The 72,089-nt window shown below is 33.6% G+C and overlaps 2 protein-coding genes across 2 annotated transcripts; one reads left to right on the top strand and one right to left on the bottom strand.

The window, feature by feature from the left end:
* The first annotated feature begins 26,612 nt into the window (after window positions 1-26,612).
* On the top strand, window positions 26,613-29,851 carry LOC108472841 (MADS-box transcription factor 7-like). The gene is made up of 11 exons (XM_017774397.2): window positions 26,613-26,950; window positions 27,141-27,194; window positions 27,626-27,641; window positions 27,722-27,780; window positions 27,872-27,902; window positions 27,991-28,052; window positions 28,140-28,239; window positions 28,337-28,423; window positions 28,587-28,732; window positions 28,986-29,196; window positions 29,499-29,851. Exons 1-11 carry the CDS (start codon window positions 26,766-26,768, stop codon window positions 29,586-29,588), a joined length of 1,041 nt encoding a protein of 346 aa, XP_017629886.1. The 5' UTR covers window positions 26,613-26,765; the 3' UTR covers window positions 29,589-29,851.
* Window positions 29,852-31,309: 1,458 nt separating this feature from the next.
* LOC108470931 (probable indole-3-acetic acid-amido synthetase GH3.1) lies at window positions 31,310-33,822 on the bottom strand. The gene is made up of 3 exons (XM_017772459.2): window positions 33,388-33,822; window positions 33,201-33,302; window positions 31,310-33,086 (listed from the first exon to the last, which is right to left on the bottom strand). Exons 1-3 carry the CDS (start codon window positions 33,729-33,731, stop codon window positions 31,712-31,714), a joined length of 1,821 nt encoding a protein of 606 aa, XP_017627948.1. The 5' UTR covers window positions 33,732-33,822; the 3' UTR covers window positions 31,310-31,711.
* Window positions 33,823-72,089: the final 38,267 nt, after the last annotated feature.

Genomic DNA, 72,089 nt, shown 5'->3' with positions numbered 1-72,089 from the left:
CATCCTTAATGTATATAACACATTTGTAAGTAACATTATCTATAATTTTTATTATTTACTTTTATGAATATTCAAGCTGTCCATCTGTGTCATAGTCACTAAATTATTTATATTTGGAGCTATAGAACTCCAAATTAAGATTAGATAATGTTTCCTAAAACTAGACTCATATATCTTCTCACCATAAAATTTTTAGAATTTTTGGTTTAGCCAATAAGTACAGTTTATTCTTTAAATTTACCCCTATTTTGCTGTCTAATAGTTCTGACCCTTCTTCACTAAAAATTTATTATCTCCTCGTACAGAATTCAAATGATGTTCTTGTTTGTTTCTCTTGAAAATAGACTCATTCAGGATTCTAAACTTATCAATTTAATCCCATAATTATTTTTATCCAATTTTTTTTATGATTTTCCAAAGTTAGAACAGGGGAACCCGAAATCTTTCTGACCTTATCTCACAAAATTTATTATATCTCATGATTTACAATTCCATTGCTTGCATAATTTCTTCTATAAGAAGCTAGACTCAATAATATTTAATTTCATATTTTATTCATCCTATAATTCGATTTCTACAATTAATCCCATGCTTTTTCAATAATAACAAACTTAAAAATATATTGAAATCATGATGTTCTTACCTTGTTCTATTGATTTCAATCTTCATCTTCATTTTCTCTCTCCTTCAGCTTCCATTTCTTGAATCCAACTTGATATTCTAACTTCTCATAGTCTCCTTAACAATTTTCTCTCTTGGTAGCTATGGAAATTCTTTTGATTTATGGGTGAAAATATTGAATTTTTGGTGGAAGGACCAAATTGTAAAGAAAAGAAAACTTTCTTTCCTTTCTTCTCTTCTAACGTTTGCATGCATGGAAAGATGGGTGAGAATTCCTCATCTTTCTTTCTTTATATACTAATAAAATAATAATAAAATATCTTATGAAAATATTAAAAAATAATATTTATCTAATTAAATAATTATAAAATATCAAAATATCTCTAGCATCATTATTACTTTCTAGATTTCTCTCTCTTCCAATTGACCATTTTTCCCTTTATTATCTTTTAAAATTCCATCATTGAGTCATCATTTAATTTGGTAAAATTGCAATTTAGTCTCTCATAGTTCTTCATCTATTCAATTTGGTCCTAATTCATCCATTTTCCTTAGTTTTTAGATCATTCCACCCTTAAAATATTTACACTATTGGTCTTTCAACTTTTTCATATTTACACTTTAACCCCTCAAATTTTGAGTATTTACTCTTATGCAACAAAACTTTTCTTACTTTTACAATTTAGTCCTTTCTTGAATTAATATATCATAATATACTTCCCAATATTGACATAACTCAAAATTTCCCTTTTTGTCTCTTTAATTCCTTATTTTACTATATCACAGATAATATTTTACTGTAAAAATTTTCGGGGTATTACACTCATGTTGTTTCATATTTGTATTTTCCTAAGAATTTACTTATATACAATTTATTTCTTTTAAAGATCCTATTTTACCATATTTTTTTAAACACTCTCATCAATTATTATTTTCTATAGATTATTTTTATTTTCATTCATTTTATAACCACCCGCATTTCGAAAACCCTATCAACATAAGGAAATATTTCGTGTTTGGGAGTTTGAGAAATCGTGCCCTATCGTGCTGTGGTTCAATTTTTGGTTCAACCGAATAACTAAATATCCTTTTGAAATTTCACCCATGTTTTCTTAAGTTAAAAAACAATGCAATATGTCGTGTTTGGAAATGCAAGGAAAAGTGTCCTAACGTGCTGGGTTTCAATTTATAGTTGGACCAAATAACCGAATACTCTTTTAAAATTTCGTTGCTTTTTTGGAAATCATGAGACGATCTCAGTTTTTAGGGGCTTGAAATATCGTGTCCTAACATGCTGGATGTGGTATTTTATTCCTTCAGAATGAGTGAATCTTAAAATCCAGGTCGCGTTGTTCTCACATTTTTAAAGGGATCGTTTTTGAAGAATTATTCTAAATTTTCAACATTAGGATATTAATTAATCGATTAGGTACCAATTTTGGGCGTTGCGAAGGTGCTAATCCTTCCTCGTACGTAACCGACTCCAAAACCTATTTTCTTGAATTACGTAGGCCAAAATCGATGTTTTAATAAAATAAAATGTTTTACAATGTGATCCGATCACACCTCGAAAAAAGATCGATGGCGATTCCATACCTCATTTTAAAGTCGACCCTCGTTTTTCAAAATAAAAAAATAGATTCGACAGCTTGGTGACTCCACTAGGGACAAATAAGAGAGTCAAGCCATAAAATTGATTGTTTTCTGTCCTTTTGTTGAAAAATTAAAATTTGGTTTTTAACATATGATTATTTTATTGCATTTCATAGGTTTTATAGTTTTGGTCATTTTATTCGTGTTTTGCATTTTGAGTTTTTTATGTCTCCTCGCATCATCTTGCATGACCGTTATGGTTGTAACTTTTTGAGTGGGAGTGAGAAACTATGCCTTCATGAGGTTTTCACCTCCACATGGGCTAGTGAACTGCTTTCGGGATACATTCGTACCTATGTCTTCGTGAGGTTTTCACCTCCGCATGGCCATAGAGAAATGTATTCCCCTGAACTGAACTCGATCCACATGAGCTTATAATGGGTGAGGGTTGGGCAATCTGCTGGTTCAGGTACCTTTTTCTTAGAATCAAGCTACATATAGTTAACTCTAGAAGCCCGCCCTAGATAGAGCTATGTTGAACCCTAGCGATTATCCAGATAGGTGTTTGATTGTTTTCTATTTACTTTTTTTTTCGATACTAACTTGCTGTGCTTTGTTGTGGTTATGTTTACATGTCATTTCATATTAAAGAGGTGTTGATTTCTGTTCGGTTACTAAATTAGAAAACTGGTTATGGGGAGCGAATTCCTTGATAAAGTAGAGGATAACGTGGCTGTCCGTATGTAGTCAGAGAAGATGCAACTTGAGAAAGAGAATAGCCTAGCTGTGGGGTATATATTGGAGCTGTATAACTTCATTCGTATCAATGTGACCCAAAACGAGTTCCAGGAATTGAGAGATATATGGGCCCGTTGGGAAGATGAGACTAAGTAGCTGTTCTATCAGAATTATGGCGACTTACCCTACCTGCTCGATATCAGGGTGGACAAGTACTTGTTCTGGGAAATGGCTCAGTTTTGGAACCTAGCATATAGTTGTTTCACCTTCAGGAAGGTGGACTTGGTGCCTACTGTGGAGAAGTATATAGCTTTGCTTCATTGTTCAAAGGTTCAAGTCGACAAAACTTATTCTAAGGCTGCTAATGCCCCAGCTTTTGTAAAGAAATTAAGGAGTATTACCGGGATGAGTGAACAGTGGGTTACAGGCCAAATTCAGTAGAAGGGTGATGGTAAGTGCATTCCTTGGGTGAGTTTGAGGGACCTGATCGTAACACATCCAGATACAAAGAGGAAAGTTGACATCTTCGCCTTGAGCATCTATGGTTTGGTAATTTTCTCAAAAGCTTTAAGGCATATAGATAAAACAGTTATCGACTTTTTTGATCGACTTGACAAATGGGTCACAGTAGTACTGGTAATTCTAGCCGAGACATTCAGATCTTTGAGTGCATGTCGGAGGGCAGGTGAAAGTAGATTTATAGGGTGCGCGCAGTTATCGCTAGCATGATTCCACAGTCATTTCTGGAAGGTAGATAAGGTTTCTTAACAGCCACGCCCAGGAAAGATGACATATAAAAAAAGAACTGGATTACCCTCCTTCGAAATTTACAAAAGGAGGACGTTGAGTGGAGAGCTTCTTGGTTGGTTTCTGATGAGATCCTCTATCAGTGTGGGAGTTTTAATTGGGTACCCTTGCCTGAAATTTGAGGAGCTGTTGGATATGCCCCTTTGCTCATTTTAAGACAGCATAGATTAAGACAATTTATACCGATGACACATAGACTAGCTCAGAGTGAGTTTTCGTATAGGGAGAACAATTATAAGAAGAAAGTTTTAGAGATTTTTGATGCTTGAAAACAGACACGCCGAATGAAGGGATTGGCTGTAGGTTCAATGACGACTCCTGAATACAATAGATGGTTGAATAAAAGGGTCAATGATAACATCCCTGGCTGAGTTTAGAGGGAGTTCGATCCATGGAAGAATACTTGTAAGTAATCCCCTCCGAGCTAGAAATCATCAAACAGGACTTCGAAAAGAGAAATTCGGAGTTAGGGAAGAAGATAGAGCAATTGGAGGAGGAAAAGTTGCATCTGAAGTTAGACGCCAATGTCTAGAAACTCGAGGTTGAGAATTTAAGAAAGGGAAAGAGAAAGGTTGAAGAAAACTTAGACAGTTTGAAGACCGATTACAAGAAGTTACGGATGTCAATGAGAACTGCTAGATTGAGAAAGACGTTTGAGCAGTGGCTACAAGAAGTTCAAGACGAAAAAGCTAGAGCTGATCAGTGGGAGAAGAGGTTCCATGATGCTCGAGCACATGAAAACACCTTAAAGAAGAGCTTGGTTGAGGGCCAAAATGAGAAGGAGATGTTAGTAGCTCGGGTAGCGGAGCTAGAGAAAGCACTGCATCAGTACCGTGGTCGTAACTGTGACATTAAATTAAGAGCCAGCCTGAGCAGGATCGAAGATTTGAAAGGGAAGGTAGAAGAACTCGAGTCTGCATTACAAAACTGTGAACTTCGAATCGAATTCTTTGAGTCAAATAATGAGCAGTGGAAGGAACAGCTCTGTCGATCGTAGGACCAAGTCAGGGATAGAGATCATATCATGGGTGAAGCCATGGCTCAGATTCGAGAAGTGGCCGATCATCTACAGACCTTAGCGGTTCAGGCTGATGTGCTAAGTGTGAAGTATGAGTTAGAGTCAGACCGGGGCCGTGAGCTGGCTTGCCTTCTTAAGAATGTTAAAACTTTGAGCATTAGGGCAAAGTCGTATATATGATCTGTTTTATGTAAAGGATTTTGCTTTCTAATAAAGTTTTTTTAAATAGAATTGAATCAGAACCGACATCTCTTTAGTCTTGTATTCATCTCATGCATTTGCATTACATCGCATCATGTACATTAAACTTTACAAAAGAACCCTAATTAATTAGAAATCGTGTTATAGTTACCCTAGAACATCACTACTACACACGGAGAAAAACTAAAGTTATGGATCAAAAGATGGAAAAATTGAAACAAATGCAGAAAGAGATGCAGGAGCGACTGCAAGCACAGATGCAAGAGTAATTGGCCAAGATTCAGTAGGATAAGAAAGATCAGATGCTAGAATCACAGAAGAAGATGATGAACTAGCTAACTCAGTTACTGCTCGGAGAGCCAGGAAAAGGGAAGAGCCCTATAGTCAACCCTGGGGATGACAGTGAGGACCCTGTCTACCCACCAGGTTTTGCCCCAACAAATACCCCAGTGCAACCCAACGCATATCCACCTAGGGTGTCTGTCAATATCAGTCCACAGCATCAAGCCGGCATTTCGGTATTAACATACTTCTCGACAGGTTTAGGCACCAGAGACAATCCGGCAAATCTTGGTGTCCTTGATCTGGATAACATGGCAGAAGTAGAAAGGGCAAAAGGAAAATTTCCAAAGCAGCTGGAAGACTGATACAAATGGCTGGAAGAGAAGTTCAAGGCATTGGAAAGTGCTGATTATCAGTGTGGTATGGATGCTAAGGAGTTGAGTTTGGTTCTGGATCTAGTGCTCCCTCCGAAGTTTAAAATGTCGGAGTTTGAGAAATACAACAGAACCAGCTGCCTTGAGGCCCAAATCGCGATGTTTAGTTAGAGGATGACTGGTCATGTCAATAATGATCAGTTGTTAGTTCACTGTTTCCAAGACAGTTTGATTGTGGTTGCGGCTAAATGGTACAATCAGCTGAATCGCACTCAAATCAAATCATGGAGGGACTTAGCACAGGCTTTCATGAAGCAGTATGTCATGTAACAGACATAGCACCTGACAAGATCACATTACAGAATATGGAGAAAAGGTCGAGTGAAAGTTTCAGGCAATATTCCCAGAGGTAGAGGGAAGTTACTACATAAGTTCAACCACCACTGCTGGAAAAAGAAACAACCATGCTTTTCATTAATACTTTGAAAACACCCTTCATTAATCCAATACTGGGCAGCGCAGTTAAAAGTTTCACAGACATAGTGATGTCCGGTGAAATGATAGATAATACGATAAAGTGCAGAAAATTAAAGGCTGAGGAAAGCACCAGAAGGTCAGCCGCGAAAAAGAGAAAATGAGGTCAGCAATGTGAACATGGGTTATGTAAAACCAGTCACAATTAATCAACCGAGAATGATGGCTACGGGTCAGCAAGCCTCGCCAAGACAGGAGCCCAATACCAAACAAAGCACAGAGAAGCTTCAGTTTACTGCCATTCGAATAACGTACCGGAAGCTGTACAAAAGCCTATTTGATGCGCACGTTGTTGTACCTGTCTACTTTAAACCGTTGCAACCTCCATATCCCAAATGGTACGACGCAAATACTCAATGTGAATACCATGCGAGAACAATAGGACACTCGATAGAGAACTGTCTCATCTTTCAAAAGGTTAGTTGAAAGGCTCATCAATATGGGCGTTGTGAAGTTCGACAAGGCACCTGGTGTAGGAAATCTGTTACCCAATCATACTGATAATAGGGTGAATACAATAATAGACAATGCGGGGAAAAGAATCAAGTTAAACGTTGCAAAAGTAAGAACCCCGTTGAAAGAAGTCTGGAGAAGAATGGTGGAAAGAGGTTTAATCATGTATGACGTGGGGAGAAAACCCTGAGAAGCAAGGAACTATTGTGAGTTCCACGAGGAGGAAGACCATGAGATTCAGAGATGCAGTAAATTCAGGGCCCTAGTGCAGGGTGTAATGGATAATAAGGAGCTAGAGTTCTTCGAGTTCATTGAAGAAGAGGACGTGTGCACCGCAGAAGGAGAGTCAGTAGAGAAGGTTGCTGAGGCCAATCGACCGATGGTAATTATCTCACGATCAAAAATCAATAAAGCCAGAGCAAAAACAGCACCAAGAGTTATAATTCAGAAACCCGTAGCTTTTCCTTATACGAATAGTAAAAGGGTGCCCTGGAATTACAATGGTAATGTGACATATTAGGGAAATGATAGTTTGGTCAACATGCCAGATACGGAGATTGAGCCTGAAAAAAAGAAAGTCCTTGATGACAAGACAAGGCGGAGAAAGGTCAGAGCCATTGGTTAATGAACCGGTAACTGAGAATGAAGCAAAAGAATTTTTAAAATTCCTAAAACACAGTGAGTATAGTGTAGTGGAACAGCTGCACAAGCAACTGACACACACATCAGTACTGGCTTTGCTTTTAAACTCGCTGATACACCGTAACGCACTGATGAAGGTTTTGAATGAAACTTATGTCGCTGAAGATATTTCGGTGAACAAGCTAAACCGTCTTGTCAGCAATATAAGCACTGATAACTTCATTTCATTTAGCGACGATGAGATACCACCAGGGAGCATGGGTTCCACCAAGGCTCTGCATATCACTACCCGATGCAAAGGGTATACACTGCCGGAGGTATTAATTGATAATGGGTCGGCACTGAATGTCTTACCCTTGTCCACATTGAACAGGCTACCTATAGATAGCTCTCATATGAAGACATGCCAGAACATAGTGAGAGCATTTGATGGCACTGAAAGGAAAGTAATGGGAAGGATTGAGATTCTCCTTTTGATCGGACCTAATATGTACGAGGTAGACTTCCTCGTGATGGACATCAGGCCCTCTTATAATTGTTTATTGGAAAGGCTCTGGATTCACTCGACGGGAGCAGTACCATCATCATTGCACTAAAAGCTGAAGTTGGTGACGAGGGGTTAGCTGATAACTATAAATACAGAGAAGGACATTATCGCATCTGTTACTAGTGATGCACCGTACGTAGAGAATGATACTGAGGCAATAGAGTGTTCTTTTCAGTCATTAGAGTTTATAAATGCAACTTTCATCATTGAATAAGGCAAGGTCCCAATGCCAAAAATATCAGAAGCCACGAGGATGAGCCTACGACTGATGGTAGGAAAATGAGCATTGGCTAGAAAGAGACTCAGAAAATATCTTCATAGATGGATCGAAGTGTCGAGCCTGGCTGATAAGTAGGATCGTTTTGGCTTGAGGCATAAACCAGACGTCAAACAGAGGAAGGAAGAGTTAGAGAGAAAGCAGGAGAGACGAAGGACATGATTGAGTGGGGCTGAGGTCAAATGGGAATCAATGACTTTTCCCCATATATCCAATACATTTGTATCAGGTGGAGTTATTCATCCTAAATTGAAGATGAAAGAGAAGAAATGGCTGAAGATATGATAGAAAATTTGAACATCAACGCCATATCTGAGGAAAGGGAGATGGAAGGAAACTTATCAGGCATTCGCCCTTACGAGCTTGGAAGTGTTCTAAACAACTGGACTGTAGAGGAAATTCCTGTAGTTTTTAGAGTTAATACAGAGTAATGTTCAAAACACACTTTTTGTTTTAAGCCTAGAAACAATAAGAATCTTTTATGAAATAGGCTCATGTTCAAACATCTTTATTTTCAATAAGAAATGCATTTTTTGTGTCGCATGCCGGGTAAATATTCTTTTGTTCTCTCATTTCATTCATAACCATGTCATACAAATAAGCCGCTCTTAGATTCATTCTTTGGATATTCTTTTGTGCCTATAATAGGTCTCTAGATATCAATGATTGAGCGATGCTGCTGTGGACCCAGAGTGTTCTTTTGAGCGAGATATGTGCTTAGAGGAATCTCAGCATTTTGGAGATAACAAAGACTGTGAGTTATCTCAGGATTTGTTAAGAATGGTAGAACGGGAAGAGAAACAGATTCTACCCTATAAAGAGACAATCGAGAATGTGACTTTGGAAGAAGGGAAATAGGTGAAAATCGAAACTTGTATAATCGAGGAAATAAGGCAATACCTTGTTAAACTACTGCAAGAGCTCAAAGATGTATTTGCATGGTCGTATCAAGACATGCTTGGCTTAAGCACTGATATTGCAGTGCATCGTGTCCCCATAAAGCAGGAGTGTAGGCCAGTTGAACAAAAGCTCCGAAGGATGAGACCCGATGTCGCAGTAAATATAAGAGACGAGGTCAAGAAGCAATTTGATGCTAGGTTCTTACAAGTGGTGAATTACTCAGAATGGGTAGCCAATGTCGTTCCCGTCCCTAAGAAAGATGGAAAAGTATGGATGTGTGTAAATTACAGGGACTTGAACAAGGCTAGCCTAAATGTTAACTTCCCACTTTCTCACATTGATACTTTGGTGGACAACACGACAGATTACTCATTGTTTTCCTTCATGGATTGTTTTTCTGGGTACAATTAGATAAAGATGCATCTTGAAGACATGGAAAAGACCACATTCATAATTTTGTGGGAAACCTTTTACTACAACGTATGTCGTTCTGGTTGAAGAATGTAGGAGCAATGTATCAAAAAGCCATGGTAACCTTGTTTCACGACATGATGCAAAAAGAAATTGAGGTTTACATTGATGATATGATCGCAAAATCTCAAACTAAAAAAGAGCACATACAGGTTTTGAGGAAATTGTTCTTGAGGCTGAAAAAATTCCAGCTAAAGCTCAATCCAAATAAATGTACTTTCAAGGCTAGATCAGGAAAATTGCTTGATTTCGTCGTCAGTGAAAAAGGAATCGAGGTTGACCCTAACAAAGTCAAGGCTATACAGTAATTGCCCCCACCACGTACTCAGAAGGAAGTTCGAGATATTCTGGGAAGACTAAATTATATTGCCTGGTTCATTTTGCAGCTAACTGAGAAATGTGACCCCATATTTCGTCTTCTCAAGAAACATAACCCAGGTGTGTGGGATGATGAGTGCCAGAAGACTTTTGACAGGGTTAAACAATATTTGTCTAATCCCCTAGTGCTAATGCCACCTAATCCAAGCAGACTATTGATACTGTATTTGGCAGTATTTGACAATTCAATGGGATGTGTGCTTGGCCAACATGACGAGATAGGAAAGAAAGAAAAGGCGATATACTCCCTCAGTAAGAAATTCACTGAGTGTGAGATGAGGTACTACTAATTGAGAAACTATGTTGTGCTTTGGTTTGGACAACTCAGAGTTGAGGTAGTACATGTTGTATCACACGACTTGGTTAATCTTGGAATTAGACCCTCTTAAGTACATGATAGAGTCAGTTACTCTAAATGGAAAGATGGCCCGATGGCAAGTTCTGCTCTCCGAATTCGACATGATCTATGTGAGCCAAAAGCCTGTGAAAGGCAGCGCAATAGTGGATTCTCTAGCCAATAGAGCTTTAGAAGATTACGAGCCTTTGAACTTCGATTTCCCTAATGAAGATCTGATGTATGTAGCAACTACCGAAGAAGATATTCCAGAAGATCTTCCTTGGAAAATGAATTTTGATGGAGCATCGAACGCCGTTGGTAATGGAATTAGGGCAGTCATGATATCTCCAAGCCGAGATCATTATCTATTCACTTGTAAATTGGATTTTGATTGCACGAATAATATGGCAGAGTACGAAGCATGTATGATGGGAATCCGTGCAGCCATAGAGTGTAACATCAAGGTGTTGGAGGTATATGGGGATTCTGCATTAATGATCTACCAGCTCAAGGGTGAATGGGAAACAAGAGACCCAAAGTTGGTCAACTATCGAGAGCTAGTTCTGGATTTAATCAAGGTGTTTGATGATGTCATTTTTCATTACCTCCCACGAGATGAAAATCAGATGGCTGATGTCTTAGCTACGCTAGCCTATATGATCAGAGTAAATATACGAGAGGATATGAAGCCGATCTAGATGAGTATCTGTGAGGCTCCAGCTCATTGTTACAATATCGACAAAGAAAAGGAGGGAGATAATTATCCTTGGTATCATGACATTCTGTGATATGTGAAGAATTGTGAATACCCTGATTAGACAGCTGATAATGATAAGAAAATGTTGAGGAGGCTGGCTAGTGGCTATGTCTTAGACGGAGAAATCCTGTATAAAAAGAGAAAAGATCAGGTGCTGCTAAGATGTGTTGACACTGTTGAAGCCAAAGAAATCTTGGAGGAAGTCCACGAAGGTGTCTGCGGGACGCATGCTAATGGGTTCACAATGGCCAGGCAAATCATGAGATTCGGGTATTACTGGTCCACTATGGAAGGAGATTGCATCAGTTACGCCAAGAAATGCCATAAATGTCAAATTTATGGAGACAAGATCCATGTGCCTCATTCATCTCTTCATGTTATGACTTCTCCGTGGCCTTTCTCAATATGGGGCATGGACGTCATTGGGCCAATTTTTTCGAGGGCTTCTAATGGACATCGATTCATTTTTGTGGTTATTGATTACTTCACCAAATGGGTAGAGACTGCTTCATACGCCAACGTCACAAAGTCGGCAGTCAGCAAGTTCTTGAAGAAGGAAATCATATGTCGATATGGCATGCCGGAAAGGATCGTATCTGAAAACGTATTAAATTTGAATAATAGCATAATAGTGGAGGTTTACAGTCAGTTCAAAATTAAGCACCACAACTCGTTACCATATCGCCCGAAAATAATAGGGCAGTTGAGGCAGCTAATAAAAATATCAAGAAGATCGTGGGGAAAATGACTGAGACCTATAGGGATTGGCATGAAAGTTACCATTTGCTCTATTAGCCTATCGAACATCTGTTAGAACCTCTACCAGGGCAACACCTTACTCATTGGTTTATTGGATGGAGACAGTCTTGCCCATCGAAGTCGAAATACCCTCTCTCCGGGTTTTATCAGAGTTGAGACTGGACGAAGTAGAATGGATCCAGTATCGGTATGATCAGCTGAACTTGATTGAGGAAAATAGGTTAAAGGCTATCTGTCATGGTCAAAAGAACCAGAAGCATATGATGCGAGCTTACAACAAAAAGGTTCGCCCTAGAGTATTCCACGAGGGGGACTTGGTATTGAAACAGATTCTCTCTATGCAAAAAGATTTCAGGGGGAAATGGATGCCAAACTAAGAAGGACCCTATGTGGTAAAGAAGGTTTTTTCCGGGGGAGCGCTGATATTAGCAGAAATGGACGGTACAAACCTTCCCAGCCCAATAAATTCGGATTCAGTCAATAAGTACTTCACCTGAAAAAGGAGAGGCCAAGGAAAAAATTCGCAAAGGGCGCTTTGAAAAAAAAAAAGGGAGAGGCCGAGGTGAAAACCGGCAAAAGGTGGCTCGAGACCAAAGGGGTTTTGAATTGAAAACCCAGAAAAGGCAATTCAAATTTCAACATGTGATAGTCTACTATGCTTGAATTAACAAAGAGGAAATATGGTATGTCTTGGGGCATCAACAAAGTACTCAAGATCTCCTAGGCATGTGTTAAGCTCAAAGTAGTCCTCAGAGAGTCCGTACAGAGAAACTCAGGCTGCGATATTTTGGGGCACCTATTTGTTTTCCCTCTTACCTATTCTTGAATCCAGGCAATTTTTGCTCTTTTTGATTCATTCGTTCTTTTCAGATTTTGTTCCTAATAAATTTCAGTTTTATCCATTTTTATGAAAATTTTCAAGCATTTCATATTGAAATAATGATTAATGGACTAATAACACTTTCGCAAAAGGAGTTCTGCATATTACTCTAGAAGCTTCTAAAATATGCAAGAACTTGAAGCAGGATAATTAGTTAGAACTCACCAAGCCTAAGGATTGAATATACTTGAAAATTCTAGATTTTCTATCAGTTGAACAAGAAGACATACGTCAGTGATATAAGCTAGACAAGCAGCAAGCAATAATAGCTCAAACGTTAAAAAATGGCATTCTCATGACATTCTACATTCATGCATATATCATTCATAGCACATCTACCTAAGAACATTTGACCCATTCCGATCATAGCATCCTAGTCATCATCATTAGGCGCCTATGAAATCGATTCTACAGGTGTGTCCCCTAAAAGATGATGTAGCAAGTTTGGTTGAAGCAACAAATCTCCACTAGCCTTAACCCCCTAAGTAGTAGGGCAACAGGCTGGGAATTACAGATCTTATCTCCCTAAGTAGTAGTGGGATAGATCGAAGACGGTGAGCCTTAAACCCCTAAGTAGTAGGGCAACAGGCTGAAGATTATAGATATTATCTCTTTAAGCAGTAGTGGAGTAGATCGAAAACGATGAGCTTTAACTCCTTAAGCAGTAGGGCAACAGGCTGAAGATTACAGATCTTATCTCCCTAAGTAGTAGTGGAGCAGATCGAAGACAGTAAGCCTTAACCCCCTAAGTAGTAGGGAAACATGCTAGAAATTACAGATCTTATCTCTCTAAGCAGTAGTGGAGTAGATCGAAGACAGTGAGCCTTAACCCCCTAAGCAGTAGGGCAACAGGCTGAAGATTACAGATCTTATCTCCCTAAGCAGCTGTAACACCCCCTACCCGTATTCCGAGCCTAGAATAGGGTACGAGGCATTACCAAACTTAATATGATCAATCATGTAAAAAAAAAATCAGCCATAAATTTTTTTTTAAATTAAAAACTTTCATACATATGTTTAACGTCCCTTATATGAGCCTACGGGGCCCAAAACATACATTTAGGGTGGTTCGGGACCAAACCGTAAACATATGAACCTTTTACAACACTTAAAAAAATTTTCACACTTTGGAGAGTCACACGCTCGTGTTTTCAACTCGTGTAACTCTCTGTTTATAACTTCATCACCCTTGTCAGTCGTACACTTAATATAAATAACAAGAAACGTGTATGGGCTTAATTCTCATTCATTTTCTCATATATATACACAATTTCACGTTATGTAATTATACAACATATATCAGCCATATCTCTGTAATCTAAATATATTTTCATAACAACTTATCTTGATTTCAGACTATTTCATATTTAAGCTTAAATAACCAAAGTATTTGAAATATCATCTTTATGCAAATAGTACACATGAGGTATATAATTCTATAATTATGAATAAACACATTTATCAAACATTTTTCATATTCATATATCAATGTCTCATGTCTCCATATATCAATAACCGTCATTTTCATGAATTCGAGTTCAATTTCATAATTATTTGTCTCGTGTTCAATTTATTCCATATCGGAATTTTATTCATTAAAACATTTGAATTATCAATGCATATGGACAAGTACATTCAAGATGAACAATTATATAATCACAAATGAATTCATTTATCAACCAAGTTCTATACTGTATCTTATCAACTCGTACTTCCTTGTATCACATAATTCCATGTAACACTTACCAAACTTTGTCAAATTAGTGAACGTCTTACGAAATTGAGTACTTCGTTTTCTCGATGCCATAGTTCAACTATGGTCTTACACATCTTCACATAATGATGCCATAGCCCAGCTATGGTCTTACACATATTCATATATCGATGCCATAGCCCAGCTATGGTCTTACACGAATCACATATCTCACTGATGCCATATTCCAGATATGGTCTTATACAGTAGCATATATCACACCAATGCCATATCCCAGATATGGTCTTACACGAAAATCACTTGTCACTTGTCACTTGTAGCCGAAGCTACCACTATTCATTGATCAGGTAGCTGGAGCTATCATTTTTCACTGATCAGGTAGCCGGAGCTACCACTTTTCACTGATCAGGTAGCCGGAACTACCATTTTTCATTGATCGTGTGGAACTACCACTTTCATCGATCGTAGTCAAGCTACCACTTTTCACTTGTCATTTGTCATTGATCAGATAAGTGTAGTCGAAGCTATCACTTATCACTTTCACTTTTCCTTGATCAGATAAGTGTAGCCGAAGCTATCACTTATCACTTGTTGCCATGGTCCAACCATGGTCTTTTCCTTCAATTCATCTTGTCACTGAACTGAAATGCTCAATTTGATCATTTATTCAATTTTCATCCTTTTACATTATTCACGATTTTATCATCAATACATATGAAATAACACATCATGAAATTCATAAAATTAACAAATAATCACTAAAATTTAGCCATATAAACTCACAAGTTCAATTTTTGTATTATAACGATAATCATAATTTCATAATAAATATACCAAATAAAACATTATATCATTTCTAATCCAACACTTATCGATTATAATCGGGCATGTGATCAATTTATAAACGAGTCATTCATATATTTTTGTATATTTTCCTCCTCCTCCTCTCCATCCACATCCTTAGTATAAACAACACACTTGTAGGTAACATTATCCATAATTTTCATTATCTACTTATGTGAATATTCAAGCTGTCTATCTGTGCCATAGTCACTAAATTATTTTTATATTGAGCTACAGAACTCCAAATTAAGATCCATAAATTTTCCCAGAAACTAGACTCATATGTATCTTACCATAAAAATTTCATAATTTTTGGTTGGGCCAATTAATACAGTTTATTCATTGAAGTCTCCCCTGCTCATTGTTCGACTGATTCCGACCCTTCTTCACTAAAAATTAATTATCTTCTCGTACAAGATTCGAATGATGTTCTCGTCTATTTCTATTGAAAATAAACTCATTCAGGATTCTAAACATATAAATTTAAGCCTCTAATTATTTTTATCCAAATTTTTATGATTTTCCAAATTCAGAACAGGGGAACCCAAAATCATTCTGACCTTGTCTCACAAAAGTTATTGTATCTCATGATTTACAATTCCATTGCTTACATAATTTCTTTTATAAGAAACTAGACTCAATAATCTTTAATTTCATATTTTATTCATCCTCTAATTAAATTTATACAATTTTTGGTGATTTTTCAAAGTTAAACTACTGCTGCTGCCCAAAACAGTTTTAGTGCAAAATGTTAATTTCCATTTTACCCCAAATTTCACAATTCATACAATTCAGTCCTTGCTCAATTAACCCCTCAATTAAGATAATTTTCTCAATTAATACTTTTTATAGACATTATAAGTTATTTCATAACTATTTAAATTCAGAATTTCCACATAAAACTCTAACTTCAAACTCTTTTACAATTAGGTCCCAAACATTCACTTTCTATTCAATTCTTTCAATAAAATCAGAATATAAACAATTTAAAGCTGTAATTCCATGCCAAATCATCATATACTTCCAGCACTCATCCATAACAACTTCAAAAATTAGACATGGAATCAAAAACTAATGAAATAGTAAGTTGGACCCAATTGTAAAAGTCCAAAAACATAAAAATGTCAAGGAGAAAGCAAGAATTAAACTTACATGAAGCTAGAGTATGAAAATCAGCTTGAACCCTCCTCTATGGCTGTTTTTCAGCTGATTAATATGAAGAGAAATGAAGAGAATTCTAGATATTCCAATTTAGTCCCATTTTTATTTAGCCAATTTTGTCAATTTTCCAATTTTGCCCTTATTTCACCCATTTCCTGATTTTTCTCAGCTATTGCCGCCCAAAATATCTCCTTTGGGCTTATTTGCACTTTAGGTCCTTCCTCATTTGACAATTGAGCTATTAATCTTTTTAGCAACTTTTACACCCTTTTCAATTTAGTCCTTTTTATTTAATTAACCACCCAAACGTCAAAATTTTCTGACTAAATTTTATTACTACCTCACCAACACTCCATAAATATTTCTAAAAATGTTTATGGCTCGATTTATGAAGTTGAGGTCTCGATACCTAATTCTTGACTCAATTTACCTAATTAATTCTTTTAAATCACCAAATTCACTAATTCAAAAATGCTTTTATATTCACATTTGACTCATAGGTATTAATTTATTAAATTTTCAACTCACCCGTCGGATTTAGTGATCTCAAACCTCTATTCCCGATACCACTGAAAATTAGGCTATTACAACAGCAGTGGAGCAGATTGAAGACGGTGAGCCTTAACCCCCTAAGCAGTAAGGCAACAGGCTGAAAATTACAGATCTTATCCCCTTAAGCAGTAGTGGAGCAGATCAAAGACAGTGAGCCTTAACCCCCTAAGCAATAAGGCAACAGACTGAAGATTACAGATCTTATCTCCCTAAGAAAATAGTGGAGTAGATCGAAGACAGTGAGCCTTAACCCCCCAAGTAGTAGGGCAACAGGCTAAAAATTACAGATCTGATCTCCCTAATTAGTAGTGGAGCAGATCGAAGACAATAAACTTTAACCCCCTAAGTAGTGGGACAACAAGCTGGAAATTACAGATCCTATCTCCCTAAGCAGTAGTAGAGCAGATCGAAGACGGTAAGCAGTAGGGAAACAGGCTGAAAATGACAAACCACCCTATATCCCTAAACAGTAGTGGAGCAGATCCCAGACGGTGAGCCTTATCCCCCTAAGCAATAGGGAAACAAGCTGAAGATTACAAATCATATCTCCCTAAGTAGTAGCAAAGCAAATTGAAACGAAAATCCCTATACTCTTGAAGATGCAGCGGGTTAAAGCGAGGCTACCTGAAGAAAGGAAGCAACAAGAGGTCAAGACTCAGCAAGACCAAGCAAAATTGGCCCTTTTAAAATTTTTGCTACATTCTCGTTACACGACAATGAGCAAAGAGGGGCAGCTGTAGGGACCAATTTAGCCTAGAGCCCATAAACCAAAAACCAAATAAAAACAAAGCCCTAAAACCTCAACCCAAACCCTAAATACCCATTTACAACGCGACCCAATTGGCCCACAAACCTAAAACATTTCAGCAAGGGAAATCCTAACAGCCCCTTTGCACCGTTTTAGCAAATAGCGTGCCCCATCGCGCACCAGGCACCACCATACCGCGACGTGCACTGCTCCACCATGCTACGTCAGAGACGTGCTCGATCATGCACCTGCAAACAAATACAAAAGAAAGGACAGCAGTAAAAAGTTGTTGTTTCCCTCCTTTCGTTCGGCTATAAAACCGAAGAGGATCAAATGTAAAAGGGACATTTTTTTCAATTTTTTTATGAATACAGCAACAAATATACACACCAAAAATCAATAGAAAAGATCTTAGTGCAAAAGAAATCCAAAAGGTGATTTTAGATTCAACTATCCTTGATTTTATGTTTTCTTTTGATTCTATTTCCTTTATTTTTTCCATTTGAATTTTAAAACATTTGAAAATAGAAAAAGGGAAAGATTTATCTTACAAATAGGCTGTGGAGTTCCGTTTTCTTCGCTGAAGTCGGAGTTTTGAAGAGGTTTTTTAGCCAAGAATGTCAGCCCTCAAAGCTTGAATTTGCTAAATGCCATTTAGGGTGGCGGATAGGCATTTAAAAGAAGGGATTAAAGTCGGCTAAGGGGAAAAATTCAGAGAGAAATAAAAAGGGGCTAGGGTTTCTTTTAAAAAAAATGGCAGAATGCCATTCAATTGTTTTTTTTTTAGTTTTTAAATGGAAAACAAAACGGCACCGTCTAGGAGGGATGGGATCTGCGGTTTTGTGCTTTGAAAGGGAAATTTATGCAGCTGGTCCTTCCCTTGTACGCCGACTTTCGATTTGACCCAGTTTGAATTTCATTTGTTTTTTAAAAATTGCCCCTGGTTTTTGTGCGTAGACTCAATGTGGTCCGCGTTGAGACATCGCGTTTTGAAGGCTTGGGATATTTTCCCTATCAGTCCTTCCCCTTTACACGCGCGTCTACTTTGGTCCCAGTTCATGATTTGTTATTTCTTTGCATTTTATAATTTGCACCCCATGTTTCGTTTTGATTATAATTAAATCCCAAGCCTTTTACAACTCTAATTACTTTCAGTTTTTTTTTTAAATATTTTATTTACTTATTTTATTATTCTCATTATTATTATTTTGTTTTTTGTTTATTATTTTACATATGTACATGCTTTTCAATATTGGATTGCTAATTAATATTATCATTGTTATTATTATTCTTACTATTATATATTATTGTTATTATTCTTACTATTATATGTTATTATTATTATCGATACTATTTTTATTACTATTATTTATATACATTATTATTATTACTATTATTTTCATTATTATTATTTTACTATTATTTTTATATACTATAGTGGTTCATTAATATGACTATTATTTTTCGTTATTCTTATTGTTTTTTTTTGAAAAATCTTTCATATAATGTAGTTTTAAAATTATGTATGATATTTAATTAGATCACCTTTATATATTATTATATACACAAAATTTATATTATCTTTATCTACGTACATTATAAATCTCATGTTGTTTCATTTTGTATTTTCTTGAGAATTTATTTTTATACAATTTATTTCTTTTAAAGATCCTATTTTATCATTTTTTAAACACTCTCATCAATTATTATTTTCTATATATTATTTTTATTTTCATTCATTTTATAACCATCCACATTTCAACAACCCTCTCAACATAAGGAAATATTTCATGTTTGGGAGTTCTAGAAATCGTGCCTTAACGTGCTGGGTTTCAATTTTTCGTTTCAACTGAATAACTAAATATCTTTTTGAAATTTCACCCATGTTTTCTTAAGTTAAAAAACAAGGCAATGTTTCGAGTTTAGAAATTCGAAGAATCGTGTGGTTGGACCAAATAACCGAATACCCTTTTAAAATTTCGTTGCGTGTTTTGGAAATCATGAGATGATCTCAGTTTTTGAGGGCTTGAAATATCGTGTCCTAACATGCTGGATGTGGTATTTTATTCCTTCAGAATGAGTGAATTTTAAAATCCAGCTCGCGTTGTTCTCACAATTTTAAAGGGATCGTTTTAAGAATTATTCCAAATTTTCAATATTAGGACATTAATTAATCGATTAGGTACCAATTTTGGGCATTGCGAGGGTGCTAATCCTTCCTCGTACGTAACCGACTCCCGAACCTGTTTTCTTGAATTACGTAGGCCAAAATCGATGTTTTAATAAAATGAAATGTTTTACAAGATGATCCGATCACACCTCCAAAAAAGATCTGTGGTGACTCCATATCTCGTTTTAAAGTCAACCCCCATTTTTCAAAATAAAAAAAATAATTTCGACAAATATAAATAAATAAAAATTGTTAAAACCTATGTAAATTTTCTAATATGCCAGAAATTTTATCAAATATAAAGTTATGATTATTGAAAAAAAGTTAGTACGAAAAATAATTAATTAAAAATACATGACATAAAAAAATGAGAATTATTGTAGTAGCCATCATTTTGTCATGTATGTTATTTCTCGTAAAAGAGACTAAATGTAATAATTATCTCATATATCTTTTTATTTTTATCAAAAATCATATTAAGAGAAATTATTTTCTTAAAAGACTAAAATTAATTATTTTATTAAAAGATCAAAATTTTAGGTAATTTCCAATAATAAATTTAAGTACGCTTACGTGTTTATTTTTGATGTTTTAAAATGAAAGATTCTAATTTATTAAAATTTATTTTAAATTTATTTTATGATTCGACAAGTGACATCCAATCATCATCATATCAAATCATTGAAAATGAATTATTATTTTTATTATATACTGATTAATTGCAAATCCTATGTATCTACAAATCTTGCGATTCAATTTCTATTTACAATCATATATTGCATTTAGTTTAATAATAAATAAATTTATTTCATGTCGGCCATTAATATTGCAAGCGATGATGTTTTGATTTTTTTTAAATTCTTTATATATTGATTGTATCACAATGTTTTTTTTTTATACAGTCAAATAGGATTGAATTCGATATATATAGTTGAATATATATTGCAATTGAATGTTTCTTATTCATTCAGTTACCTCGCAATAGATTCAAGAACTTTTTGGTGTTTTGGTATATTGTTAGATAATTTGTTAGATTCAAATTTTAATTTATTTGCATGATTTAGATTTAATAATTTCATGTGAATAATTTTTATTGTTATTTTATAAGAATATTATTATTTTTTAAAAAATTTGAAAAGATGAAATTAAGAGAAATATTTTGAAATAAATAAATTTATATTTTGGCTTTAAGTTTTAATTAAGGATGTCTAATATCTTAAATGGAACTAATTTTAAGGAATAGAAAAGGCACTTACTTATAGTGTTTGGTTGTATGGATATAGACATTGCACTAAGGGAAGAACAACTTGCACCTCTCACTGCAAAAAAAAAAAAAAACCCTGATGTTAAGAGGGATTTTGTGAGGTGGGATCATTCAAATCGCATGAGTCTAATGACCATGAAACACAACATGGTTTTCTTGACGAAATTGAGAAACATTTTGCTAAAAAAGATAACGTTGAGATAACATCACTTCTGGCTTCTTTGTTGTCTATGAAGTACAAGGGTCAAGGAAACGTGAGGGAGTACATTATGGCATTTGATATGTTCCATGTTGCTTCAAGATTTAAGGCACTTAAGATCGAGTTTTTTGAGGAATTGCTTGTTCTTATGGTTTTGGTATCACTTCCTGTACAGTTCAGTCAATTTAAAATTAGTTATAATTGTCAAAAGGAGAAATGGACTTTAAATAAACTCATTTATCATTGAGTGCAATAGGAAGAAAGGTTGAAGTGTAATAAATTTGAAAGTGTTCATTTGGCCAATGTTTCTAAAGATAAGGCAAGAAAAGAAAATATCATAAAGAAACTACTAAGGGTCCAGCTCAAAAGAAACAACAACAAGTTACAAAGAGTTGTTTCTTTTGTAACAAGTCTGGACACGTGAAGAAAGAATGTGCCAAATATCATGTCTGGCGTGCAAAGAAAGATATAATTCTTAATTTGGTCTCTTATGAGGTTAATTTAGCTTCAATACCTAGAAACACTTGGTGGAGAGATTCTAGTGCTATTACTCGCATAAGTGTTTCTATGCAGAGTTGCTGAGTTACCGAAAGCCCAATGATGGTGAAAGACACATCTTCGTCGACGATGAAAAGTTGATAGAAGTGAAAGCAATTGCGCATTTTAAGTTGTTCTTAGGAACTGATTTTTATTTGGATTTAAAAGACACTTTTATTGTACCGTCGTTTAGACGAAATTTAGTTTATATTTCTTCGTCAGACAAATTTGGATATTATTGTTCATTCGAAAACAATCAATTTAATTTGTCTTTAAATTCGAATGTTGTTGGAATTGGTTATTTAAATACTTACGACAACCTTTATTTTCTAGAAATAGTTACATCCTATAATGAAAACTTGCATGTGGAATCATGTGGTATTAAACGCAAATTAAATAAGGAAAATTCAGCATCATTATGGTAAAGCGTTTAGGTTATATCTCAAAAGGTAGAGTTGAATGCTTTGTGTCTGATAGTATTTTAAAGTCCCTTAACTTCACAAACTTTGATGTTTGTGTTGATTGCATTAAGGGAAAACATGCCAAAACCAAGAGATTGGGTGCCAACAAATCTTCAGATGTTTTAGAATTAACTCACACTGGTATTTGTGGGTCATTCCTTATGGCATCTTAGAATGGTCAACAATATTTCATAACATTCATAAACGATTACTCACGTTATGGGTACCTATATCTTATTTATGAGAAATTTTAGTCTCTGGACGTATTCAAAGCTTATAAAGCTGAAGTTGAGAATCAACTCAACAAAAGGATTAAGAACGTCATATTTGATCGTGGTCGTGAGTACTACGATAGATATGATGGCTCAGGTGAATAATATGCAGGACCATTTGCGAAATTCCCAGAGGAATGCAATATTATCTCACAATACACCATACCAGAATCACCCAATATGAATGGTGTAATAGAAAGACAAAATAGGACTCTTAAGGATATGCCAGGATCACCCATTTTTAGTATAGCTTTAGAACTCTCTCCCTTTATTGCCAAATGATTTGAAGCAAAGAGTTGGTCTATTTTATGGGGTGATGAAGGTGAGTGGGGTTTGGTAAATTATATGGGTTGAATTCTTCCTTCTCTTTTTCAATTATAGATAGCTAATCACTCCATTGTTGGGCCTAATGATGTCACTTAACAGCAGCCATGGAAGTATATGGCTAAATTCAGCATTGGGCTCTTTGATGAGGTTTCTACATTCTACAATTGAGTTCACAATTGTAAAAGCGTTCTGGACAGGGGAGGGGACCGTTTGTAAATCTTCACATGTTCCTTGTGTTAATGCTATCAACTTTTACCTACTTTTTATTAATAATTTCAGATATTGTTATGATTACATATTTGTTTATATTCTCATAATGTTAGCATTACTAATTAATTAGGGTTTAATTTAGTTTTAAAATTATTAAAAGCTATACTTTTAACAAAAGAAGAAATATTTTTATGAGGATATTTATATTCTTTTATTTGGGATAATGATTTATTTTACCCTTCAACTTAATAAAAAAAAGAAGTCATTTTAGCTTTTTATTTAATTTTTCATCTCTTTTAGCCTTTAAATTTGCATTGTTTGTCAAATCACCCCAAAATTGATGAAAAAGTTAATGTGGCCACCATGTGAATGTCATGTATATGTCATGCCAATAATTAAATAATTTTTAAAAAATTAAAATTATATTTTTATATTTTTAATAACGTTAATAATTTGTTTATATTTTAATTTTTGCATTTTAAATATTAAAAATTAATTAATTGTTGATGTGGCATCCGCATGGCAATCAACATGTATGTCACGTCAATAAAGTTAAACAATGTAAGTTTAAAGGCAAAAAAATAAATAAAATGAATAAAATACTAAAATAATTTTTTTATAAAGTACAAACAAATCATTATTTGATAAATTTAGAAAATATATATTATAGAAATCATGACCATACTTTTATAATAAATTCTTCATTAGTTCATAATTATTTATTTTAATAAATAAATTATTCATACATAATTTTAAAAATTGTCATCCAACAATATTTGAAATTCACATTACCAAAGAGTGAATAGTTTTTCTTTTTTTCTTTGAGAGAAACATATAAATTAATCATAATTATCTAGTAATATTAAATGGATTCTCTAAGAACAGCTGTAAATTCTTATTCTTGTTAAAAGTCAAATTGATGATGTAGTCTACTTTTAGTTCTCTTCTCTAGAAATATAATCTAAATTCTAGTGACCTATATTCAACAAAATCAGTTGAATACGTTTGATAAGTGCTGAATTAGATGTCGATAAAAAAAATTTTTAAATGGCCTGAATAACCTCCGTACTATCTATCCGAATCAACACTTTATCACATCGTTTTCTTATTTTTTAGTAAAATATTGTAATTTTTGTAAAGCCGAATTGAATTATGTAAATCCACTTTAAAATTTAAATAATATCTGCATTTAAATTTAAATTCTAAATTTCGATAATAGATTTAAATCATATTACCTATTAAAGTAAAGCGGATTTAAATAATAAATATATCAAAATTAATATTCAAATAAATATTCAATCTGTTGTAAACAGTAATTTGAATATCTAAATTTGTACAATTGGAATTAAAAATATATATTAATAAATATCAAAGTACGGACTATCCATTACCAGCTCTGTATCTCACATGCTTCAAAATCACCAATATAATATTAAGGTGACCACAGTCCACAGCAGCCGAAACCTTTTTAAGAAATGAATATGGAATTGGGGGAAGAAGTTGGGTTTGTTTGAGGCAACTGCTGGATCCTAATGCGTATGAATTACGTAAGGGAGTTGAAACTCCTCAAGTAGCGGCTTCCAAGTCCACCCTATTCTTTAGTACACCTCCCGAGTCTTCATTGATTTTTGGAACAAACCCCAAATCTGGGAGAGCTTTCCATTCCACTATAATCCCCCATATTCAATGCAACAAAAACCAAGTCAAGCCAGGCTCTAAGCATGAAATTATGCAGCAAGGGGCTCACTTTTAGACACATACGAACTTGCCTTTGCCAAATTCACACATTGTGGGCGCCCCTTATATTTGCACAAAACTGTCCTAATTCTTCCCACTATATACACTGCTCTATAAAAAGCTAAATTAAGATCTTTGTTGTTGCCGACGCCAAAAGAGACGGGAAACAACGTCGGATTGGTCTTCTACAACACTCCATCTCCCTCCTTTTTAAGCTAAGATCATTAATATTGTGGGAACTTTACGAATTTTTTAACCCAAAAAGAAAAGAAGGTTAATAATCTTAAGTTTTAATGTCGCAATTGTCAAGATTTTATATGGCTAAGTATCTTTTTGGGAACTTGTTATGTTGGTGCTTTCTTATAATTTGACCAAAGCACATACAAGTAAAGACGCCCAAGGTCAAAAGAGGCTTTAAAGTAAAAGTCTTTACTTATGTAGGTTAACTATAGCTTATAAACTAAAGTTAAATTTAATTTTAGACCAGCAACAATTTTGGGATTTCCTAATAGCTAATAGTGCCTAATTTTTAGCAATAATATTTCGATCTAAATGTTCTATAGGAAAACTGGTTTGGTTGGTGTACTTGCAATCCAAATGTAAATATCAAATGCTTTAGTATTTTGATCTATACACGTAATAATGTGGATCATAGAAACAGTTTCCTATCTACTTATGCATTTTATTCCTATTTTTAGCCTACAATGTTTTGTTCGGTAGAAAACAATGGAAATAGACAACAAAAGAAAACAGTTGTACAATTTGCTCTGTTGTTACTGGTAATAAGACTAAAGGTGTCGCCACGATACGAGCTACCGTGGGAAGTATGTCATGCCCGAGCCAACAAGCCAAGAGCTCTATGTTGAGCAATGTTTTGAGCTTCACCTTTTGAATAATCTATGCGGACAAAAACCAATCGAATTGAGGAATAACCAATTTTACTAGTATGGATACTTGTTAGTGAATTACCTCAATTAACTGCATCTTATGCATAATTTCCTTTTTTTTTTCTTTTAAAGATTTTGTGTATTTCCGATAAATCTTTATCCGAAAAAGTCTAGAATTTTGACGACAAGTTTAAAATTCAATGCATTGAGACAGGTTTATGGTTGAAACGAGGTTAAATTCTACTATTAATTTTTGTACTTTGTATAAATTATGGATTTACTTTTTGTATTTTAATTTAATTAATTTTAGTAATTATTCTTTTCGAATTAGTTGTTTTTAATTTTTATACTTTTAAAATTTAAAATTCAGTTTTAACCTAAACATGAGCAATTAAATCATGCTATTAATTTTATACAATGTGTAAAGTTGTAGATTTAGTCCATACTTGCAAATGGAATAAATTTTAGTCCTTATACATTTCAAAATTTGAAATTTCGGTCTTTTACTCAATGATAACAATTAAATTCATTAACTAGCTTTTTTTTATGAGTAATATATGAAAATAATAAGTGGCATAACATTACACATTTAATAATATGTTTATAGTATCAGATTTTGAAAACAATAGATTTTAACTCAATAAATTTAACAATTACCATTTAGTGGAGACTGAAATTTTAAAATTTGAATACCAAATAAAGTTTAACCTTGAATTAAAACATGACTTTTACTTTCCAAATAAAAACAATATTTAATATATAGGCAAATATGGTATGTGAATGTGTATTAATCTTTTAAAACAAGTTGCTGCTCTGTCTCTCTAATACCCGCTTTAATAAAAGAATCTGCTTAAATAGGTTAAACAAAGATTATTTAGTAACACAGTTGGCCAAATCATCCTTGTATGGCAGCTAAGGCTACAAAAGAAAAAAAAAAAAGGTTAAATTTATTACACTTTTAACTTGTAGTCTACGGTGGACCTCAACAAAATTAAAGACGGAAAAAAGAGGAATCAACCCCCCTCCCACCTTTTTCCTTGGATATAAACACATATTTGGTTAATTGAAAAAACAAGTTACAGTAAGAGAAAAAAGAAAAGAAAAAAAGAAAACAATGGGTAGGGTTAAAGTGGAGCTGAAAAAGATTGAGAACAGAACATATAGGCATATAACTTTTGCCAAAAGAAAAAGTGGTCTTGTTAAGAAAGCTTATGAACTTTCGACTCTTTGTGATATTGAGGTTGCTCTTATTATATTTTCTCCAGCTGGAAAACTGTTCCTTTTTGATGGCAAGAAAAGGTGTGATTTTGTGTGTGTGCGCGCATTTTTAGATTTTGCTTTTTCCGATCTATGATTATAATATCTTGTTTCTTTATTGACTTTTTGATCTTATGATATATATCTCTTCTTTTTTATTTTATAATGATTTGTTGAGTTTTATTTCTTTGATTGAATTTTTGTATCCGATTTGATTTTGGGGTATGTGTAGGATTGAAGAAATTCTTGCTGAATACATGGAACTTCCTGCTCGTCGACGTGGATGGTATGGCTTTTTAATGGAGGGTTTGATTGAATCTAAATAGCTACAATAATTTGTTTTATCTTTAATTTTGCTTTTTTTTCGACATCAAAAAATTGCAAAAATTCTAAACAAATATCAATGAATGAAGAAATTAAAAAAAAAAAAATTGTTAATCAGATCGTGCAAGATTACATATTAACAATGATTTTTTAAAAATAATAACCGTTAGATCGATGTTGGAATTTTTGCGGCGGCACCGTCAATAGTCATATCACATTTTGTGCTTATTAGGTTTATACAAATGATACAGACGCAACAAAAATTTAAAATCTTTTAATGGTCTTTCATTTAAAATGCCACGGTTAACTGGTGTGGGTTTTCACTTTTTTTTGCCTTTCTAACAACTCTTGATTTTTCATTTTGGTGGTGAACCCCTCAATTGGCATACAAAGGGTGCTTGATCAAGAGGTAAGTAACTATTTAATTAAACAATTATTTACAAAATTTCAGTACAAGTTTTACGTTTGTGTGCGTGTGTTTTGTTTCAGTTGATCCGACGCATTGTTACTCAGTTGAACGTTGAAGCTAGCTTTTACGGCGTCATTAGGTTTGCCTTTGTAGTTAATTAAGATTAATGGTTATATTAATTTTTAATGGTGACTGGTTGATTAATTTTCTTTTACTTGCCGATATTATAGAAGGGACAAAGACAGCGAAAATCTATTGAAGGTATGTAATGAAAAAGTAGACGAGTAAATGGAGCAAAAAGAAATAATTTTATAGACTTTGATGTAAAATCATATCAATAATAATGCAGGAAATCCAGAATGGAATAGTAGTATGCAGTACTGAGCTGGAACAAGTGGAGAGGAACCTACAGTATGGGACCATCGAATTAATTTTTTAATTATCCTTGAAATTTCATTCTGTTGTTAGAAATTAATTTTGAATTATATGGATTGGTAGGTTTTTTCTGAGAAATCCTAGTTCTCTTGATACAATAACCGAGGTTATGTACCATGAAATGATCTTGGAAGAGACCTTGGAACTTGTCCGTTTGCGCAAGGCAAGATATATACACACACACACAACCTATTTGATTTAACATTTCTTTCTTTACAGATGAAATCCTAATTATGTATGTCTCGTTTCTAATTTTACAGAGAGTTTTAGAAGCAAATGAATTTGTTGGACCGACTAGAATGGAATTTGGAGTTAACATGGTGCCCAATTTGGTCGATCCCAGTGAGGTAAAAAGCTAAATGTAACCCAGAACTATTTATAAATTGTTATGATTAATGGTATTGAATATAGAATTTTAAGAGTGTGTGATTTCATGTATTGGGTTTCGATGAAAGTGAATGTTATCACTGATTTTCTTATGTACTTTGCTTTGCTGTTTGTAACATTTAGATTCCGCTTCATGCGCAAAATGCTAGTGCCCAGGCTTGCTTAGCGCGAGGTTTGAACTACAACATCATGAACTGGCCATCACTGAATGATGTTCAAGCTCCAACTAATTTTACTGATCAATCAATCGGTCTTCAACAGCCCTTAAGGTCTAAATAAGTTTAGTATTGTCTTTGATAGAGATTTTGTCTCCAAACCTTACTTGGGTAGCTCAAGTGATAGCATGCTCCCATCAATGACTTATATGTCATAGATCATGGGTCAAGTTAGACCATGATCAAATTCTTCACATGGTTCTATCTATTCAGGCACTTTTCCTGAACACTCTTTATTGAATAGGGAGACAAAATCCAATCTCATATACATAGATTACCATTTTACATCTCTTTTTCATGTTTGTAGAAATTTAGCAGAACCCTTGGTTGAAAGGCTGCCATTTCCAATGCAATTGCCATCGCGAATGAGATCTCATCATCTTCAAGGGCATGGGCACTTGGGCGGAAATGAAGTGAGCACTCAACCAAACATGAATTTTGATGACTATGTGTACCGTCCGGCGCCACCGATTGTCAATGCAAATTTCCCTCCCATGAATATGGACACCATACCCCAGGTAAGACTGAAATATATATATATAGGTGTGTGTGATGATTTCCTGCAAAATGTTAATATATACTATAATCATATTTGTTTAAAACCCTATATCTTAATTTTTTTTAAAAAATAAAATCTGATAGCTAGTCCCTTTTAATATAAAAAAAGATACTTAAATATTCTTAAATTCATATAGGAAATTGTTAGTATAATTCGTGTTACTCATTACATGCTCTCAGTTTTATGCAATGTTAATAATAAAAATGCAAAATCACTGCTTTGAGTAAACAAAACATTAATTTGATCATATATATAATATAGGCAGCGCCAAGAGGAAGCGAAGCGGAGGCGGAGAATTGGAGGAGCGGCAATAGTTCAAACCCTGACTCCAGGTTATGGTTTCTCGGTTGAACGTGAAGAACATTACCATCTTTTTGCTTTGGCCGCCTCAATGATTAGATTCCCGAAAAAAAACAAGTTACTGTTTGCCTAAGCCGAGGAGTGAATAGATACTGGGGTGGGACAACTTTTGATATAATAATATTTTGCATCAAAGACTTGGATTCTATGTTATAATTTCCCCGTTTTGGGTTTTAATATTTAAAAGGCTTTTTGAAGTACACTATTACTGCTGTGTTTCCTGGAAATAAAAAGCTAAACAATGTTAAAAGCAAGCGGCAACATCGTGCATGCATGTTAAGAGGTTGATTTTTATAGCCGTTTTAAAGTTAAAAGGACAAGCTTAGATAGATGAGTGAATTTACCCTCTTTAAAAAAGCCTAGCTAATTAATAGTGAGATGGAATGAGGTTTAGAATATGTGGGATTACTATTGGTAAGAAGAGAGTGGCATGCATACATAGGGGTTGGCTAGTTGAAGAAAATAATGAGGTGCAATGTAGAATTCACTTTGTTATATATATATATATATATATATAGGTAGCTGCTATAGCGATTTAATAATTTGGGTATGTTGGTTCCACTTTTTCTCATTGCTTTTTTCAACACTTAAGATTCTATTCATGAAATTCAAACTTCATGATTAAAAATAAAAGATTTGAAAACGTATTATAGTAACATGGCATAAAATTGAACGAAATTCAAACGCTCATAATCAATTTTCTCAATAATAATCACTTCTTTTCACTTATAACAACAATATTTAATTAAATATATATAATAATATATGGTCTAAATTTTTATGTGAAATTATAGCTATTTCATATAAGCAAACTACTAATTATAATTTATTACATAAAATGATCTTAATTAAAACATTATTTCAATATCATGTGAAGAAATTTATTAATAATATTTTATTAAATAAAGGAATTAAAGATATCAATTCAATAAACTATTAAATTTTCAAATTAAATATTTTACTATAAATTTGAAATATTATAAACTTATAAATTGATTACTTGAATTTAGTAAATAAGGATAAATTAACTTAATCTCATAACTCATTAATTAATTAAACTTGTTACATTTGTGGACTTTATAATCAATCATGTGAAAGAACATAAAATAAAAGAAGCACAAAAGCAATATATACACTTGTTGTACATCTTTTAATTTTGTTAATTTGATTTTCACTTTCTTTCTTTTTATCATAAGTTTTATTTTTTATTTGATAAAATTCACAATATAAATTTTATGATAAGTTTACAATCTGTATCCATAAGAAATAATAAAATTTGAATAGATAAATGAAGTTGTTATATAGATTCCTTATTAAATCATAATTTTGAAAAATAAAAAGAAATAAATTAATTAATCAGTAACCAGCTTTCTAAACTTCTGAGCCTTGGACTGAAGAGGAATATGCTTTTACGAAAGAGAAACAATAAACCAAATTCGTTAGCTATTACTAAAAGTAATAAAATAATAGTAGTATTGTACTGCACACAAACAGAATAAGGCAGACAAACAGATCTAATTCTTATAATAAAAGCCAAAATTAATCAAGGGAACCCAAATCTCCATATCCTTCCACCCATTTAAAATCTCTTACATGCTTCCAAACAAATGATTTCATCAACATACTCCCTCATCAAAACGAATTCTATCCACTAAATGAATATTGAGATAGGAATCTGTAGCATGTGAGCTAAAATCCATGCAGAAAGTGGCTTATACAATGAAAAAAATATATTATAACATTGAAAACATCAACAGATTTACAAACGTTTGACATTATTATTGTAGTTTCATATTCATCACTTACAACTTTAATGTCTTTTCTTGATCATCGTGATGATAAGGAAGAAAAGACAGATCTAAGAAACGATTGCAAAGGACGACAGGCAGTGACAGAGAAACATGAAATGGACAACAAACCCAAAAGCATTTACATGGTGAAAGAAGAAAAGACATATTTCTAAATTAAAAGTTTTACAACATAAGGAGACCACTGTTACTTGTCTCTCTGAATTTTTTTTTTCCTGTTGCAGAAAAGATGCTGTTGCTGTTTTGGTTGGTAGCAAGGCAGATTGTTTCTTCAACTTTTATTCTTGCCGTTCATACCAAGTGTGCTCAACGACGACGGTCCGGGGTCCAGTGTGGTAAAGCTCGACTGAAATGCTTTGAAACCACCCTTGAGTCGAGAAGTTCCATGATTGGAGTGAAGCTGACACATCTTGGAACTTTGTATTGATTAATGGAAGCACCCCTTGAAATTGCATAGTCCATTAACTCCTCGAATGTGCCGTTCTTCACTACTCTTATCTCCAGTGGGCCGATTGAGTCTGCAACACGGCACTGACGGTACACTGCGTTCAATGATTCCTCCATTTGAAAGCAACACTGGCTCAAAACTTCGTCCGTTGGGGCATTAGCAGCGTCTTTGACGAATAATTCCCAGTAGATAACGTAGTGACCTGGTATTTGTTTGGTGTCCGCGTAGCTCGTGTACTCAACAACGCTGGTGTTGAATTCCTTTAGCAAGACGGAAGCGTTTTCGATGGCCTGTTGCAACTCGGACTCGTCGGTTTTGTCGGAATCGATGCTCAGCAACACGTTCTTCCTCCTAATGAAACGGAATTGCGGGGCCGCGTTGTGGAAACCGGTGACTCGGAGGATATCGCCGACTCTGTAACGGCACAACCCGGCATAAGTTGTGACAATGAGTTCATATTCTTTCCCAACTTCTAGATCGGCGAGGTCAACGAGGCGTGGGGGTGAGTCACGAGATGAATCTTGAGCGGACGAGTCATCATGAGGCAAGAACTCAAAATAGGCCATGTTTGGCATGATAGTATATGAGACCTCGGATGGCTTGCACATTGGCTTGAGGTTAAGACCAAAATAACACTCTGAGGATGCATACATGGTGCAAGCCATTGGCAAGCCACCACTGTAATATTCAAGGGTGGGAATATATTGAGCCATAGCTCCAGTTACGATCACATCAAGGTACTTTGTGTTGGGCCAAATTCTAGTGATGATGCATTCCCAGTTCTCCTCTGAGCATTCCTTGGTAATGAAAGCAGCAAGTTCTGGGTTAGGTTTCAAGATTTTGCTCATACATTCACGAACTGAAGGATCAGTGACTTTAGGGTTTAAAGTTCCGGTTTCGATGTCATAAGCAAATTGTTTCCAGTTGACTTGCAGGAAACGAATGGCCTTGAGCAGGCCAGAAGCGAAGACGGCACCAACACGAAGGACCTCTTCCCTCATGATCAAGCCGCAGAGCATCTGGGCATACATGCTCTGGATCGAGTCGGGGCAAAGAATGGTCTCGTTGGGGCTGGTGTAAACATTGAAAGGATCATATGGTCTGCTCTTAAAGTGGTCGCTTTTGTAGTAGCTGGTAAGAACAGGGCGTGCCAGAAGCCCTCCAGGGGTCTTTGTTTCAGCTTTTATAAACAAGAAATAAAGACCCTTCCCTTTGTCCAATCCCGGGACGTAACTATCATCACCAAAAAGACAAAAATATCAAGCTTTGTTTTCAACAAACAATATCTTTTTTCCATATGCGAAAAAAAGCCAAAGAAGAAGAAAAAGGTAGAACAAATATACTCACAGATTCATTACAGGCATGAGAAGACTATACAAGAGTTGACGACGATTCAACTCTTCATGAATTGTTGGCATGAGCTTCCTTTCTCCAGCTGAAGTTCCAGAACTGCAAATTAAGGTCCCCAAGAAAACTTCATACCCAAATAACAATACGACGAAAAAACGAGGACAAAAAACCTAAATTCTTTTACCTGGTCAGAAACTCTGAAATGGGGTGAGAAGATAAGATGGGAGACTTGTCACCATTGGCGATACGTTGGATCTCAGGCTGAAGATCCTCGTAAGTGACAACAGGGACTTTGGACTTGAATGTGTCCCGGTCCGTAGCTCCATTGAGCTGGAAGCGTTTGAGGTACTCAGTGTCGGCATTTCGACTTAAGATCTCACCTAAAATCCTCTCTTGAACAGAATCAACATTCTTTGTCATCTCTTCAATGAACTGAAGAGCTTTGGCGTCTTTCTCACTAAGGGAGGCACCAACTACGGAGGAGAGAGTTGAATCAACAGCCATGATCGATGATGATGGAGATATCATAAAGTTATAAAAAAAGTTAGAAGATTACTAAAGCAAATAGAAGGTGTGAGGGAAGGGGAAGGAGGTAAGGGTGTCTTATATAGGGGGGGAGGCAAGCATTTTGTATGTGCCACGTCGTTAACTTGAAAGACAGGAATAGATGGTTTTTGGAGGGAAGCCGATGGAATTATGTGTTGTTTGCAGAAATATTTAAGAGTGTCCCCGAGGTGTAGCTTGGGAAGGAGACACGTGAGCCCCATGGCACGTAAAACTGGTAGTAAGAACCCCGACAGCGGGTCCTACGTGTCGTGCCATGTCAGCTCGAGGGTGGGTTTTTCTTTATATTTTAAAATTGTTTAAGCCTAGACGTCAGCCGGACCACACGCGGCTCTTTTTCTGCTTCTTCTGTTGCTCGATGATGGCGACTCCTTGCCGGCTCTCCCAAGGAAATTAAAGAGACGGCCCAAGCCTATGCTGCAATTTGTTGTTGCTTAGGAGGGGGAAATCAACAACTACTACTAGGGCTTTTGATTAATCTCAACCCTAATCATTATTTTATTAATTACCCATCTCTTCAAATTGGGATTCTTTAATTAAACTACAACATATCGTTGCAGTTATCACGTGAAAGTGACTGAAAGGATCTTATTTCTTATCTTTTTAAAATATGTCTTAACATTCTCGGTGTTTTTAAAAGCATGGTTAGAATTTGTGTTTTTGTATAATTTTATTGGTGCCGATGTGGAGGTTCACTAGTAACAAATTAATATGACGACAGTAGGTGGCCATTTTTGCATTTGATTATATATAATGCATGGGATTTGCATTACAAATGCCATTGTTTTCTCCACCATCTTCTGGGACTTAAATTATTATTTCATTCATTGCAACTTGCAAACCACATGAATAATGCATTATAAAATTTCAAATCAAAATTCAAACATTGACATTCATACTATCTTTGGCAATAAGAAAGAAAAGTAGGGGACACAACATTTTTTGCTTCATATGCCTTTAAACGTATTTCTCAAATTAAACTAATAAAGCATAAAACCAAATATTAATTCCTATATATCCTAACAATCATAGCGTAAAAGAATCTTAAGGATATATATATATATATATATATATATACACAAATATTATAGAATATTAGCTAAGAATGCTATATATAGACGCATAGGTAGCCTCCTCAATTTTAGATTTGTTAATGGTTGCTTAGCCGAACAACATATATTAATCGAATCTATATATTTGTTTTAAGAGTTTTTTTTTTTAACTGTGTTAGTGAAATTACCTAAAATTAAAAAATATTTACGATAGCAATGTAGCTATATAATCTCATTGGGTAAAAAACACACACTACAATTGCGAAGACATCTTATTGCCCTTTCACATACAGCTGCCATTGTGGACAGCAATGGTAAACTTACCTACAATTAGAAAGAAAATATGAAACTGTTTCTTCACATGGTATGGAAAATAAAGAAATCCCATATCATATTTAGCATTGCATGGAATAGAGTAGTGATTTCATTTCAATAAAATTATTTTCTGAATTCGAAGCCAGCAATGAATAATTATAATCCCAGCATCCCTCAAGTTCAACTCTAATCCAATCTATATAGTTTGATTAATGTAATAAACTAATGATAGAAATTCAATAGGGGATTAAAATATTCATCTGCGGAAGACATTTATATTTTCTTATTCATTGATTAGAGAAGTAAGTCGTAAAAGTCTAAGAAAGATTATTTAGAAGAAAGACTTTTGCTATTTTTCTCGAACACACTAATCTCTTTGATATTTAATTCCATTATGATTTGTTTTTTTGTTTTGAATTTATTTATAGGAACATATTTCATGGATATTGACTTGCGAACTAACCCAAGGCAGCGATGTTGACCTCTAAAAAGCACGAAATTTTTAAGCGATAATATATTATATTTTTATATGATTGTGATCGCTTGTTTATCTCGACTCGATTTTAAAGGGAAATATAAAGAATAAAAGTTTTGGGTTTACAAGAAATGTATCTCCGATCAAATTCGGCCAAACTCTTGTTTCAAAGTCTTACTACACACAACTTTGAATGTTCAACGATTACTATGTTTGACAGCCTTGGATGAGCCAAGTCAAGACGGATGGCTTAAGTAATTAGATACTTATTAGTGTACGGAATTGGAAAGCTTTGAAAATTCTTCGTAAAACCAGGCATTTCGTGAGTGTTAATTAAAGCACCTGAGTCCAAAGGCCCCCTTTCTCCACAATCCTATTGCAATGTGAAAGCAAAATAAGCCTTTTAGGTTTCAATGGAGTTGGGTTCTAAGTTCATTAGAGTTAATATAATTAAATAAAGTAACAAGTTTTGAAAATAAATGTTTTCATAATTACACGTTTAAAATCACGGAGTTATTAATTAATACAACTCTAAGTATAATATATAGAAAAAATGCTATGATTATTATAATTATTATTAGTTAATAAATTTTGATGTTAAAAAAAAGTTGTGATAATTTTATTTTTAAAAAGTTATGCTAATTTTATTAATGTAAAATAAAGTTATTACTTGGATAGAATTTTAAGTTTCTTAATTATTTATTGTTTTGAATAATGCTACTTCGCATTAATTACATAAAGTAAAATTATATTGTATGTAAACTTTGAAATTAGGAACACAAAAAGTCAAGAGTGTTGTCTCTAAGTGTCCCAGAGAAATAGTGACTACTGTGGCTGGGTAAAAAAAGGGTGGTGGCTTTTTCAAGAATGGGGAGGGACAAGATCTCTCTTTTGGAGGAGGAGTTGCTGCAATTGTCGATTAAAAGTTCATTGGTTGTTTCGAGTGATAGTCCAATGCTGTTATGTTTTGTTTGGACGAGACGGTCTTACAATCCAGATAGTTTTAGAGTACAAATGAAAAGTATTTGGAAGACAACAAAAAAGTTTGATATTCAAGTGGCAGGGCAAAATTTATTCTTGATTACTTTTAATGATGAGAACGACTTGGAACTTATTATGGATGGGAGGCCGTGGCTTTTTCGTAAACAAGTTATTATTTTCGTTCGATTGACTACTCCGATTGATCGATCCCAGATTTGGCTTGTTACGTCCCCTGTATGGCTTAAAATTGGTTCATGTCCACCATATTGTAATAAAAAAGATCTTTTGCATGCGATTGGTATGACTTTTGGGGGAGTTATTAGATCTGAATTCAAAGGTGATTTCTGCTGACTTAGGGTTCAATGATGTGTAGAAACCCTTGAGAAGAGGAGTTTTTATGGCGGTAGATTCTCAGGAGAATGTATGGATACCTTTCAAATATGAAAATCTCATTATCTTTTGTTTTAGGTGTGGACGCATGGGACACGGGGTTAAGGAGTGCAAGGTTTTGTCCAACATTAAGAAAGAGAGACCAGATGAGATTTCACATATTCTGTGGCACTAAAGGCAAAATCGAATTTGGTATGGAAGAAAAGTTTACTGTTCGACTTTTCAGGAAAAAAATGAAGTAATGTCAGTACACGAGTTGGGTAGAGATTGGTATCGGCGGTGAGGCGAATGATGATGGTAGGGACGTGGTGGCGCAAGATTCGGGAGATGACAGAATGTCAAATGGAATGGTGGGGTCCAAGTAGTCCTTGTTGGAATTGGATCCTTTTAGTTTGCTGCAAAATTCTAGGGATTTTAGATCATCTTTTTCTCTGCCAATTTAGGGGAAAGCTGGGGAAAGGATAATTCTGGTAATTCTGGATTGAATGAAGATTTGGGCTTTAATAGTGGGTTTCTAATTACGGGACTGAAAGTTCAATTGGGTATTAATAGAAAAGCCAAAAAGGCCTAGTTGGAAAAGATTAGCGAGGAATGTAATGCTTGATAAGAAAGATACTAGTAGTATAACGGATAAACGTAAATATGGAGTGGAGAGCAAAAGGGATTATGATTCTTGCACTCTTGATAAGACTGGTTCTAAGAGAGCGAGGAATGTGGATATCATATTCGATAATGCTCAAATCGATGTTGGGTTGTTGGGAAATTTGGAATTTTACTCAACTGCTTTTATTCTAGGACCGGATTATAAAGTCAGTATTGAGGTTAATGGTAAGGAGAGGTGCAAGAAAATGGGGATAAAATGGATAAAGGTGAGAAGGTGAATTTTTTGGTGATTAGAAATGGGAGGGATTCGTATAATACTCAAATTTTATTGGCGACTGTCAAGGGCAAACCGACCAGGCACAATGAAATTCCTAAGTGGAACGTCCGTGGTTTGTGGAGTCCATGGGCCGTTAGAAGACTTCAACATGTGCTAAAGGTGTATAATCTTTAGTTAGCCTTTTTTCATGGAGACTAAAATTAATGCTATTCAAATGGAAAATGTTAGAAGAAGTTTTGGGTTCTTGGAGGATATCTATGTGCCAACTATGGGTTCTAGAGGTAGACTATACATGGCATGGAGGAGGAATGTTTCGATTAGTCTTATCACCTACTCAGGTAATTACATTGACGCTGAGGTGGAGGAGATTGATGAGGTGTGAAGGTGGCGGCTGACAAGGTTTTATGGTTCACTATATGGTAAGAATAGATGAGAATTGTGAAATTTGTTACGTCAGTTATGGCAGGATCATATTTTCCCTTGGCTTGTTTGTGGTGATTTCAAAGAGATCATATATGCTTTTAAGAAGGTTAGAGGTGTTTCAAGAGAAAAATAGAGGATAAAAGCTTTTAGGGCAGTTTTGGAGGATTGTTAATTAATAGATGTTGATTATTATGGGGTTTGATATAGTTGGGTCAGGAGGAATTTACTAGAGACTAATATAAGAGAACATTTGGATAGAGGCATGACTAATACCAAATGGATGGAGAAGTTCCCCAATGTGACCATACATCATCTTCCCCACTCTTTCTATGATCATTGTCCCCTTCTTGTTGGTTTAAAGCAGGATATAATTAGATTGTTTGTAAAAAGGTTTCGGTTTGAGGCTTGGTAAGTTATGAAAGAGTCTTTTGATGATAAGATGAACCGGTTATGGTCATCTATGGATGGAGAATTTTTGGGTAGGCTTGATCGCTTGAAGATTGGTTTGATAAAATGGCCAAATGAGATTCGTCATAAAAGGAATGAGATAAAAAAGAATTTGACAGAAAAATTAGAAGAATAAATGCAAGCTAAAGTTGATGAGGAAGGTCTAGCGCAAATGATTGACACTAAAATTCAGCTTAATTTAGAGGTTGAAAAGGTAGAATTGTATTGGGAACAATGGGTTTGGGCTAATTGGCTACAAGTGGCGGACAAGAATACTAAGTTTTTCTATAATGTCGCGACTAGTTGGCGTCGGAGAAATTTTATTAGGTGCTTAGAAGATGAGTTTGGTAGGGAAACTTGTGAGGAAGGGGAAATAGAAGCAATTTTTCAGAGGTATTTTTACAATATTTTTGCGTCGAAAGGTGCGGGGGATTCATTTCACACCCTTTCGGGATAAAGATGTGTATTACAAATGAGATGAATGAAAGACTATTAGCGAGGTACATGGAAGATGAGGTTGTTTTGGCCTTAAAGGGTATGGGCCTAATGAAGGTCTCTAGTGAATGGATTCCTAACTTTGTTCTATCAAAAGTGTTGGTCCATCATAGGTGGTGACGTTTCTACTTTTTGCTTGGAATTCTTAAATAAAGGTATGGATCTTGCGCCTCTGAATGTTATTAATATAGTGTTGATCCATAAATGTGCTCATCCAAAAATTTTGGCCAACTTCTTATTAGTTTGTGCAATATGCTTTATAAACTAATCACTAAGATGATTGTGAATTGGTTTAAAGATGTGTTAGAGCTATGTATTGATAGTGCTTAAAACGCTTTTGTCCCAGGAGGGTTGATTTCGGATAATATTCTCCTTGCTTATGAGTTTTTACACATTTTTCGTCATAAAAAATTGGGGATAAAAGGGTTCATAGCCCTAAAGCTGGATATGAGTAAGGCCTATGATAAAGTCGAGTGGCAATTTCTTAGGGAGATGATGACTCGAATGAAATTTGATAGTAGACAGATTGAGACCATTATGTGATGCATTTATTCAGTGCCATATTCAGTTATAATCAACGGTAAATTGAGGTAAAGATTTCGTCCTAGTAGAGGGATTTAATAAGGTGACCTTTAAGTCTTTTTCACTTTTTGATTTGTAGTGAAGGTCCATCTACCCTTATGCGGTTAGCGGTGGAGGATGATTTGATTCGTGGTACAAAGGCGAGCCCAAGGGGTTTGCAGATATCGTATTTACTTTTTGTGGACGAATTTATTCTTTTTGGTGAGGTTACTGGTAAGGGTGCATACACTTTGAAAGGTATCCTTAAGGAATATGAAAGAGTTCCTTGTTAATGTGTGAATTTTGATAAGTCGACAATTTTTTATAGCACCAATACTTTCGATGGTGATAAAAGGACGGTGGCTGAGATTCTTGGGATGAGGTCCTCAACTGATCCTGAGAGGTACATTAGATTGCCCAATATAGTTGGGAGGTGTAAAAAAACTGTTTTCCAAATTCTGAAAGACCATTTTAAGCAACAGATTGATGGATGGAGTGTTAGATTTCTATCTCATGGTGGAAATGAAGTGTTTATTAAATCTGTTTTACAAGCTGTACCTACTTACTCTATGGCGTGCTTTCTTCTTCCTAAATCTTTTTGTGATGAGTTGGAGAGTGTTATGGGGAAATTTTGGTGGCAAAAAGGGGCGGGGAAAAAAGGGATCCATTAGCATGGCTAGAAAAACTTATGTGATCCAAAAGAATTTGGAGGGATGGGATTTCGAAGTATAGTTAGTTTTAATATTGTTTTATTGGCAAAGAAGGGTTGACAAATTCTTAATTATTCTGATTCTTTGTTAGCTCGTATCTTGAAAGTAAAATATTTTCTAAATTTAGACTTTCTTAATGCAGGGTTGGGTAGTTTACCTTCCTATACTTGGAAGAGAGTTTGGGCTACTAAAAGGCTTTTATAATCTGGTCTCTATTAGAGAGTGGGCTCATGGGAGCAGATATCTATTCGGAAAGATGCTTGGTTGCTAGGTTTAGTCTGTCACAAAATAAATGAACCTGTTAGTAATGATAGTCTTGTTTGGGTTGTGAACTTAATTGATTGTCAGAATAGAGAATAGAAAGTTGAGTTGATTAAAGCTACCTTTCTAAGGGAGTTTCGACAAAGATTCTCCAAATCCCTTTAGCCCAAAAAGTTCACGATGACGTGTTGGTTTAGCGAGGATAATCATCTGAGCAATTTACTGTTAAGAGTGCTTATAGACTTTTTCATGGGGAGAGATTTCTATCTATTACAGACACTTTGCAAAATAGTATTACAAGTTTCTATAAAAAATTATGGAGACTACATCTCCCCTAAAAAATAAAGATATTGATGTGGAGAATAACATGATATTATTTCCTACTCTAGCTAACTTATTTCAGAGAAGGTTGGTGTCGGATGCTTTATGTCCTAGACGTGAAGGAGTAATGGAAAACTAACCCATGTCTTTAGAAAGTGTCCTACAATAATAGAGGCCCGGAAAGAATTAAATTGTGATTTGGTTTTATCTCACTCAAAATCGAAGTATTGGGATTGGATTACCTGGATTTTTCAGAGTAGTATGGATGAGCAAGCACGATTGGTTTGTTGTTCTATCTAGGCTATATGGTTCTGGAGGAATTAATGGTTGCATGATAGGAATCAAAACATTGGTAAGGGTATCGCTGAATGGATTTGTCAATACCTTAAAGAATTAAAGGGCGTAAGTGTACAAAAACCTACTGTTGTTAAGGGCATCGAGGAATGGCGTCCTCCAGTTGTCCCGTATGTTAAATTCAACTTTGATGTGGCCTTTAATCAGTCTTTAAACATTTTGAGTTCAGGGATAGTGGTGAGGAATCATCGGGGTAAGATTATTGTGTCGAAAACTATCATACATAAAGGGTGGCATCTCCATTTACTGCAGAAGGGCTTGCATGTCTTCAGGCTCTGCTGTTAGGTATTCAAATGGGTTTTTCATCAGTAGTTTTTGAAGGTGATGTGAATTCAATAATCCAAAAATGTGAATCTAATAATCCTGATAGATCAGAATTTTGTGTTATCATTTACAAAATCCAATGGTTAAAATGGGTTTTCCATAGCATTTCATTCAGGCATGTCTACAGATCTGTTAATATCTCATTAATTTCCTAGCATTGGGGTGTAACACCCCTTACCCGTATTCAACACCGAAATAGGGTTACAGAGCATTACCAGACTTATACCACATCTTAAACATACTTTTCACATACAATTAATCAAATCATATACATTCCATTTACAACCAAACATTTTATCCCTAATACGAGCCTACAAGGCCCTAAACATGCATTGGAAGTGGTTCAGGACTAAACCGATAACTTTAAAAACTTTTTGAACACTTAGAAAATTTTTCTTGAAACAGGGGACACACGCCCGTGTGGCTCGACACACGGCCAACAGACACGCCCATGTCATAGGCCGTGTGGATATTCGAAATGGGAGCACATAGCCGTGTCCTAGCCCGTGTCCAGCCCCATGTAACTCTCTGACTTGGGTCACACGACCAACACAAATGCCCTTGTGGCTAGCCCGTGTGCCTTAAAAATGGCCATACACGCCTGTGTTCTAGGCCGTATACTAGGCCGTGCCAAACTTGTAGGGTATACTAACTTATGCCACACGGCCAAGTCACACGCCCGTGTGGAGCATACTGACTTGGTTTTAATTTCAACACCAAGGGACACACGGCCGTGTAACTTAACCGTGTGTCACACACGGCTGAGACACACGCTCGTGTGGATAAAAATAGGCTATTTACCAAGCCATTTTTCCACCCTATCTTATGCACACCTACATTAACCCAATTGGCACTAAAATATAGCATAATATGACATTTTAACCAACCAATTCAAGCTTAATTCATACATAATCTATACCACCTTTCTCAATACTCACAAGACACAAAACATACAATACCATTTAGACAAAAATCACATTACAATTCAATTAAATTACACTTCCAAATATGCATCATTTAGCTTAATTTCTTAAGCAAACCAATATCCACAAATCAACCATTTGATACACATAATGCCTATTACCATTAAGCATCACACAATTATCATTCAGCACATTTCACAAGACATAGACTCATATATATATATACATGATTCAAACATACCAAAATAATCCAAAATGGGCCATCACTCATGATTATATATACTTAAACCAAAACATAAGCATTTATAAGCCAATTCAAATGGCACAACACATTACCAAATATACCAAAATAACCAAAGTCCCTATACATGCTATATACTCAAAACATAAGCTCAAAAGGTACCAACATGATAGTAGGATAGTGTGACGATGTCTCCGACGATCCCCGAGTCCGAGCTAGTTTTAAAGTCACTAAAACATGGAAAATTAAACAAAGTAAGCTATATAACTTAGTAAGCTCGTATGAAATAAACTCAATCTTATCATAAATATACAAATCATCAATTTGAACATATCAACAAACCTTTAATATTTTCAATCACAATCTTATATATGAACTTCACAATTTCTTCAATTTAAGCTTATACGGTGCATGTATATACCTATACCATCTCGTATCAATCTCATTCACAACCACCTCTTTCATTTACCCTTTGAACCATTCAGAATACTATTGGATACATGGGAAACTAGCACTTAAGTGCCAATATCATGGCCCGAAGCCAACTCAAGGTATCTCGTATCACATATATTGCTCACACTAGAGCTATCAATGGGCCTGCTCACACAAGCTGTCAGTCGAGATATAGCTACCCGATGTTGCTCACACAAGCTGTCAAGTATCCATAACACATGCCGGTATACTCAGCCATTGTTAGGATGTACAGGACCAGCACCCGGATCACCTAATCACAATAATCCCCTAATGACATGTCACTAGTATCCAAATTTATTCCTAAGGTTCAACCGGGATTTTCAATACCGAATCATCGTCAAATCATTGTCGAATATATACGTAGTCTCGTATTCACAGTTTCTGCAATATCAAAGCATTTAAAATATATTTACAATGAAACTTATTACATTCGAATTGGTTGATTAGTCGAGAACTTTATTTTTCCCTCAATCTAGATTCGAGTTTCACTTTTCTTGATCTTTATGTAATCAAAATTGGCTTATTTAATCATTTTTCTATTCAATTAGTCCAAAATTCACTTTAAGGCATTTTTACACAATTGCCCCTAATGTTTCACATCTTTTACGATTTAGTCCTTATTTCATAAAAACACAAATTAATGCAATTTAACCACAACCCATGCTAGCCAAATTACTATTATGTCCCTAACAGCTCATCTTTTCCATTTATTTCACATTTTAACAACAAATTTTCTATATTTCACAATTTAATCCCTAATTTACATTTTCACTAAAAATCACTATACAAAACTTGAATAACTATCACCAGACATTCGTAATCTATCATTAAACATCAAAATACTCATGTATTCATCAATAGAAACATTCAAAATCTTTAACAGTTTTGCAAAATATTCCTTGGGATAGCTAAACCAAGTTGCAACGATATCAAAAACATAGAAATCATTAAAAACGGGACAAAAATCGTACCTTAAGGAGCAAAATAGCCTAGCCGAATGAAGAACATAAAAATAGCTTCTTCTAGCCCTAATAATCGGTTCCAAAATGAAGAAGAAAAGATGATAGCTTATTTTATTTGTTTTTAATTATCATTATTTACCAATTTACAAAATTAACCTTATTCATTAACCTTAATAATATCATTTTAATGACCATACTTGTCCAGTCAAACTATTAGTGGTCTAATTACAACATAAGGACCTTAACTTTATGGGTCTATAATTATTGAATACCTTTAACTAATAGAACGTCACTCTTGCACTTTGCGCAATTTAGTCATTTTTATCAAATTAAACATTCAAATGATAAAATTTCTTAACGAAAATTTCACACAACCATATTTTCATATCGTAGGCATTAAAATAATAATAAAATAATTATTCTAACTTTAGATTTGTGGTCTCGAAACCACTATTTTGATTTGACTAAAAACGGGCCGTTACACAGGGAGTCTTAAATCTGGTCAGGAACCTTACTTGTTAGGAAGGGTTTCAAATTCCGTCGCTGATGCTGGAAAGAAAAGACGTCTGAGAAAGTCTGATTAAGGGAATCTTTGGGTAGTTTTTGGAAGCAGAGGAGCAAGAGAGGCATTTGTTTTTAGAAAAGTTGTAGTTTTGGTAACTAGACCATCGAAGCATTGAAGATTATTATGGAGAGATAAGGGTCTTTTGGTATATCTGGCTGGAGGTTTTTTTTTAGATTTTTTTTTTTTGCTTTTTGATGATTTTGTGTTGGTATTGGGCTTTTTAGGAGCTGTTTTCTTTTTTGTTTTGCTTTTGGGATATGTTGTGTTCTTATTTTTCTTATTAATAATATTCTAGTCGGGTGTTATTTAAAAAAATTATATTGTATGTTGAATATATTTAAAATGATTCAATTATTGCTTGAATATTTTCTATTATAATATTTCAATTGATAAGTTAACATAATTTAATTATATTCCATAATTAAAGTAACATATATTATTTTATTTAATTATTGCAATTTAAAATATAATTAAAAATTAATTAAATATTAAACATGTAAAATCACATGAACATGTGACATTAGAAGCTAATACATATAAAATGCTTTCCTACAAGTCTCTTTATTTTTTACATCATTAAAAGTGATTAAATTTCAAACTTGGCGCTCTATTTTTTTGAAGTTATAGATCAAATTTTAATTGTGGTCTTTATATTATGCTCAAATTTGAGATTTAACCTTTATGCTTTAAATTTTTTTTTTTACATAATTTGGTACTTCAACTTTTATAAGGTCATTAGTTAATCTAAATATATATATTTTTCTTATTAAAATGTTCTTGGACTTGGTGCCCTAAGTGTAGTATTTTTTCGATATATACTTGTATTTTTTTCCGAATAAATTGGTTAATAAAATTATTCATGAATTACATTAATACTTCTATAATGCCCTCATATGAGTTTTGCATGCAAAGCAAAATGGAAGCAAATGTTGCTCATTGGTTGTCTTATATTTAACTGATACTAAGCGGTATTACGTAATCGGATCGTAATACGAAAAGATAATTTTTATTAGTAGACGAACCTAAACATGTCCTTAGTCTAATCAGAAATGAGCAAATCAATTGAAAGACTAATATGCCATCTATCAAGTCCCATTGGGGAGATACTTTCTCTTGGGCATTAGAGCAAATGACTTCCATAAGATAGATACATAGATATTACTGACTGGATTGACAAAATATCGGACTAGACCTAGGAAAAATAGACCCTGAATCCGTTTATGGGTTTATTCACTTGTGACGTTCATAGTGTGACATACTTAAATCTTAAGTGAATGATGAACTATGTATGCATGACTCGTACAGTTTGATATAAGTAAAAGCTTAAGTTCGAATAGATATGGAACCGAAAGTTGGTGCGTTCTGTGTACGACTTCTGTAATATGTAGTGTCATTCACAACAATGAATTTAATATCTTAAGACATGGGTAAATGATATCCTCTTATTAGCATTACATGGTTGATGAAAGTAAACATCGCCACGGGTCATTCGTCTTTGTGATGAATGACTTGATTACTATTGGATAGTAATTGACTTTTCATGAATGAAGATGAAATGGTTACCATGAGATAAAATAGGATAATATTGGGAGAATGAATATTATCCCAAAGAGATTAAGGATATCCTACGAGGGTAACACACTTATGACAAGGTCATTGGACGAGCATAAATCAAGTTGCTTTTGTAATGCTATGCTGTTGGGGAGAGCTCAATCACGATACTACAGTGGAATGACTTCGTGAGTAAATAAGTTTATAATTAATAGGCAAAAGTTGGAACTTAATTATAAATCATTTGAGCTTTAATTGCATATGTCCAATCGGTTCCTCTGTTAGTTTGTTGAAATCAAAAATGAATTGCATGATGAATCAAATAAACAAAAATGGATAGAAATGATAAAGTTAGAGAAATAGGTTACAGTCACAAATGAATGTGGTTTTCTCACTAAGTATGAAAATGACCTGAGAATTAATTTATGCTTTTCTAAACTATTATTTAATTAATTAAATAATTGAAGTTCAAAATAAATTTAAATTAATTGGTCATTATAAATCAATTGAATGTAGAAAAATTAAAATATTTTCTCATATATTCTTTTACAATAAAGTTGTCATAGTTTTAATGGAATTAGAATTGGGTAGAGAAATTATTTAATTATTTTTGTCTTTTCAAGTTTTTAATATAGTATAAAAAATTTAATCTAACCTTCAAAATTTAAGAAAGATCAAAAAAAATATTTGAAAATAATATCAAAGTTTCTACAATTATGTTGATACAAGATTTCAATAATGAGGAAGTTATGGAGAAAGAAGTGTTGATTCACATATGATAAGCCTCCAGAATTGGAGGATTCAATAAAAGGGATAGGATAAGTAGAGGGAGGTTGATGTTTAGGTTTTTCTTAAGGAAGAAGGAAGAGAGATCCTTTGCTATTTTTTGTTTTGGGGTATTTATAGGAGGGCTATCTGATGCGAGCATGCCCCAGAGCTCCTCTAGCTTGAACCAGGATTCGATCGAGCTACCCCAAGGCCCTATTACGCGAGCACGAGCTAAGTCCTTTAAAGAACACATTTCGGCCTTAGCTGCTCACACATGGAATGAAACCATGGCTGGACGCATTGAAGGAGCTCGAACCAGCTCAACAAGGACTCCATGCATTCTTTTGCAAGTCGACCTTAGCTCCCATTCGGTTCCATGAGCTCAACCCAGCTCCATCTAGCTCAATTGAGCTCATCCTTAATTTCTATTTAATTGTGTTTGCTGGAATAAATTAAATAAGTTGGTTAAATTAGTTAAAGTCAGCCTAAATAAATAATTGTGTTTTAATTTGTCTAATTTTTGACATTTTAATTAAGTTTAATTATGTCTTAGTTTGCTCATATTTATTAGCTATTTTAATGTGTCAAGTTTAGGACCAATTTAAAGCTTGCTGCCCATATAATTTGTTCAGCGGATTTAGCTAATTAAGATGTTCTAAGCTACAGCCGAATTTAAGACATGTCTTAAACCTTACATGTTTAAGGTGTCTTAGCTAAATACAAGGTTTTAATATATCTTTGAGCTGCGGAAATTAATGTGTTTAAGTTGAGTTAATATGCTGAGTTAATTTGAGTGCAAGTGCAATGTTTGGGACGGCATTAATACAAATTTAGCTGCTGATTTATTTTCTCTAAAAGACATGATGATTCGGTCATTGCAACAGCCACAACCAGCTACTGACTATTCTTCCCAAAGTGACTGATTAGCTCCTCCAAGCTACCATTGAAAGCTTTCACACTAGTAGCCCATGCTGTTCACATTACAAGGCTGTTCATATTTTTGCTTTCACAGCTTGTGACCGGTTGTCGCCTTGTGTTCACAGTTCATGGCCATTTAGCTACCCAAGAAGTTCATTAAAACTTCAATTCCATTCAGTTTTACTAAGCGTCGGCTCAATCAAGCTTCCCAAACACCAAGGCCGAATTTATTGATGCAACTCAACTCCCAAAACATGCAATTAAGTTCCAGCTGAACTAGGGCATCTAGAAGCTGCCCATTGACGTACTCCATAGCCAAGAAAATTCAAGGAACTTTCATAAACAAATTCTGTAATTTTCTAGCTTAATTAAGCTGAAATCAAATGGCTGTTCAGCTATCCTAAGCTGCCTATTCGGCTAGCCATAAAAAGGCTACAAATACAGCTCATTTCACTTTGTAAAGAACTTTTGTCAACTTAAATGTTATCTAAGTGTTTTTGTGAGAATTTCTTCTCTCAATTTCGTCCAAAGACTCAGCTGACTTATCTACTTAGTTAGTGGCGTCAACTTGAATCTTTTCCGAACTATCACTCTATTTGACTGTGGCGTTCACCATCCTATATACCATTGGTTCTTACCTTTTTAGGTAACAGATCAATGTCGATATCACCATCAACTATCCCTCTTAAGATATTATAAGTTTTGGGTCAGCACTCCTATTTAGTGTTGGTTCACTCTTGCATATTAAGATTCATTTTCCGTCCATCCCCAAATACCCACCTAACCGAACAAGCTATCATCTATACTTTTATTTCTTGCTAGCTGAACCTACAACTATCCAAACTCAACCATTTCGAATCCATATTTGTTTCTAAACCCCAATCTAAGCCTAATTCCATCCGAGCTTCTCAAGTCGAACGACACTTCTTTGTTAGACGATTGGGCATCTAAACTACTCAACTCACTAAACCGAGGTGAGATCGTATCACAATCATCTGTTTGGTAGTGCCATGTAGCTGGCAATATGAAGGGTAGGTGAAATAGTATGAAATCGAGACAAGTTTTTTTGAAAATATATTTAAATTATCTATAAGTGTTTCGTACTCCTCGGTAATGCCCGTACTCTATTCCGGCGACGGATACGGGTAAGAGGTGTTACAGTAGGCCTGCCTGTGTGGTCAACTAGGTGGTAGAGTCAATACAGGTTAGACGTCGCCATATATGGTATTGTGTAGTATTGCTCTGACATTCTCCTTCCTAAAGTTATATAAGGTTGTTGTGCCTAAATGGTACCTTAGTGGTCCTTATAAATGGTCCATAGCAGGTTACCTCTAAAATGATTTAGACAACATTTATGAAGGGTCAATCATGAATAGTTCTGTGTGGAAGGGTCACTACAAAGAGTATTTAGAGAAGGGTTAATCATGGGTCATTCCTAACGGAAGGTCATTGGTAGGTCACCTTGAGTCTGCCACGTGTCCTTGTCAAAGTAGGGGTTTAACAATTGCCCATTTTGGTTTAGAGGTAAGTTACAAAGTGGCCTATTTCGAAACTTTCTGAATAGCTTACTTAGCGGAGGGTTACCCAACCAAACTGTGGAAAGGGTGGTAGATGAAGAGTGGCGTAGTTTGTTCATATTAAGGATGCTTCATGGGAAGGGGTTGCATCGAAAGTTTTGAAATGCTTGCATTAATGGCAAAGTGCTACACTAGTACCTCGATAAACAACACCAATGATAAAATAGACTTTGTTTCCTTTTGTGAGACGCGTATCGTGTTGAGAGTCACACGTGAATCACTAAGGCTATTAGGTTTCTAAACACGTGCTTTCTAATAAAACTTTTAAATAGCCCCCATCTTCAATAGTTGAAGCCTATTTGCTTTATATGAATTTTCCAAGTGTTCTTGCATTTTCCGCTTGTAGAAATTTCTAAGTTTTTTTTTTCTTCTTCTTCTTCTTTTTTGTTTGTCATTTTCCTTCACTATTCTTGATTTTTCTTCTTTCCTTACCATAATCTTTTACTTGGTTTTAGGTTTTCTAAGAGTAAGGATTGACTTTTGAGCCTTTTAATCGATTGTTCTTTATTTGTACTTGATTTCAATGGTTAAAGATAATTGTGGTGGAGAAACCAGCACCTCTAACGTTGTTGCAAAAAATGTAAGGAAGGGCTTGAGGTTGGAAAGGGAGCATGTGGAGGGAGGCAATTCCTAGGCACCTCCATTGAGAGAGAAATGAGGTGGCTGCTTTGTTGGAATATCGGGTTTGGAAAACGTAGTGAAAATTAAATTTAAGGAAAAACCAGAGTTTTAATTTTTTTCCAAAACAAGAACTTGGTTGTGATATCTAAAGTAATAAACACTTAATCAAAATTGTACCTTTTCAATTTGTCTAGGATGAACGTTTCAACCGAGTAGTCTTTTCCACTATCCTCAAGCTTACATATGTCGAGTGTAGACTCGTTTCGAATTAAAAAAATTTTCACAAAAATTACTAGTGAGGTAATTTTGCAATTTCTCTAAACTTTTGGGACAAGTTATAAATAAAAAATATCTCTAGAAAATTTCTAAAATAATTTCTTTAGAGAATTTTCTCTCTACAACTTTCTCTTGAATTCAAGTGTGTAAAAAATAATGACCTAATATTCTTTATATAGGAGAGTTTAGAGAGTTCAATTATGATTAAACTTAATCTCTTTTAATATTAAATTTTATTAAATTAATAAAATATTTATCTATAAGATAAACATTAATTAAATTTAATATTAAGATAATCACTTTATTATTAAATTAATAAAATACTATTAAGATAAATATTAAATTAAATTTAGTATTAAATCTATTAAAATAATATAATTTTTGGAATATTTAATCTAAAACAAATTCTTTGATAGAATCTTAGTAAGAGTGTAATTCTTTCGTTGCTCAACCACCGAAGACTCACCGCCGTTGACCATTTTTCGGCCACCTAAATGTCGCCTTAGCAGTCGCCGGCACCTAGAGCTGGTTCAATTTTTTCTGATTCGGTCTGGGTTATTGATGACCCAATAGGTCTGGTCTAACCTTCGGTTGGACCGTCAGCCCGGTTTCACATACCAGACCAGGTTCAACTAGTTTTTGGGTCTTGATCTCGATTTTAGGCTCTTAGATCCAATTTACGATCTTAGGTCTGATTTTCAAGTTCAATTACCCATTGGGCCAATCGTCTGACTTGAAAATTAATTAAAAAATATCATATTAATTTTAATTAATTTAATTTTACTTCATCAAAATTAATTTTCTCAAAAATCATTTAGATTTTCTAAATTAATTTTTTAAGAAAGTTCTTTAATCAAATTTTCTAATTGAACAATTCTTACGACCACCCAATTTAATTCCACATTGAATATATCGACTCAATTAAATTATTTTCAAAGTCGTAGAACTTACTTACAATTCAAAGGCAGTCCAATCGAGCTTTTGTTGAGCTAAAGGAGGGACCAATCAAACATATACGATTAGGCTCTAGTAATTGCAATTATGTCCAGAAGCATCGTTCTGATAATTCATAATTAATTAATCACGGATTCAATCCACATGAAGTATCATGATTGAAAACTCCCTATTGTATACTCTTTACACATGAAGTATCATGATTGAAAACTCCCTATTGTATACTCTTTACAAAAGCAATTCATCCAACTACTTTGTCCAATGACATCGTCATGTGTGTTACCCTCATGTGATATTCTTGATTCCTTTGAGTTAAATCCGTTCACTCCTTCCAATTCTATTTTATCTTATTGTCACCATTGTGTCTTTTTAATGATTAATATGACCACTATCAACAAATTAATGTAATAAATTGCTTGTTCGAGAACAAGCAACCCGAGGCCATATTCTATATTTTTTAAATCCACACAATACCAATAAGAGGATATCGTTAACTCTTTAATTGAGTTATGAATTCCACTAGTCTAGTAAAGCCATACCATACACAAGTCATGTACCCAACATACCTATTATTAGCTCGATCGTCTTTAGAACATAAGCCTCCACCTATATCAAAGCACATGAATTACATAAGCATGGTCAGTGACTAACTCAGGATTTTGGTAAATCACACCATGAATGTCACAAGAGAATTAATTCACAAACAGATTCAGAATTAATTCATCTTGGGCCCAGTCCAATGTATCATTCTGCCAATGCATACATCTATATCTTTACCCATGGAGTCAACTACTTTGATAGCCAAGACTAGTCATCTCTTCAATTGGAATTGTGGAAACATAATAATCCTTCTCAGTATTTGAATCAAATGCTCACTTTGATTCTTTTACGGAATTACAGACTCGTTTAGATTATCTACTGAAGTAAGTTGTCTTTCTCGCAATGTAAACATTCTTATAATGTCACTTATCATCAGTTTGAACTTAGACAATTAATGAGCTAATATTTGTTTGTCACAATTTCGCTATGCATGCGAAACATGAAAAACAGAAATACAAAAGATTTAACAGTGAAATGTGAAATTTATTTATTCATTGTTCAAATACATAGAAAACAATTACATGTTTACTACAATATGGACACATTTCCCAACATTCTTCGCTACCATGGGCTAGAGTTAGACCACTATAAGTTTGAAATCAGCATTCCATTTAAGCCAACTCCCTAAGCATTGTGAGTGGACCAAAACACGATGGTAGGAAGTTAGGTTTCTATTTTTCCTTCTATGTATGGAAGGTAGGGTTCCACTTCCTTATTCGTTCATTCGTGGGTAAGGTTTTGAACTATTATATGGTTGCATTCGGGCAACTAGCCGAGACTTCTTGGTGGATCATAATAAGGTTCATTATCCACTTTAGTGAATAGGGGAAGTGGCCTCAATTAATGGTTCTCCAAATTAGGGTTCAAATAATTTACAATTAATTTTTTACTCTACATCTATTAATCACAAATTATTTATCCATGAATTTAATCCATTAAAAGTACCATGACTGATCTTCCCATTATATACCACTTTAGAAGCGACTTAGATTTTATGCTTTTGTCTAATGACCTTGTCACTTGAGTGTTATTCTCATAGGATATCCTCGATCCTTTTGGGTTAAATCCGTTCACCCAATTCGATCCTATTTTATCCCATCATCACTATTCATCTTCCATGATGAAAAAGACCATTACTAACAAATAGTAATGATAATCATTCATTCTTGATGAATGATCCATGGTCACGTTTCTTTTTCATAATTTATAAAATGCTATGAGAGGATTTCATTTACTCTTTAATCGAGTTATGAGTTCCACTATTATAAGTGAAGACATGTCAAACATAAATCATACACCCAATATACCAACTTTCAACTCACTACCATGAGAGCACAAACTTTCAATATATCAAAGAACATGAGTTAAATACACAAGGTCGGATTAAGGTAAGTGGTATTATGAATGAAATAAGTGAATAACTCCATAAACGGATTTAGGATAAATTTTACTTGGGTCTAGTCTGATGTATCAATCATACATATGTCCCTGTTATTGGGAGTCAACTATTCTAATACCAAGACAAGATATCTCTCTAATTGAACTTATAAACAACATAATAGTTTCCATGAGTCAATTGATCATTTTGATTCCTATGGACTACAAACAATTTAGACTACCTGCTAATATAAATTGTCTTATAGTATCATAATCCTTTCCATATAATGCAACTTAATATTAGTTAAAACTGTAATCAATAAACATATCTTTGCTTATTCATTTTACTTACAAAAACCATTAAAACAATCATATAAAGATATAATAATTAATTATATAAATTTTTATTTATTTAATTAATTCAAAATTACAAATTCAATGATAAAATAATTACACTAACAACAAAAATACTAAAATTAACTCCTACATGTTTTTGTAAAAGCTTATTCTTTATGGAGAATCGAAGGTAAAAGGTAAGCTTGCTTTGCCTAATAGCTATTTTCCTATGTGCTTAGAAACCATATCCCTCCTTGTAGTGTTCCTCCTCCAAGCCATTTTCTTTTGCATTATTTTATGTATTTTGTTTTAATATATATTTTATTTTTGAAATAAAATTTTAGAATTTTTATAGAAAAATGCTTTTAAATAATTTTCATTTAAAAAAATTCCAAATTTTAATATATTTGTTTTGAATTTTTGAGAACATGAGTAAATGTATAAATGTTAAAAGTTGAATTTATTAAATTTTTTAGAATCAATTCCAGGTTAATAAATTGTGTATAAAGACTAAATTTATTAACTTGTCAATAAAAAAATGATATCATATTTCATTAAGACTAAAATATTAAATGTTAGAAACATTAGAAAATTTAAATAAAAATGCACTAATAATTAGATCATCCTTAATATAGAAACATATAAAAGTAGGTACATTGTAAGATTGGAAATGAATTGTCGGGAAAATAGAAAGTTGACAGGCGCACAACTCCTTTTAATTTGGTCCCTCCACCAAATGTAAAATTTGAAGTGGACTGTTTCGTACGTTTTGGTTGTAATGAAGCCAAACCAAGTCAAATCAATCAAACAATGTAGAATTAATTACACACGTGTCTCATCTCATTTAATTTGTTCTTTTATAATTAAATTAAATTAACTTGAGTTTATGTTCCTTTGGACAAATTAGGTTAGAGATATTACCAACTGTTTAATAGTTTACAAAAATAATTATTGCCCTTGAAAAAACAAGAGTAATGAAATTCTTCTCTTGAGTCAACTTAACCAATTGCTGCAACGATATACTAGCCCTTTCGAAACAAAACAAACCTATCGATCACGGCATACATTGAATCCTGTGAAATAAAATAAGGAAAAGTAGAATTTGTGAATTGCTTTACCAAATATGAGCCAACAAATTAGTCAGAACTCAAAAGATAGCGGCCGTGATTTCGGTTTTTTCCAAACGATTTGGCTTCAATGCATGCATGTCTTTGGATGGAGATGAAAGCATATGAGAATCATTTACATTAAAATTATCTTATTAAATCATCAATTTTTATAAATATGATGAAATTAACAAGTGTTTTTTTATTTTATATATATAACAAATACTAATTTAAGAGTTGAAAGGCGAGGATAAGGCAGAAAGAAACAGTTTCTGGAGAATCAACTCATCAAGGACATGAAAATGACGGGTCAAAGTCATGGGTAGGGGGGCTCAAGAACAAGTGAACATGGAAGGGTATACAGCTAACTTTTATGGCCCCTGCCATCTTTTCAAAGTCAAATAACGTAAGAACATTTACCCTCACTATGTTTTTCATCTTTATTGCTCCACAATTTGAAACATTGTAACCTCTGGTTCATTACCTGTTTCTGATCATTGGGAACAATTCATGAACATTGGCTAACATTTGTTCTAATCGTCGCTGTTCCGTTGTCTTCCTTCAGCTATATATACATCTTTACAATCTTTCCAAAGTAGAAAACTTTTTGTTCTCGTCTAGTTTCAATTTCTCTCAACATCATTGCCACTTGTCTCTCCACTGCAAAGAAGAAAAAAAGGGGTTTTCAGACAGACAGGTTGTCTTCTTTATTGACGTCTGATCTGCAAATATGTCTAAGATTGATACGTTTATGATTCACATTCCTTGCATGCATTTTCCCCCCTTACCGTTTCGATTATTTTTACAAGATATCAAGAGTATGATTTTGTCTCAGCTGAAGGGAGAGAAATGATTAAAAATTTGGAGCATACAGAATTGGGTTAAGATTAAACATAATTCTTCGTTCAGAGCACAACTAAATAAAATTAATTCATAATTGTAAGATAGATGTTGTTGTGAGTTAGATTGTACTCTAAAAATATTGTATTAGAGGTTAAATTATATCTTTTTAAATTAATTATTATATATTAAATTAAAGAATAAATTTATTTAAATCTCTCATAAATTTTTTTTTGAAGGGATTTTCCTATTTCCAACATTTATAAACCATAATTATTTTTCTTTCACATTGTTCATCTCCTTGATGAGCAAGATAAATCAACCTTAAAAATAAAATTGTTTTCCATTATCTTTGTCAAATAAGTACTTGTTTTTATGCATTGTAATGTTGTGTTTTCCTAGATCTTGTTAATTCTCCAGTTTTCCAATTTATTCTTCATCTGCTTATGTTGTGCCTGTTTAGTGTACTGAAAAACATGTTTGGTTGGCTCTTCCATGGTTCTTGTTTTATCCAATCATTTGAATGCAACAATGATAGCTAATGAAATTAATAATTTAATGAAGGAGACAAATCTAAAGATTTGTTTAAGGTTTAATCAATAACAAATCTATACAAATATGTGAAAGTTTCATTTGCTAATTTTTTCTTCCAATGTCAATTTCCTGTTGGGAAGGATTATCACCATTCTTGTTGGTCTCTTTTACTTCCGGTTCATCATTTTAAAGTTTCCTCCTTTCTCTCTTTTTCTTTTTTTTTTTTTTCTTTTCTTTCAAAATTTACGGGATAAATTTCCATATGTTTTGACAAGTTTAACACAGCTGAAACCTTATAGTGAAGAAAAAAAAATATAAATATGAATTTAAACATGTGTCAAAAAAAATTATAGGTGGTGAAGAAAGAAGGGCACACGATTTTTATCCCTTATGCATTGTATTAATACCATGCTTAGGTGTCTAGGCTAGACAAACTTAAAATATGAATCTCAAATTTTATCTAAATTCATCTATAATAATAAATGGTTGATTAAACTCGTTTAGATCTATCACTATTATTTTTGAAAGTTTTAAAATATATAATTATGTTTATTTAATATTTAATAATTATATATCTTTCAATACCATTATAAAAATACTAATTCATGAAATTTCTAAACATAAAAAAATATGATTTTAACTCATTTTGCTCCCAAATGATCTCTTAAGTATAAGAACATAAATTTAAAGTATTAAGAGCATGAAATTCACTATTTTACATCAAAGAATCATCTAAAAATGCTTAAAAAAAAAGAATAAAACACGTTACCTTTATCATTTATCACCCAACACCAAAAGCCCCGCACCCTTGCACCGATTTCTGCACTCCAACGTCGAGTCACCCCATCTTGGCACGAAACTCCTCATTTTAATCATGTCCCAAAGGTGTTTTGGTTGTTTATGAGTTTTATGACTTAAATCAAGCTTTTGTAATCTAATTGGGATTGAAAAAATATTATACATACTCTAATTTGAGAGGGAGTTAGGACTTTTGGCAGTTTAGAGACCAAATAGCTATTTTGTTTACTTTGTGTTCTTTAGATGTTATTGCTTGCTAAACTCACCCTTTTCTAGTTAACGATTTTATCAAAGTTTGATTTAATAAATTTGTGAGACTTAATTTGCGCTTTAATTCTTCTTTGTTCTTTGATATTCATGTATGTTCTATTTTAATTACAATTGCTAAGGTTTATTGAATAGATGATCAATATTCAATAGCTTAGAATGGTTGTTGAGACAATTAGGATAATGAAATCTACAATTGTTTAATTTATTCTAATATTAGTGACAAACTACATAACTCATTTATGTCATAGTTTATGTTTTGTGGTGTGGATGTGTGATCTAGCTTAAATGAACTCTGTTGAGGTGAGTTTGTTGGTTAGAATTAGGTTTATCTAGTTCTCAATGCTATCAGTAAGGTAAATCTTAGACGTTGAGTTGTAGGTTATTTATTGGTTAGGGAAGTAATTTCAAATTAGTTGCCTCTTGGTTACTGAACATGTAAGGAGAGATTAGTTGTTTGACATTGAGTTGGTAATTAGAACTAATTTACTAATGGCATTGAAGTTTTCTTTAGGTCAATGATTGAATTCATAAATCAAATTGAGATTTATCTTTGGCTAGAGCTTTGTCCCATTGATTTTCTAAAGCTTTGTTGCTTTTTTCAATCTAAGTTTTCAATCTAAATTTGGTTTTAGTTTAAGTTTAGTTTTTTTTTTAATTTCATAACACCACTCTTCTAATTTACTTGTGTTATTTTTGCTTGAAGAAATAAAGTTATTACTAATCTATGAGGATACACCCTATTTGTTGCTTCTATTAATTAATATTTTTAAGTAAATTCTATTTTTGTAAGTCTCGACAACCTTACAATTTTCATGAAATGATTATCAAAACCTATATTATACAAACAATGTCACCCGAAGATGTATTATGGATAAATCTATAATAAATACATTCTTATACTTACAATAAATAAAATATAAACTCATAGCTACTGACCATTAGTTTTCTTATACATTTATAAAGAAAACTACAATTACTTATTTGGATTAATGATTAAAACTTTTATTTAATAGAATTTAAATCCTTTTATCTCCATTCTCCTTCCATCAACATTGTAGTGATTAATTTATTTTAAAATTATTTGAAACGTTACTAAAACTAGGGTTAGCAAGCAAGATTGGTCATGCTACATATATTGTGAACATAAACGATCATATAAAGCTGGAAAATCTTATGAATTTTTAATTGAGTTGGTGTCACGAATTCACGGATTAATTTGGTTAAAAAATTATAAAAATATTTTTCGTAATTAAAATAAGTTACATTATTCAAATGTATTTTAGTCTTTTATTTTTTAAAAATAAATAAAAATTTTATATGTGACTGAATTTGAACCCACTCTTAATACATTAATAAAACTTCAAAATTTACCACTAAATCAAAACTTTATTTCAATATTGTATAAATCTATATGTTATTATAATTAATTAATTTTAAAACTATATATTTTATCATTTATTATATGTTATTTTAAAAACATTTTTAATTTTTATATGCATACACTTATGATAAAATTTTAATTTTCCATTTCTAATTGTTCAATTAACATTGTAAGATTAGTAACTAATATCAAACCTAGAATATAAATTATATATTGACGAAATGGGTTGTAATCTCTCAAAACAACTTTAGCCCAACAATAGGAACCTTTAGCCACCGAATGACATTGATTAGAGGCTCTGAATTGAAGTACCGACCAGAGCTGAAAAGACTTTTTGGTGACGAAGGTGGTCTCACGTGGTTTTAGCAATTTATTCGAAGGGCTATCTGACAGGTTGTTCGCGACGAAATTTCGCATGATCAGGTTCACTGCATTCTCAAATTTGCAAAAGCAACGCCGGCGTATGTGTATTACGAGTTTTTTGAGGTTGGAATAATTGGTTGAAGGATAATGATTTTTGTGAGTAAAATTCTATATGATTCGAAAAATTAGATAAAAAATTTAAATTTTAAATTAAATAGTTTGAGTTATTAGAGTTAAACAAATCAAAATTTTTGATTTAACTCGAATATGAATTACACAATTCGAGTTATCCAAAAATCCGAATAAAAAAAAACAAAACTACGCCATTTTGATAAATGTTTACCTGTTCTTAAATAAAAAAGCAAAACTGCTTCTTTTTTATAAATATTTAACTATTAAGTTAAAATCAAAACCATTATATTATTTATGTAGTTAAATAATTTTGTACTTCGTCTACTGGTTAAATAATCGTTTATGTAAACATAACATTAAGTATAAATAATAATATTCGTTAATTTGATTCTACTTGATTCAAAATTTGTTGACTCAATTCAATTTGAAAAAAATTCAAATTGAGTTTAGTTACTAAAATAGGATTCGTCAATCGACTAACTCAAAATCTTTTTATTCGATTCGACTCGAATCGATCGAATACTCACTCCTACTACTTTGATGTGAGAATGGGAGAAGATGAAATCTAGTAAATTATTTAGCATTTGAGACGTTCACTTCATAATTTATATTCGTCCAATACAAAACAAGAATGATATCGTCCAACATATAGCCCCCCATGTTTCGTCAAAAAGAAAGGATGAACCAAATACATTGTACACAGAAAAATAAAGAACAAAAAATTTACCTATTGTGGGAAACTAAATTTGAAGTTGTAGACTTCTATGTCCACTCATTTATTTTAGCATTAGAAAGTAGTTTTATTTTTGAATATTTGAAAAAAATAATCAAAATTGAATTATTAAATTTTTTGATTTCATCATTAATTATATTAGTTTATAATTTAAAATTTTTTAAGACTTAATTAAGATTTTATCATTTTTTGTCCAAATACAATTTTATCATATATTTTATAATTTTCAGCGAGTCTATAACATGAATTTCCATTATTAAAGGGCCAGAGTCCTTATCTATGCGAAGACTAATAATATAACATTATTTTATTTGGATTTATATATAAAATTTTGTTTTATCTTTACCTATGGAATTATTTCGAACGTGAAACATAAAAACTTAGAAAAAAAAGGCCCAACATCTTCATATATATATATATATATATATTTGGCATTTTGGCTGTACCGTTCTTCCATTAATTGCTTCTCAAAATAGTTCTGAAAAACAACAAAAGGAAAACGTTATCGGCTCGTCCTTCAATTCATATATATTGTTTGCGAACGAGGTTTTGACAAAATGATATTTTGATTGTCATGTATGTATGTATGCATGCATGCTTTCTCTTTCCTTGTTTGATCTTCTCAGTGTGGTCCAATACCTGTGATGATCATGACTTGCCAGGAAAGTGCAAAGGGAAGAAAGAAACAAAGGAAACACAAAGAGATATTCGGAGACAACATTGTTATTTTTCAAAAGAAAACGTATGTAGGTAGAAGAGGCTCATGAAAATCGATTTTATTTTTCAAATACAAAGAAATTTAATGTTGCTTTCTGTTAATTTCCGTGAGATTATTTCATTGAAACAACCATGGGTTTATTATTTTCCTTTTCAATGATATGATTCATATGGTTTCGCTTTCATTCCTTCTGACTAATTATTTGTTCTCTTCAAAACATTTCTGAATTAAATTAGTATTTACCTAGACCGTCTCATACGATATAATGACAATTATTAGAAGCTAGGACATGGATAAAATATCGGTATACATGGACACATTTAAGCAGATCAGTCGTAGCATGTCAGATATCGACATTTTTGTCAACATTTTCAGGTTTTGTTGGAGAGTGGAGACCAAATTGTAAGCAAGATCTTGGATTGATTTTATTGAATTAATCAATAAAGATTTAAATCTGTTCCTAGACAATGTTTTGATATATAATATTATCTAAAACTTAATATATCATTTCATTCCCGGGCTAGGGTTAATTTATGCTAGATTACAATATCTCTCTCTCTACTCATCCAATTGTCCTGGGGTGAGTCAACAATCAGCCACACCCCTATCACAAAATCAGTTTAACCAAAAAAGCTATTCATGTTTAACCTATAGATCCTTAGGTTTTTCCGCCTTGGATAGTCTGTAATAATGGAAATGCTGTGTTGACCAGCTTGTTCTTTTTGGTCCTTGGCCTTGATATCTATAACAGCTATTATATATATTGGTATCTTATACTGGATTTCAAGTTGAGACAGTTTTGACGATAAGAAGAATCTCTGCTCCTTCCTTATACGACATTGATTTAAATCACAGAAAATTCATCGCATATTATAAACGTTGAGAGGAATTCCAAGTCAAATCATCTATGAAGGACGGTTGTAGGTTTAGGTTTATAGACTTGTAATAATAACAGACAATTTGCCCTCTGATTAACATCACATGCTTGCCATGGAAAGATGCTTTCTAGGTTGATTAGTTTTGTTTTGCCAGTCAAACTGGCAATCTGTTTTCAGATTCTTTGCTAATTAAGTAATCCAAAGGGCTTGCCTTGGATTTTATTCTTATCGGATACCTACTCATATAGGTAAGTAGGTTAAGATTGACATCATGTGTTTAAAATTGACAGCTAGTATGATTTCCTGCACTGAATGTTATTTGATCATTAATTTAGAAGGCTTTCCTTTTTATCCCTCCAACAAGTAAAAGTATTTTCGTAATACCTTCTTGGAAGTACAAGTTGAACAATTGAGTTCCACTATGAGCCCACTTTATTATTGATAACGTTAATGAAAGATGATAGATTCATGATAAATGTACTTTTGAGTTTGGAGCAAAGCCCAAAATTTTAGTTTGCATTTTAGCCCACACCATAAAGAAATTTGGCAGAGCCTAATAACCATTTCCTTTTTCTCTTTTGAAAACTGAAAGGATTGTTAGTTTTGACATTAATATTTTATTCTTTAGTTCATTTTAAAGAAAATTCTACTCTTAACATACTAACAAAATTAATTCTAGTATGTGATAAAAGAAAAATAAAATAAGATTATGAAAACACTTTAAAATAATAAACAATGCTAAACAGTTAACTATGAATCAAAAAGCTTTTTAAAAGTACTTATTTAACCAACCACATAAGTATTTTTTTTATCAACTTTTAATTTTACCAAAATACTTTTTGATCAAAATTTATTTCTTAACCCTCATTTAACACACCCCAACAATTATTTTTAATTTTTATCTTGTAAATTGCTGTACACCTTCCTTCTTTTAAGATGCAATTTTCTTGAAACAAAATTGGCTATAGTAGAAGACTTTTCTATTTTATATATTTTGTGCTTAGTCTCTGGAATAAAATTTATAGTTCAATGTTGGTGGTCAATGCAAAATAAGGTGCAATTTCCATAAAACGTCTTACTCCCAAATTTTTGGTAAGTCATTCTACATTCCTCCAAAATTTTCACGATACCTCTCTCCGGCATTAATTTGATCTCTCGTCATCTCCTCCGATAAGTACCCACATCAAAAGAGGGAAATTAAAGCCTTTTCTCTTTTTAAGAGTCTGTTTGTCTCACCACTCTTCAAGATAGAAAAGAAAAACCAAGTAAGTTCATTATAATCATGAAGATAAAAGCAATTTTGATATTATTTTTTCTGGGTTCTCTACTTTTTCTTATTTGTGTTTTTTTAATATCTTCTATCAAATTTGTTTCTAGATTTGCTTCTTCTGCCATTAAAGCAGAGCAAGTGGAGATTGCTAGAAAAAAAGTGTAGTAATAAGCTTTAAAAGGAGAAAATTTAGAGAATTTCACGAAAATCTCTATCATTTCAAATTCAATCTAAATATTTACGAAAAATTTCAGCATAGATTTAATTAATAATTGATGAGTGTCGAAACCATCAAATATAAAATTCTTACCCTCTAACTGAATTAAACAGTAGTATAAGGAAGTAGGGTTGATCCCATAGGGACTGAGACTCTTAATTTTCACATTTACATGACCAATTCTCTGAGCCTAGGCAGCTGTCGTTCCTGCGACTTGTATTGAAAAAATAAATAAAAAGGGATTTTAGTCCGTGAAGAAAAATAAAAATAAAAATGAATAGAATGTATTAATAATGGAATGATAATTGTAAAATAAAATTAAGAAATTTAAATTAAATTAGTAAATCAAATATGTGAATGTTTAGTTTTAGTCTCGATACACTTCCAACTCGAACCGATCCTTGAAAGTGGATTTTTCCTTCCAAACGATAAGTTGGTTATATCACGGACGCCTCAACCGTTAACTCTTCCTTTTGTAGATGGTTCTGGTATGATCTACAAACCAATTCTTACCTGTTATCTAACCACGTAACACGCGTCCGCAATTTAATATCTCAACAGCCTTGTGATCTGAGCAACCCAACTCAAATAAATGGTCTCAACTGCGTGGGTCATTTAAATTCAATCACTATCTCCCTTGACGGAATCCAACTAGCTTTTTCCAACTGAACATGCCAATTTGTTTGTGGAAACTCGGATACAGTAAACGACCGACTCGCTTTCCCAACTGTACGCCAAAACAACTTCCTCCCAACATGCATTTTGAGCTGAAATTGGATTAACTTTGAGGGAAAAATGTGACTCTCTCATATCCCTGAGAGATAATGAATACAGTATTGCAAGATTTTAGTGCGGATTCATTTATCACAATTCTCGATCAGAACGATGACTGGACTAAAGCTAAATGGGGATTAGTTGAGCATGATATTAATCGTGCTTTTTAGGATTATGAGAATTGATTTTAATGTAATGTTGATAGGTGGAAAAGAGAGGGGACTTGAAAAGCAATTGTACAAAAATAAGAAAAAAGAAAGGAATTGGAAAAATCCTTTAACAAGCTACAAACGTGAGGAAAGAAAAAAATTGCTTTGAATTGAAGTATCAAGTCTGTATTTCCAAGCTAAAATTACAATGCTTTTATACACCTCTCAAAAGCTAATTTTAGCATGATTACCTCCTAAAATTACGTTTAACAACCAACAAAAAATCATATATTTTTCTATTTATAGGATTTGACAACATCAAAATATGATTTTTTTTCATTGGCCACCAAATTCTGCAACTTTTTTATTTGGCTCATTTCCTTGCTTTTTGTTCCAATTTAACCCAATTTGCTTGATTTTTTGAACTTCGGCATTCCAATTGTATCTTGATAAATTTTAAACAAGAAATCACAATCTTAGTAGCATTCTATTCAAGATTTGACCAAAATAAGTGCATTAAACACATAAAATTAGCTTGTTATCAAATCCCCTTACTTAGTCAATGTTTGTCCTCAAGCATGTTTGTGTATTCTCATGCTAGAGATCATTCAAAACAAATTCCGAAATCAAGTCTCCTTCCACAACCAATCATAATGCAAACAATTTAAGTGACGCATGTATAAGTAGTTGCTAGGTTTAACCAACAAGCGTTTTATAAAATTCTAACATTATGCAAAAATCAATTATCTCACTAAATTAAAGTGTAACCAAACTTGCAAGGCGATCGTTCTCAATCAATTTTTCGGCAAGTTTGGGATGTGGTCAAATCTTTTTATGCAAAATAAGATGACAAAAAAAACACCTCTCCTCGGTTACTCAATTTGACACGTCTATCAAGCAAATTGTTTTTTTCTTACTCATGGTAGTTCGGTTAATGGAGTGTTGCAAGTTTTGATTCATCTTCGAATCTTAAGACACGAAATGAGATGACAACTCAAGTATCTCATCCTAGTTACTCAATTTGGTCACGTTTTTGTAATCTTCATTCATAAATAAGTCGTTAGTCGAGTATGTGTATATATATTTTACTTATTTCATTTTTTACAAAAGATAAAATTACTTATATGAGACTCGAGTACTTTTATTAAGCAAGTTTAAAGAGCTAACAATTTCCATGAAATGTTGACTTAGTCGTAGTAATTTCAATTTTACAAAACACTTGGCAATAAAATTAAGCAATAACCAGTTATTCATGAATTACCCAATTATTTGAAGTAACTAAGCATAGGAATTGAAGGTTCAATTTCAAAACAAATTAAAGAATAATCTAAATATAAGAATTAACACATGCAACGAAGAACAAGTAATATTATGACATGTCCTACGAATCCCCCTACTTAGTTCACATTGTCCACAATGTGCAATTTTTAAATAATAATAAAGAGAAGGATCAAGTGTACTTCACGTCTTAATTTGCCAGAGGGTGGTGGATGTGGCCGTTTTGCAATATAGTGAGGATATTTGAGATTTAAGCCCCCATTGTGTCTCATAGAAATAGAACAGTAAAATAGATTAAATAATAACTTTTATTTATTTATTTTCAACATAAATTAAACTGAATTCAAAATAAAGTAAATAAATATGAGTTGCCTCCTAAAAAGCGCTTTTGTTTAACATCGTTAGCTCGATGACCTGGAAATCTTATCCATTTGGCTCATTGAGAATTAATTCTTCCTTTACGTGCACTTGGAAGTTCTCGTAGAAAGGTTTCAACCTTTGCCCATTTACCTTGAAGCACTTTTTGGATTCCTCCATCACCGGTGGATTGAAGTGTCTTTGAGTTTCTCTGTTCGAGTTTGCCTTTTCCTTTATGGGAATCCTTAAATTTTTTTTGTAACAGTTTGAGCTCCAATTCGAGGGCTTCCATGCGAAGGATAGCTTCACATATTGGTTCTTTGATCGTCAATGATTTTTCATCAAGATCTAAATTCCTACATAGCCCAGTTTGTAATTCATCCTCTTTGTGATATTCAAAATGAAAGTTATTTAATGGTTTAATGATGGGCGTTAAAACCATCAAATAAAAATTCTTATGACAAATTAACTCTAGAAAGTAGCAAACAGTAGTAGAGTCGAATCCACGGGACTGGTTATTGTTATCCAATTTCGTATTTTCTTGTGAACATGATTTCTGTTATGGCAATAGTTGTGCCCCGCGACTGGAAACTAACTCACTGAAAAATAATAAACAAAATAAATTAGGGGATTTGAAAATGTTTAGAACTTAAATAAGTGAGATAGCAAAAATAAACAATTATGTTAATCGAAAATAGAATAAAATTAGAAAATGAATTTGAAGTTTGTTAACAGAATTATAAATCCTTAGCCGTAGACTCGGTGAATTTTGGTTTCTGAATCGATCCTCGAAAATGAGTTTTCTCCTTCAAACAATAAGCTAGTTATAGCGGCTAAAAACGTCCTAATTCCCAGTTCTTCCTTTCTTAGTTGATTATGGTACAACTTGTAAACCAAACCTTACTGATTGTTTAACCGCGATACACGCGTTTGCAATTGAAGACTCCGAAAACCTTGCGTTTTGAAGAACCTAACTCAGATCAACGGCCTTAACTGCGGGAGACGTTTAAATCCGATCACTATCTCCCTTGATGAAAATTCCATTAGTATAATCCCGCCAAAATACGCCAATTTGTTCGTGAAAATTTGAATACTGCACGGTCAATTCATCTTCCCAATTGTACGCCAAAATGACTCTAGCTCAACACGTGCTTTGTGTTGAAATTGAGTTAACTTTAATAGACGAATTTGTATTATCCCAATATTCTGGAGAGATACTGAATACCGTTATGAAATATTTTTAGTGCAGATTCATTTCTCACGATTCTTGGCCGAAAAAAATATCGGCCTAAAGTTAAGTTAGAATTTTAGTGAAGCATGAAATTAATCATACTTGGTTGGTGTATGGAAATGGTTTTTAAGGAAATGGTGGAAGTTAGAAAGGGAAGGGACTTGGAAAGCAATTAAACAATTTTGTAAAAGAACAAGGAAATGGAAATGGAATGACAGTATGCTTACTGACTCATAAAATTGGAAGGAAAATAATAATTTTATTCAATTCCAAGTGAATTCAAGTGTCAAGTGTACCCTTTCAAGTCCATCATACCCTCTATTTATACACAAACCATATACTAAAATTAGCTAACCCACTTAACCACTAATTACATGAAATCAAAATCCGATTTTTCTTTTATAAATATGACTTTTAGAAATTCAAAAATCTGATCAGCCCTTAAATGTCTCAAAATTTCCAATTCAACGCCTCTTTTTGCACTCCAATTTAGTCATTTTCTGCTTGTTTTTTATTTAAGGCATCTGAATTTTGTTCCTAATAGAATTTAAACATAAAATCACCAATTAACATAAATTAATTCAAGAATTAATTGATTTGAACATGTAAAATATGCAAAATAAACTTGCTATCATTCAATTATATCAACATTAAAGACATTTGTCATTGCACTGGGCGGCCCATGTTTTTATAAACATTGAGCTTGACCACTTCGCCATCAAATTCCATGGTGAGTGTTCCACTTTGAATATCAATTTTCATTCTCACAATGCTTAAAAATAGTCTCCCGAGTAGAATATTAGAAGAATTTCTCGAGTTGTCATCATCCATATCAACAATGTAAAAATCTGCAGGAAAGATTAGTTCAATCACTTTGACGAGGACATTTTCCTACACCTCTTCCAGATACACAATTGACTTATTTGCTAATTGGATGATCACCCCTATTTCTTTCAAAGGACCCGTGTTTAGTAATTTAAAAATAGATAAATGCATAATGTTAATAGATGCACCTAAATCACACATGGCTTTTTTATTGCTAACATTACCTATATTGCAAGATATAACAAACATACCTTGGTCCTTACACATAGGCAGAATTTTCCTTTGTAAAACCACAGAGATGTTTTCTCTTACACCTACTATTTTGTTACCCATGAGCTTATTCTTATTAGTGCATAATTCTTTTAAGAATTTCGTATAGCGTAGAACTAATTTTATTGTATCGAGCAAGGGTTTGTTAATTTCAACTCTCCGAAATATCTCAAGGATTTCTTTCTCTTCTTGTTCCTTTTTACATTGGGCGAGCCTTTCAAGGAATAAGGGTGGTACCATGAATGGTTTCTGTGAAGCCGACTTCGTAGTAACTATTGGGTCATGTTTTTATCATTTCTGTCTAGTTTTGTGGTCATGATTCGTGCCAGGTTTTAGCCCAAAAATTATTCCATTTTTTAAGGTCATAGCACTTACATTTGTCACGGATTTGGCTTTGTTTGAGACGACAACTTCCTTTGGGACTCCAAACGACTAACTGTAAGCGCAAGCTTACTTATTTGATGATCTATTTCTTATAAGTGTGCTTCAGTCTTTTATTGGAACGTTTCGGTACTAGCAGCTAACCTCTCCACTATGGCCTCAAGAGATGACTTTGGTGGTTGAAATTGTTGAGTCGGAGTAGTCTTGGCTGATACAGTTGGTTGTATTGAGGATTTGATCCACAATTCAGATTTGGAAGATCTCTCCACCCCATATTGTAAGTATTTGGGTGTGGATTATAGCACCTTTGTGGTGGCTCCCAAGAAGTTTCCAATGAAATTTACTCGTGTTGTTGTATCCTCGTGTAAAATTAGACACGATTCTGTTGGATAATTAGCCTATGAACCTATCTCATAGGTTCTGTTGTTGGTCGAAATTATTGGAAATTCGCAGCAATGATTGAAATTAATTCTCTTATTCATTGGGAAGTCATGTTAACAAGTGCTCCTTCATTGGCAGCATCAATTATCTTCATTTTTATAAAGAGTAACAACTCATAGAAATATTGAAGAAGTGATTGTTCAGTTAGATCATGTTTTGGAAACTTGCACACAACTTCTTGTATTGCTCCCAGTAGTCATAGAGTGATTTAGTCTCCTTTTGTCGTATTCTGACAATATCTCTTCTTAATTCGGCTGCCCGAGTTATTGGAAAGAATTTTTTAAGAAACAAACGAGACATGTCAGACCCTGTGTTAATTGATCTTAGAGGTAAATAAAACAATCATTCTCTAGCAGAGTCAACTAGTGAAAAAGGAAAAGTTTAAAGTTTAATTTGATCTTCAATTACTTATTGAGATTTCATGCTTAGGCAAACTGTATGGAACTCCTTAAAATGAGTGCGGGGTTCTCATTTTGAAAATCATGGAAAGTAGGAAATAAATGAATTAAGCCTAATTTTAATTCAAATGGTGTTCCTCTCGTAGGATAAGTTATGCATAGTGGTTGTTGCTCATTCGACACCACAGTGAGCGGTCGAATAGTTTGATTCACCATTTCTTCTGGTTCACTGTCAATTTCTTTTATGTAAGACAATATTTCATATTCAGATTCTTTTACCTGCGATTGTTTTTCGCGTCGAATAACTTTTCTTCGCAGTGATCGAGCTAACTTTCTCAATTTTCGGTTCAAACTCTAAGGTCCTTGTTTCTGACCTAGTCATAAGTAAAAGAAATGAAAAATTAGAATTATTTCCAGTCCTTGGAACTAGCGCCAAAATTGATGGGCGTCGATACCATTAAATATAAATTTCCTACACTCTAACTGAATTAAAAAAGCAGGGTCGATCCTACAAGGATTGAGACTCCTAATTTTCATGTTTACATGACTAGTTCCTTAAGTTTAGGCAATTGTTGTTCCCACGATTTGTACATGCAAAGCTAAAAAAAAATAAAAAAGGATTTTAGTTGGTAAAGGAAAATAAAAATAAAAATGAATAGAACGTATTAATAACATAATGGTAATTGTAAATAAAAATTAAGAAATTTAAATTAAATAGGTAAATCAAATATATGAATGCTTAGCCTTAGCCTCTGTACACTCCGAACTCGAATCGATCTTTGAAAGTGGATTTTTCCTTCCAAAAAATAAGCTAGTTGTAGCGATCAATGACGCCTCAATTGATAACTCTTCCTTATGTAGTTGGTTCCAGTACGTCCTACAAACCAGCCCTTACCGATTATCTAACCACATAACACGCGTCTGCAATTTAAGATCTTGGCAACCTTGCGATCTAGAAGAGCCCAACTCAAATTAACGGCCTCAACTGCGTGGGTCATTTAAATTTGATCACTACCTCTTTTGATAGAATCCAACTAGCTTTTTTAACTGGACACGTCAATTTGATCATGGGAACTCGAATACGACAGATGATCGACTCACTTTCCTAATTGTACACCAAAACAGTTTCCTCCAAATATGCACTTTGAGCTGAAATTGGATTAACTTTGAGGGACAAATGTAACTATCCCATATCCCGGAGAGATAATGAATACAATATTGTAAGATTCTAGTGCAGATTCATTTCTCACAATTCTTGATTGGAATGATGACTGAACTAAAACTAAATAGGGATTAGTTAAGCATAATATTAATCATACTTTGTAGGATTATGAGAATTAATTTTAATGTAATGTTGATAGGTGGAGAAAAGGGGATTTGAAGAGCAATTGTACAAAAATAAGAAAAAAAAAGAATTTGCAAAATGCTTTAACAAGCTACTGATAAGGATCTATAAAGCTGCACTCTCAAGTGTTTATGTTTCTTTAAGATTTTATTATTTACATTCCTGATCTTTAGCGATTTGTTTTCCTTAAGAATAAATCCACATATGTTATTTTTAGCAGATTTCTTAGCATATCTTTTGTATATAAACTCATATTAATCAATGAAAAGTGTGACAAGGGAAAAACATTCCAAAACCCAATTTTTTCTTCATGGTGTCAGAGCCACTCTCATACGAGATTTAGGTTTTTTTTTCCAACAAAAACCTCATTCACCTCTCCCTCAATTTTTGGTCACAGTTCTACTCATGGCCACTGGAAATACTCAAGTTACCCTCTCAAACACTCAAGACCCAGAACATCCTTTCACCTTGGTCACCTTCTACAACTCCATAAAACTTACCTTAAGTAATTATCTCTCTTGAAAAACTCGGATAGAATCCATCTTCATTAGCTATGATCTCTACAAATTTATTGATAGTTCTCATCCATCCCCTCCCACCACCATCACTGCCAACAACACATCCTCTCTCATTCTTACATATCAAACGTGGCTAAGGCAGAACAAGCTTTTATTTGGAGCACTTGTCAGCACGATTTCAACTAATCTTGTGCCGTTTATTACCTAATCCACAAAATCTCGTGATGCTTAGCGTATCCTCGCCAACACCTATGCTCGTCCCTCCCGTATCCATATCAAACAGCTTAAAGACAACTTGTAAAATATCACCAAAGGGTCACAATCTGTCACTGACTATATGTAAGCAATCAAAACCAAAGTTAATGAACTTGTTGCTCTTAGCAAGCCCCTTGATCATGAAGATTTAATTGAAAATGTCTTGGAAGGCCTTGACGACACCTGCCAATTTTTCATTGATGCAGTCAACAGTAGAGATACTCCAATCACCTTTGATGAACTCCATAAAAAGCTTATTCACAAGGAGCTATCCCTGTACACCATCTCACCCTTCTTACCATTACCAGCCTCTGTCTACTTTGCCAATACCTGCTCCAACCCACAAACTCTAACTTTTTGTCTATCCGTGTCAGCTCAAAATCAACTATATCAATTAGCTCCTAATCCACCCAATTGACCTAGTTTTCAACCCCACAGACCTTTTCTTGGCAAGTGTTAGTGGTGTCGTGCTCAAGGACATGGTGTTTCTTAGTGTCCCACCTTTCGTAACCAATTTCCCCATGCTTCTCCACCACCACTACCTAGCAATGCTTATCCCATCTGTGCACCTCCTTCTTAGCAAGCTCAAGCTCATATAACTACATATTCCTCTGCACATGACTCTTGACTACTGGACAGTGGTGCCACTCATCATATTACAACTGATCTTCAAAATCTTTCCCTTCATGAACCTTATAGTGGTACTAATGAAATCATGATTGCTGATG

This window comes from Gossypium arboreum, chromosome 11, assembly GCF_025698485.1.
Source record: "Gossypium arboreum isolate Shixiya-1 chromosome 11, ASM2569848v2, whole genome shotgun sequence".
Taxonomy (NCBI): Eukaryota; Viridiplantae; Streptophyta; class Magnoliopsida; order Malvales; family Malvaceae; genus Gossypium; species Gossypium arboreum.
Note: the sequence above shows the minus strand (reverse complement) of the source record. Positions and strands in the feature narration are given on the sequence as shown.

Excerpts from the sequence above, each read along its gene's own strand:
- LOC108472841 (XM_017774397.2), top strand. The coding sequence starts at position 26,766 with ATGGGTAGGGTTAAAGTGGAGCTGAAAAAGATTGAGAACAGAACATAT. Across the intron at positions 27,903-27,990 it reads ACAGCGAAAATCTATTGAAG|GAAATCCAGAATGGAATAGT; the intron begins GTATGTAATGAA and ends ATAATAATGCAG. Across the intron at positions 29,197-29,498 it reads ATATGGACACCATACCCCAG|GCAGCGCCAAGAGGAAGCGA; the intron begins GTAAGACTGAAA and ends TATATAATATAG.
- LOC108470931 (XM_017772459.2), bottom strand. The coding sequence starts at position 33,731 with ATGATATCTCCATCATCATCGATCATGGCTGTTGATTCAACTCTCTCC. Across the intron at positions 33,303-33,387 it reads ATTTCAGAGTTTCTGACCAG|TTCTGGAACTTCAGCTGGAG; the intron begins GTAAAAGAATTT and ends CTTAATTTGCAG. Across the intron at positions 33,087-33,200 it reads CTCATGCCTGTAATGAATCT|TTACGTCCCGGGATTGGACA; the intron begins GTGAGTATATTT and ends TGGTGATGATAG.